The sequence below is a fragment of the Lagenorhynchus albirostris genome, chromosome 6 (assembly GCF_949774975.1).
Source record: "Lagenorhynchus albirostris chromosome 6, mLagAlb1.1, whole genome shotgun sequence".
Lineage (NCBI taxonomy): Eukaryota > Metazoa > Chordata > Mammalia > Artiodactyla > Delphinidae > Lagenorhynchus > Lagenorhynchus albirostris.
In genome coordinates this window covers 50,726,020-50,798,108 of record NC_083100.1, presented here as the reverse complement: position 1 = coordinate 50,798,108, position 72,089 = coordinate 50,726,020, and the positions used below count along the sequence as shown (strand labels likewise).

The window sequence follows — 72,089 nt, the reverse complement described above, 5'->3', positions numbered from 1 at the left end:
CATCTGAAAATCAATGTAATTCACCATATTAATTGATTAAAGGAAGAAACCATATAATTATTTCAGTAGATGCAGTGAAAGCATTCGACAAAATTGACCGCCATTTCATGATTAAAAATTCTCAGAAAACTAGAATTAAAAAAGAATGTCCTTAACCCAATTAAGAGCTCCTATGAAAAAACTCCAGCTAATATCAAACTCAGTGATATAAGGCTCAGTGCTTTCCAGCTAAGATCATGAACAAGGGAACTATGCTCTCTCCATTTTAATGTTGTACCTTAAATCCAAGACAGTGCAACAAGATATAAAAAAGAGATAAAAGTCATGCAGAATAGACACGAAGTAAAAAATGTTTTTATTGCAGACAACATGGTAGCATATGTAGAAAACCCTAAGGAATCCACAAGAAAGCTATGAAAACTAATAAGTGAATTCAACAGGGTTGCGATACCCAAGGTCATTATTATAAAAATCAAGTGCATTTCTATTTCTTAAGAATAAAAAATATGAAATGAAATTTAGAAAATACCTGCATTCACAAAAACATAAAAAAATACAGAAAAATTTAAAGAAAGAGTTACAAGATTACATTGCTGAAAACAAATGAAACTAGACCTAAACAAATGGAGCAATACACCATGCTCATAGATGGAAGACCCAATATTGTTAAGATGTTAATCCTCTCAAAACTGATCCCTAGATTCAATGCATTCTTAATCATAATCCTAACTGGGACTTTTAAAGCAAATTGACAATATAAATTTAACATATCAAAAGTCAAAAGACCTAGAATAACCAAAGCAATATTGTTGAAGAGAATAAAATTGTAGTACTTAGACTACCTCATTTCAAAATTTAATATAAAGCTACAATAATCAAGACAGTGAGGTACTGGCCTAAGGACAGACATACAGATCAATGGAACAGAATAGAGACTATACAGACTCATACTTATATGGTCAACTGACTTTTGGCAAAGTTTCCAAGGTAATTTAATTGGGAAATGATAGTCTTTTCAACAAAGGGGAATGGAAAAAATGACTAACTATATAGGGGGAAAATGAATATCAACCATTATCTTACATCATACATAAGAAAAATCAGCTCAGAATGGTGGTTCCTAAATAAAGGAACTAAAACTGTTAAACTCCTATTTGAAAAACAGAAGAAAATTTTTGTGGCATTGGGTGAGCCCCAAAGCACAAACTGTAAAAGAAAATCATAGATAAAATAGATTTCATCAAGATTAAAAACATTTCCTCTTCAAAGTCATAGTTAATAAAACAAAAGGTTAGTCACAGACTGGGAAAAATTTTGTTTTGCAATCTATATATTCAACTAAGGGCTTGTGTCCAGACTATATGTTTTTCAAACTCAATAAGATCAATCATCAAAAATATGATAAAATATTTAAACAGACACTTCATAAAAGAAGACATTCGAATGGCTCATAAGCACATGAAAAGATTCTCAATGATCACCAGTCATTAGGGAAATGCAAGTTAAAACCACAATGTGATACTACTACACATCCATCAGAAGGATTAAAATTTAAAAGATTGAGGGACTTCCCTGGCGGTCCCGTAGTTAAGACTTCACCTTCCAATGCATGGGGTGCGGCTTTGATCTCTGGTCGGGGAGCTAACCTTGCAGCCAAGAAACCAAAACATAAAAGAGAAGCAATATTGTAACAAATTCAATAAAGCCTTTAAAAATGGTCCAAATCAAAAAAAACTTTTAAAAAATAAATAAATAAAACTAAAATATTGAAAATAACAAGTGTGGCAAGGATATGGAACATGTGGAACTCTATATTGCTGCTGGAAATGGAAATAATACAGCCACTTTGGAAAGTTATATGTATTTCATAAAGTTAAACAAATATTAACCATGTGGCTGAGTAACTTCACTCTTAGGTATTTACAAAAGAAAAATGGAGACATGTGTCCACACAAAACCTATCTGTAAGTGTCATAGAAGCATTATTCATAACAGCTAAAAAGTACAAGCAATCCAAATGTCCATCAACTTATGAGTGGATAAGGAAATGTTATTATATCACACCATGATATACTACAGGCCAATAAAAAAAGAATCAACTATGAATACACACAATAACATGGATGAATCTCAAAAACATTATGCTAAGTAAAAAAGTCAAAGCAGGAGACTATGTTCTGTATAATTCCATTTATAGAAAATTTTAGAAAATGCAAAACTATAAGGACAGAAAGCAGATCTGATATTACTTGTGGTCAGGGGCAGGGAGAGAACAGGTCTGTTGGCCCTGTTCAAGGGCAACAGGGCACAAGGAGATTATTTAAGGTGAGGGAACTATTGTACATCTTGATGTTGTGATGATTTCATGATTGAAGACAATTACCAAGCTTCAACAAACTATGGCTTAAAATTGGTAAATTTTATTATAGGTAAATCGTATCTTACAAACAAAAAGAAGAGAGGAAAAAAATCTATACTAAGTTTAACATCACAGTATTGTGTCATAGGTCCTGTTCATGGCCTCCCCTCTCTCTCCACGAAGAAGAGCCATTTATACATATCAGGAATAAAAATGCAGTTACCCCCTCCATTCTCAACACACTTCAAATGGGTCTTGCAAGACCCTTCCCTGACCTTGCCCACACATACCTTTTTTTTTTTCCCAAACGTTCTGAATCTGTAGTTGACACCATGATACCAATCAGACCTAAATTCACAGCTCTCAGGACATTTGCTAGCCCTTACTCCCCAAGTCCCCCAAAATCATAATTAGACAACTGAAAAAATAGTGAAAATTTTAGGTTCTGCCTAAATTGCAAAAACTTTATCTCTCAGAGTCTGTGGATTTTACCTGACAGCCAATAATTCTCTTCAAGAATCTTGGCTAGTGAGACCAGTGTCTCATTTACCTTCATACCTAATACAATGTTTAGCTCAGTTCCTCACAAGGAGTAGGTTCCCAGGAAATGTTTTGTTCAAGTTTTCCTTAACATGATAGTTTTAGAGCCTGAGCTTCAATAGGAAAAAAAAGTACTGCATATTTATTATTTCTAAATCTCAGAAAAAGCAGAAATACAAGTTACTTGTTTTCAAATGTTGGTGTGCATTTAGAAAGATGTTTGACAACCAGAGAGATGTTGGTCTACACAGCCTAGGTGAAACAGGATGATGCTTAGAAAACTTTCAGTGGACTGGGGTAATCTTATTTACGTATAAATTACAGGTGGTAGCACTGTAATCAATCTAGCGATGCATAATTAGGCACATAGGTATTTTTATGCTATTGCTTGTAATTCCCATCATAAACTGTGTCAGGATAATAAATTTCTCAATATCAAATTTTAAATGTTCAGTTAAATTCAACTCTCTCTGTTCAATATTAATTGAGCAGTTACTGTCTGTTAGCAATTATTATAGGAATAGCTATTTAACAATTAATGAGAAGATAGTCCCTCTCTCTGAGAACTTAAGAGTTTAGTGAAAGGGGAAAAGAAAAAATTTCAATAAAAGCATGATAAACATTGTTATGTTGCTAAATATAGGATGCTGTAAAGTCACAGTGGAGGTGCTCCTAACCCAGTCTTGCAGCCCAGGAAGCCTTCAGAAAGAGGGTTGATGTCAAGTTAGACACTAAGGATGAGGAGTTGGCCTGCAGGAGTGAGTGTAGCTTCAAGAGAGAATATGCACTATTCATGGAACTGCAAGTAGGAAATATAAATGGATATATTCAGAGTGAAGAGAGCTTCTATTGTATTAGAGAACACTTAGAATAAAAGGTTTTGCACATGGCACATTAGGCTCAATCCAGTGGGAGATGACATTTGACTTCACATTTTTACAGTGATACTACGACTATTTTGATAAAGTGATTTGTTTTTCATGAATTACCTTGTCTGTGTTCTAAATGACTTTTGTACTTGAGTGCTGCATGTAGGTAGAATAACATTTCAAACAGTTAAAATTATGTACACTTATCTAAAACACAGAGGGTAGGCAAATGACAATCTTCACAATTTAGTGAACTAAATTTTCTAAGTAGTTTCATGGAAATCATGAAATCTCTGTACAGATCAATACATTTAGATCTAGAAGAAAAACATTCTCTAAAACCACCAGCATAATCCTTAGTCATGTGGCTTTAAAACACTTATAAAAATTATATTGAAGAGATATATTTCAATAATTATTCATTGAATGAAAGGGATGACATATCACAAAGGTAATAATTATCAGGCAGATGAAATAATATAAAGAAGCTTTCCCTATGCCCACCAAAGAATTGAATATCTAGTCCCACAACCACTAGAAATACCCAGGACTCTTCTATAAACAGTACAATTTTTGGCTGCTATCACAAGAAGCCCAATTGAGATAAAACAAAACAAAGAGATCCCTTCAATCTGAATTTTGACTTCTGAAATCTGGGCCAATGTGAGAATCGCCTTTGAGTACAGGATGGAAAGTAAGGTAAAAGTCTCCTAAGTGTCTCTTCTCCAGGATATGTCAACCCAATTCTTTATACACATTCAGATGCTATGCACTGCTCACTACTAGATTACGTTGAACTCTGAGAAGAAAAGTTTTTAAGGTGGCATTTGCTTCTTTTTTAAGAACATTTTTTTGCTGAAATTTTTTTCAACAGGAAAGAAATTATCACACTGTTTAGTATGATAATTGAATATCAATAAGAAAGTCAATGGCTCAGCAACATGATTGCAAAAAGTTTCATGAGATACTCTTCTTCTCAAACTTTCTAATCTTAAAATCCATTTAAGACCTCAGAAGTACTTCTTTAATATTAAAGACCTACCTTTAGTATCCAGATTCATAAGCTTCCCTCAATATAAGCAATTAATTAATGCATATATATTGTATACCTATTTTGTATAAAATGATAAACATAAAGATATGTATTTACTTGGATCTAGGATTTTACTATCATGAAAATTTTACTCTTTCACTTAAGACAGGGTCTTTTCTGAGTGGGGAAATATGTCTTTGTAAACATTTTTATCAGAGGAAAGGAACAATAGGAATGTTCCACATAATGTATGGCAACAAGGCAACCTATTCAATTCTCTAAAGGTCTGAGGAGTAAATTTGCTGGAGATCACATGCTGCCCTAGATGTGGTCAGAGCACAGACATTGATTCCATTCATAATTAGTCATGTGATCTTGAGTGTGCTACTTAACTCTGAATCTTGTTTTCTTTACCCATAAAGTGTACATTCCTATTGTCATGAATCTTGTGAAAATTCAATGAGATTACTGTGAAGCACGTACTAGTTGCTTAATTGGGTTATTTCTTCTGGTGACATAGAAGGGTCCTATAAAGTTGCTGCTTTTCCTCAATAAGATGGAAAAAGGAAACTACAGAATATGAAAACAATTATATATACATATACTTTGATGGGACTCCTTAGTTTACTCTTTAAAAAAAAAATGGGGGCTTCCCTGGTGGCGCAGTGGTTGAGAGTCCGCCTGCTGATGCAGGGTACGCGGGTTCGTACCCCGGTTCGGGAGGATCCCGCATGCCGCAGAGCGGCTGGGCCTGTGAGCCATGGTCGCTGGGCCTGCGCGTCCGGAGCCTGTGCTCCGTGGTGGGAGAGGCCACAACAGTGAGAGGCCCGCGTATCGCAAAAAAAATAATAATAATAAAAATTTTTTTTAAAATGGGAGAGGAGGACTGAAACTCTCAATTGCCTGAGCTGACACTAAAAAGTCCTACTTATAGAAGACAATAAAGAATTCCAAGAGAAGAATATAATGATATGGACAACTGAGTTCAGATGTACAGAAATTAAGACTCCCTCACAAAAGTGAAGACACATACCTCTGCAATTGCTCCCATGTCCAATGGGAAATGGACAGTCTCTGAAAGAGAAAAGTCAGTGTGGCTGAACTCTGGGTATCATTCTAGGTACCTCTTGGAACAGCACTTTTAGATGTAGTTCTTTGTGACTGCCCTTGGATGACTTCTTCTAGAGAGCTTTAAGGACTTGACTGTAGCTTCTTTAAAAAAAAAAAAAAGAAAGAAAGAAAGCTTAAACCCTTTGAGGAGCCAAAGGAAAAGACAGAACCTTCTCCTATTTCAAGGTGTGTAACAACAATGGGATGACTTCCACATCAAAAATGTCAAGGTGAGACCCCAGATAAAAACCAAGATCAGTGCTGTTTACGGCAGCAGCAAAAGATGCAGATGGAGGCCATCAGGTGATAGAGTATTGATTAGTTGATTAGCACCACTGATGGAGGCAAGACAGGGAAAGAGACATGAACTAACACTAAATGAGCCTGCTGCTTCCTCTGCCTCTACCCCAACCCCAAACAGGCTGGATGTTTTACTAAGTGTAGCTCACTAAGGAGAAAAAATGTGCAAACTGAGAAGGGATTTGCAACCCAAGCAACTCCAAGGGAAAGGAATTTGGGGTCAGACTGAATTTTTTACCATCTCCATTATTACTTTCATATATTACTAATTCATTCTGGAAAAGCTAGGGTTACATTTTTTGTGATTGAAATTATCTTATAACCTTTAGGAAAAAATAGTGACTAATCACTCTTTCTTCCATCATTAAACAAGTACCACAAAATACTTCTCAAATACATCTATTTTTCAGCTCTCTTGCCTTTAATGAAAATAATGAACAACTCAATTTTATGTCACTTATCCAAAGTGTTTTATTGTTTCCTCAGACTATATACTTAACAAAAAGTACTATGAATGGAAGTAGAGTTTTTTTAATCCTTAAATGTTTACTTCCTTAGATGTTATATAATAATATTTCAGTTAATTCAGTTTTGTCCTTAAAATAACATAGTAAAAGTAATGAGAAGGTAAGATGCTAATAAAGAACTTGGTACATTTAAGGTACAGGAGGAAAAAATAAATTTTCTTATTTTGTCACCAAAAGACCACTAAAAGTTAAATTTCATCCATGTGCTCACAAAAATCATGTTAATATGAAAGGGCTTCTCTAATATTGTGACCCATTTTCTTTTAAAGGAAATATTGGGACAATAAAAATGCATTTTTTACATCTACAGATTAACTGTTAATTAGCATAAATTATATTTATTATAATTAGTGTTACCTATTTTAAGGCTGAATTCATAATGCACACATTTTGTCAATAATATACAGCACATTGCTTTGCTGACTGGGACATTTTATTTAATTAAGTCTCAAAATTAACCCTGATTTAATAAAATTAATTCAGAATGTTGCAAGATAGCAAAGGTGGAATCAAAGTTTATCAGAATTTAGTGTGTATATATATATATATATATATATATATTTATTTATTTATTTTTTTTTTTTATTTTTTTTTTTGGCCGTGCCCTGCGGCATGTGGGATCTTAGTTCCCTGACCAGGGATCAAACCCATGCCCCCTGCATTCAAAGCACAGAGTCTTAACCAGTGGACAGCCTGGGAAGTCCCGGTAGCTTATGTTTTTCTAATTTTCAATGATCCATCTACTTAAAAAGAGACTTGGACCAGTTTACAAAAAATAATGAAGTTATAGAACTGGAATATTTTAACATAAAAATGAAAAGATCAATAATATAAGTGATCAGGGAGCAAAAACTATATAAGGAAGTTTCAATTCTTAATATGATTAAGGCTTTTGTGAACAAAACATAGCTCTAAGTTTCCTTGCAGCCAAGGTAAAAAGGGATATGTTACGCATTATATACAACTTATTTCACCTCATAAAAGGAAATATACCAGTAAATCAGAAGAAACTTTTTTAGTATTTAAATTCTGTTAGGAGTTTGTTACATGGGTCATTATATAAGGACACCAAAGAACAAAATAAACAGCATAATAATTCAAAGGCATTCATGTATTTTCATCACTTTAAAAGAACATCAATACAAAGCCAGTTACAGAATGTTGATGTGTGTTTCTTTTGAGAAGTGTTTCTCTTGACTAGAAGTTTGAAAATAAATAACTCCAAAGAGAAATTTCTTTGTTGGTCTGTATTTGCCACAATTCACAAAACACTAAAAGAATTTTATAAATTCTGGACAATCTTGTTCAGTTCATTATGAAACAAATATCCATTAGATACTACAGTGATTACTCCTGTGTACACATATACACACAAGTTCTTTCTAACTCTAACAGATTAGGAGTGGATTCCCGGAGCACTGTGTTGAGGTTCATGTCCAGCCTCAATGGGAAGGGGTGCTATGATAAATGAACAATGTCTGACGTTGGCAGAGAAGGGGAAAGTACATGTGCATGCCACATGTATACAACTCTCATTTCAGGAGCATTCCTATGTGTCTTGATTTTCCCCCATGTCATTTATCTCTGCAAATACCTTCAAACCAGGTTAGGATTGGAAAATCACAACACAGGTGCCAAATATTGTACCTGAACTCAGCATGTCTGGATACCATTGCCAATGCATTTGTCCCACTGCCTGGGAAAAATGGTGTAACTCCTTGTCCAAGACAAACTCTTTTCTTAGTTTAGAAAAGCTGAACTTTTTCTGTATAACTTCTCATGCCTCAGTTCCCATTTGGAGGCTAATACAGTGAACACCTCACATCTCTCATCATGTAAGAAAAAAATGATCATGAATTTAGTGTACCACTTTTTGTTACTGACCCTTGGTCTTGCCTTTGATGGCTTGACTACCAAAACATTCTCTTGTCCAAACTAAAAGTATAATGTCACAATGTCTGATAAATGACTTCTTTCCTGCTGTATTATTTTATAACAGAAAATATACAACATCTTACACCAGAACACATTGGATTTGATTGATGACGCTTCCTTTAACTTGAAGTTACTGAAATTGCACATACATATTACTTCCTACTGATCCCATTTAGTTAGAAATGGTAAAGGATGAAAGTCTTAAGTATTTCAAATGCAAAAAGATGTCAATATTAATTCTAGCAAGGGATAATCCTTTCAGAACATGTTTTTAGGACAGTCTACATAGGAAGTGTTAAAATTTTCTTAGACAAACCCAAAGCATGAAAAGCAAACTTCGTTTCTATAAAAATCAGCAATCGTAGGCAATCTTAAGAATACATGAAAGCAATATTCCTGTCTTTACATTTACTCCCACTTCAATGTTCATCCAAAAGATAATTATGGTGACAGCTTACCATGCTGGCACTCATAACAATTCTTAGATAAATTTGGGGTTTACAACTTATAATGAAAATGTGAAAGCTCTAATTCAACCTCTAATTAACAAAGTCATTAGTGTCAAGTTTGCAGATATAATTTCACCCTTTTCTTCATAAAAAAAAAAACACAGGAGAAGAAGGAAAGAAGGGAGAAAGACTGACAAGCTTAGGACATATGGCTGATTTAGATCTAGTCTCAAAAGATGAAAATGCCTTAAAATGCAGATTGGCACAACACTAAAGACTATCAAAAGGGTTTAAAGAAAAGATAAATACACACTGCATTTCAGTTTTTATTATACTCTGCATTTATTTAATAAATATTTATTGAACACATAATAAAGTATAAATCATTCTTAGAAATATTATTTAATATATATATCTTGCATCACAGTTTCTTATTTGTACTTATTACATAATCAGATGTCCTTGTAAAAGGCTTTCATTGCAGAAATCATTTGATTCCTTTATGTACATAGGGAAGAAAGGCAATGTAACCTTCTACAGGAAATTAAGAGAGTTGACTAAATATGAATTCTGTCCTATTGTCATTGGTAAACTGGTGAAAATGATTCTACCACACCTGTTTCACATGAAGAATAGAACTTCTTAAAAATCATACTGTAAATTATTTTCCCCCTTCAATTACAAGGAACTTTTGCAATTAAACATTCAGCACCATTATGCTGAAGAATAACTCCAAAAAAATAAATAAATAAAAGACTTTCACTAGTTAGACCATCAGTAATATTTATATGTATGACAGCTAAGGCAAAGAAAAATTTGTTTATAAAAAAATTAGTAATTTTCCACCAAAGAGAATCCAATATATTCTCTCCCAATGGCAAAAATCTACTACTAACACGTGTATGGTTAAGTAACACTAATTTTATTTAACACCTAAGAACAGAGTGGTGCTAGGTGCTGGAAGCTGCACATGATGATTAAAGCCCATTGTTGTGAGCAAAAGCACCAATTATAAGGAGCATATTCAGAGGTCGGAGAGCTTCCTCTGTTAGAGATAACCACCTGCCCAAAGGGTTTTCTGAAAAAGGTCCAGTTAGCAGAATCAGAAGTACTTACATACACACATGCGCGCGCACACACACACACACACACACACACACACACACACACACCTCCTACTGTAAAAGAATGGTTGTTGGGAAGGAGGTCACCTTTTAGGAAAGGCTGCTGCATTTGTGGAAAGGATATTGCCTCCCCCCGTTCTCTGCTAGAGCCATCATCTGTACTTTGTAGTAACTTGGGGACGCTTTGCCTGTCCTGCCCTATCCCCAGGTTCAACATCAGAGCGTCCAGTGCTGGGAGGGAAGATGGGGCAAGCAGTTGCCTAAATAGCGAAAGCTATTCCTTCCACTCTTGCACTTAGGGTTAAGGGAGGGATACGGAGAGTTTTAAGTTGGATATAAGACTGATAATTTAAAATAAACAGGACCAAGTCTTACAGTATGGTACTGGCACAAAAACAGAAATATAGATCAATGGAACAGGATAGAAAGCCCAGAGATAAATCCACGCACATATGGTCACCTTACCTTTGATTAAGGAGTCAAGAATATACAGTGGAGAAAAGACAGCCTCTTCAATAAGTGGTGCTGGGAAAACTGGACAGCTACATGTAAAAGACTGAAATTAGAACACTCCCTAACACCATACACAAAAATAAACTCAAAATGGATTAAAGACCTAAATGTAAGACCAGAAACTATAAAACTCCTAGAAGAAAGCATAGGTGGAACACTCTGTGACATAAATCATAGCAATATTTTTTGGATCTATCTCCTAAAACAAAGGAAATAAAAGCAAAAATAAACAAATGGGACCTAATTAAACTTAAAAGCTTTTGCACAGCAAAGGGAAACATCAACAAAATGAAAAGACAACCTACTGAATGGGAGAAAATATTTGCAAATGATATGACCTCTAAGGGCTTAATATCCAAAACACATAAACAGCTCATACAACTCAACATCAAAAAAAAAACCCAAAAAAACACCTGATTTAAAAATGGGCAGAAAATCTGAAAAAACATTTTTCCCAAGAAGACATATGGATGGCCAAAAAGCACATGAAAAGATACGGAACACCACTAATCATCAGAGCAACGCACATTAAGCCACAATGAGATGTCACCTCACACCTGTCAGAATGGCTATCATCAAAACGATCTCAAATAACAAATGTTGGCAAGGATGTGGAGAAAAGGAACCCTTGTGCACTCTTGTTGGGAATGTAAATAGGTGCAACCACTATGGAAAACAGTATGGAAGTTTCTCAAAAAACTAAAAATAGGACTACAATATGACCCAGCACTTCCATTCCTAGGTATTTGTCTGAAAAAAAAGAAAGCATTAATTAAATAAAAATACATGCCCCCAATGTTCACGGAACTAATATTTATAATTGCCAAGACATGGAAGCAACCTAAGTGTCCATCAACAGATGAATGGATCAAGAAGATGTGGCATATGTGTGTGTGTGTGTGTGTGTATATATATATGTATATATATATATATATACATACATATATACACACACACACACACAATGGAGTACTAGTCAGCCACAAAAAAGAATGGAATTTTGCCATTTGCAACAACATGGATGGACTTGGAGGGTATTACGCTAAGTGAAATAAGTCAGATGGAGAAAGACAAATACCATATAATATCACTTATATAAGGAATCTAAAAAATATAACAAACCAATGAATATAACAAAAAAGAAACAGACTCACAGCTATAGAGGACAAACTAGTGGTTATCAGTGGGGAGGGGGGAAGGGAAAGATAAAAGTAGGGGATTAAGAGGTACAAACTGCTATATATAAAATAAATAAGCTACAAGGGTATATATTACAACACAGGGAATATAACCAATATTTCACAGTAACGGAATATAACATTTAAAAACTATAAATCACTGTGTTGTACACCTCAAACTTATATAATATTGTATATCAACTATACTTCAATTTTAAAAATGCAATTAAAACAAAAAAATAAAATAAATTATTATTGTTTTTAAAAAGAGATTATTCTGGGAACAGTAAAGAAAGTGTTTCAGAAAGGAACATTAAGCCAAATGGAAATGTATGCTAATGAATCAAGAGAGATAAAGACTGAGACGTGAACAGTAGATTTGGTGATATGAAAGCCTTTGATGATTTTTAACAAAAGTGGTTGCATTGGAAAAGGGAAATATAAAAAATTATTAGGGTGGATTCAAGAACAAATAGAAGAAGAACAGGTAGAAACAGTACAAGCAGACTACTCTTTTGAAAAGTTTTACTGTAAAGGGGAAATTTGACTTAGATGGAAGGTGACATAGTTAAAAGTGTTTTTATTTTTTTGACTTGGAATTACTACAATATACTTTTATGCTGATATAATTATACAGTAGAAAGGGGGGAAATGCAATCTAAAGCAGGTGTAATTATAGGAATGTTGTCCTTGAGTGACAATTACACTTTAGAACACAAGCAGGGGGGTGGCCTTGAACAGGAGCACTGACAGTTCATTCATTGTAACAGAAGGGCAGGCAAAGTATGGGTGAGGAGAGACACATGGGGTTGTTGACATGATCAGGGAGGGCTCTTGGTAGTAATACATTTGCTCAGTGAAGTAGGAAACAATGAGTAAGGAAGCATCTGAGGTTCGAGGAGACAGGAGAAGGCCTAGGACAGTCATTCATGGTTACAGGGAACACAGTGTATTAGCAGACAATTAAGGTACACTTGAGGTTCCTAGCCATGCATTTAAAGTAAAAGCAGTTAGCACAGTGGTGTGTCTTTCTCCAGCCAGACTCACCTACGTGAATGCAGGCATGAATGATCAGAAAGTGTAATTAACAAGAAGTAGGATTTTTCTGGAAGTGTATCCCAAGGGGAACAGAGGACTTAATGAGCACACAAGCAAGGGATATGAGAATGGACTCATTCATCTAAAGCTTGTTGGGGAAACATGAGCACATGAGGGGAGCAAAGGGAAGACAGTGTAAAGGGATAATGAATTGGAGGTCCCAGTAGGGTGAAAAAACTCCTGGATTTGAGGTGCTGGGAGGAGTGGGCTTAAAATAAGAGGAGATGATTGAAAGTTGGTCACTTGAAATTTAGATTTCACCCAGCATACCTACTTCTGGAAATGTGTCCTAAAAAATATATAAACTATAGGAAAGGTATTTCCTACTGTTATCTATACAACAGCGCTAAATTAGAAACAACACAGTTGTCTAGCAACAGAGAAACAGTAAGGTAAACACCACGTTACCAATTAAAACATACAAAGAAAATGAAGCAGCAATGAATAAAATGTAACAAAAACAAATAAGTCAGACACCAAGTTGTATGCACACCACATTGTGTGTGTATATATACATATATATTTATGTGCTTACATACATTAATATGTAATATACATTACAAATATATAAATATATCTACATCTGATTATTTTTGTCAATGTCAAATGCTTTTATTAGCTTTTAAGTGTCCCGCTTCCTAAGGTTTACAATTATTCTTTTTATTCATCTAAAAAGCAGGCTTTCCACCTGGCAGAAGATCAGTACATTTTACTGAATGAGTGGATGAGTGAGCTAGTGACTTAGTAAGTAAATGGATGGATGATGAATGGATTAATGAAGATCTGTGTATATTTTTTGTATTTCAATTCTAAACCTCGCATAAAGTTTCTAATAGCAAGATTCTATCAAACTTCCGGGAACTGAGTTTAACTGTCTGACCTATTGATTTAAATGTTTTAGGGTTATAAAATCATCACCTACATTAGAACCTTTGCCTATATAATCTTAAAATGGACCATGGATCAAAAGAAAAACATTCATCTTGTGAATTAGTTTCACTTAGGAGAGAAGCAATTTTCCTATCATGTGCTTTTGTGAACCACGAACTGTTGTTTATTGTTACACTTTAAAACAATGCTAAAAGAATTTTATTTTTGATCCAGTGAAACATGTTTTTAAATAAAGCCTGATTCTCAAAGAGATTCTGTGACAAGAGATATCCACATGCCAAAAAGTCATTAGTGCTGCCTTTGTTACTCACATACTTAATTGTGTGGGGAAACACAATCTCCAGGCTCAGAATGAGTGTGAGACAGTGCAATGCCCACATGTTCTATTGTGTGACAGCAAATGGGCAAGGGACCAGCAGGTTTTTCAACCATACTTTCTTTATTGGGTAAAACATCTACTCTGTGCTAACCTCATCCTAATCATTGCAGAAGCTACACAGCCCAAAACAACAAAACACTAACAGGAACTCAAAGAGAACAAAAACATTAACCATTAGCCAAAGCATTCCTTGCTCTACATAGCACAAATTCCCCCTTAACAATTTGCAATCAGCAAGAGGTCTTTCCAGACTATCTTTTGCAATGCATTTTATACTAGTATTTGAACAAATTCCAGATGATGGCACTTCAGGAGTTATGTGATCAGACAATGCTCTGATTTGGTGATTTTGTTAAAACTTTGAGAAATGTACATCTTAAAAAATCAATTGCAGTGGGCTCCAGAGGAGCACATGAAATCATTTACTGAGTCTTCAGTGAGTAATGTATTATCATTTGAAGAAAGCTGAATGATCTTTATTAGGCTATCTCCTAAGCTAAGGTAAACATTTACCATCAATATGTCTAAAAGCAGTAGCACTGTCATTTCTGTTCATTCATCTAAATGTGAAGTAAGGACCTTACAAGGTCAAGTGGAGTCTACAACGAAAGAAAAAAGACAAAACAGAATGCTGACTATTTATACAGAAAGCTTTACAGTCTTTTATTACTTAATGTTATTGATTATACATTTTCCACCCCGTGCTTGCTCCCCATCACCAACCCAACTGTCTTTCTCTATCTCAGAGATTGCAAATGGAGACACACAGTTTTGACTTGCAGACACGTGTCTTGCAGCCATATGTTGAAGAAACATGCTAGAGTCAGTAAGGAAGCTTTTATTCTTTTCTCCCATTGTCCCTTCACACCCACCCTCTGAATTTCTTTGTTTCCACTACCAGATGAAGTCCAGTTCCCACAGATTTTCTGTTCCCTTTCAGTTACAAGATGAGTTTCACTTCAGAAGTCAAAATGTCCAACATACAGCGTAATAATCAGAACTACATGGTTTTTTTTCCAAGTGAAGCATTTTCCAGCCTCACCTTCCCACCCTCAAGCTCAGACCTGCTTCAGGTTAGAGTTTCCTTCCTCCGCAGCTCTTTAAGTTACTAGGTCAGAGGAGAAAGGGAATTAGGAGGAATGACACAGTTTTATACAGCAGGTACAACTGCTCTCCTATGTTGGTTCCTTCCAGATGCTGACTTTTTCTCTGGTGGGATCCCCCCACACACAGGATTTTTGGAAATTTTCCCTCTGTGATCCTCTGACTGCAGTTCCTAGGGCAAGTGATGCTTTGCCCTCTATCTGACCGCTAAGGACTCCCTCCTTCATCCCTAACTCCACTGGTTCACTCTGCAGAGGCTTTCCCTCTTAGGATTGATTCCGTGCAATCACCTTCAGTAGGATCCCCTTTGAACTGACCGAGATGGGCTTCCTTCTAAGAGTCCACTTGGCATATAGGAAGATGCATGCCTCCTTGCCCTGATGTTGATGGCAAGCCCAGTGGACCCTCTTTCTCCTTGCTGACAAAGGTAGCCCCATCCACAGTCTCTCACTCTTGGACTTTTTCTTGGAGGTGATGAGGATATCAGCACACGGACAGCTCTCCTTCCAAATAAGTCCTAAAATCCTCTCTTTCAATATCCCATCAATATAGACTGGAGGAGGGCTGTCTCTAATGCCAAAGATTCTATTTTTCACTTACTTAGTTTTCCTGTATGGGTGGTCCAGCATGTAGTACATGAATTTGGTTGCACTGTCCTTGGCCTTCAGTGCCTCAGCCAAAGCTAAATGGAAAGATTCCATTTTAACCTTCTGTTATCTACCCTGGGTGTTACCTGGTCTTGACAGTATTGACCCAATCAGTTATTCTCAAAGCTTTGATTTATTTCCTAGCATTTAAAAATAATAAGACTATACATTAAAAATATGGATTTTGACATTTCTCTGAAAATCAGAACTGACCACTGTGTGGTGATACAACAAATAAAAAGAAGCTGAGCTAAGAGGCTGCTGACTCAAGACGCAACAAGTATCCTCTGAGTTGCCACAGTCACCATGCAACCCACCTTCCTCAATTATGGCCTCTTATGGGATTTGACTCAATTATGACCTACCCCTCTCTCCATCCATATCCAATTATTTCATCCAGGTTCATCTCAAATCTCCTCAAGAGGGAGCCTGACATTAAAAAAAGAGTATAATATTTAAATCTTTCTCCACAGTCCAATGTCAGCATAATTTGGTGAGTTCTCTAACCTTCTTGAGTGGCAATTTAGTGCTCTCTAAAATGAATGGCAATTTTAACTTACACGGTTTGTATGAAGATTTAATGATATTAAAAAATATAGTTCCCGACATACAACAGATACAAGTCTTTTTCTCACCCACAAAGAAAGTATTTATCTTCCATATTTTACCATGTACTACCAACTGATACAAGTTAGTTTTATCTACCTAGTTAGAGGAAAGACTAAGCCTTTTATTTCTATATCCCTCAAGTGGCCTAGTATAATGTTCAGCATGTAATACAGGTCCATGTGTTCTATGCAATGAAAATCAAAATATTATCTTGCATTTCAATATTACCAAATGCTGCTGGGTTCAAAAGCCTGAAAATAAAAACATGCCAATTACACTTATTGTATTTTTACTCATTTCATTTGGGCAACAAATTTAATGTGATTTTTATTCTTTTATAATTAAATATTTATATTTTATTATATTCTTTTCTATTGTGTTTTTTCAATGGAAAGAAGCAATATAAAGAAAAATGCTAGAAGTCACAAAAACTGGGACCCAGTTGTAGCTCTTTAGCAAACCAGCTGTATTACTGTAGTAGATACATTACATTGACTCATTTTATTTGGAGAGATTTTAAAGCTAAAATTTACATTCCCAGGCCATTTTACCTAAGGTTCTAGACATGCATTAGCTAGTACCAATTAAAAGTGATCTCAAAGCATTTGGAAGGCAAGGTTAGGAGAAGCCACCTTTCTCCTACTGTTTTTGGCTAAAAAACAAGACCATGAGGCAGTTCTATTGGCTGGATTCCATCTTCCATAACCAGCCACTGAATCCAAAGGTGTCTAGAAGCAGTGGGGTGGTAGCGCTAGTTACCGCAGCCCAGCTGTAGTATCTTCCTTCCTGTCAATCACAGTTAAGGTGATAAGCTTTCAATTTGCCAGTCCCGTGGTGGCCCCTGACTTCCAGCTCCTGCAAACGTTCCTATGATTTTGTAAACATCTAATTCCTGTATTGGATCCCCTTCTGTTTCAAATACCAGCATGGTTTCTGTTTCCTACACTGAACCCTTTGTAATATAATTACTACTTTAAGAAGAGCACCTCTTTTTGTTTCCTTATTATGATAAAAGGAGTTAGTACATGGTCTTACCTCACAGGTTTTCAAGAGAATTAAAGTGAAAAAGAAAATCTGAATGAATTTTCAAAGTATTGAGAAACTTGAGTACATCTCTTTTTAAAATGCTAACTGAACATGCATTTATCATTGCTAACTCTTAAAACTCCACTAACATGACAGAAAGACATAAAAATGTTGTAAATCTCCCAGAATGACAAAGTAAATGGGAAAAAAATGAACAAGACACAAGAGAATCAACTCTTTTTTTTTTTTTTTTTTAGAAATTTGGAAAGTAGATGGAGGAGCAGAAATCTTAGCAAAGAACAGCAGTTAGAAACAAATGTTTCACCCTAACAACCCTGAAAAGATGCAGGAATTGAAGGCACCAACTTGCAGAAGTCAGAGAATTAGGGTTTTGTTTGAAAGCCTATATATAGAAAAGATAGACTTTCATTTTCCTCCTCATTATGTGGCAACTACTGCTCCCACATCACTATGGAAGATTAGATGCTTATCTAATCTGATGTTTATCTAGTTAGATGTTTATCTAGTTAGATGTTTATCTTCTGGTGAAATTAAGTCACAGAGATGAGAGAGGTGAACTGCTATACTGCAAAAAAGGAAACTAAGTAAAAACTACATAATGAATTGTATGATCCCAACTCTTTTCCTCATTCAGTTCTAGAATGGGGACAACAAGGTTTCAACATCCTAGACTGGTGGTTAGATTATCTTCCAGTATAGAAAATAAGTAGATCCAAAGAAAAGACCTGTGGATAATGGCATTTTGTAATCACCTAACTAAGTAGCTGAGTACTTCCCACCCCATTATGAAGCCCACACATCAACAAACCCTATCCATTCACACTAAGCATCAATCAGCTTTTCAGTGTCTCTCTTTTACAAGTGAGCAGACAGCCAAGAATCACCATACCTTTAAGGAGAGTCTAACATGAAAGACAAACTGAAAAAAACACACAGAAAACAGCAACTCAGTAGTATCTATTCAAGTAGAGGAAGGAAAATGTTAATCAACAAAAATGAATTTCAGAGCCATAAAAATTGTTATTAAATGTGTAAAAAAAAGACTGGAATGCTACAAATAGAAATCAATCAAAATAAGAATGAGATCAGGTCTTGGAAAGTGCTGGAGGTGTTGAAAGATAAGCATCAAATTTTTTAGTTTTTTAAAAAGGGTAAAAATAACCATATAGTCAAAATAACTATATGGTGGTGAGCACGCTGTAATGTAAACAGAAGTTGAAATACAATGTCATGTGAAACTTGTTATAAGTCAGTTACCTCAATAAACAAAAAATAAATAAAAATAAAAGGGCAAAAATGGACAAGAGGAGAGAAAATAGAAAATTTGAGGCTTAATAGAGGAGAAACATATGAATGAAGGAAATGGAAAGAAGAAAATTATCAAATCAAAAAATGGAGAAATTTTCCCCAAACTGAAGGGCATGCATTTCTAGATTGAAAGGACCAACTAATTTCCCATTATAAAAATCTCGCATGTTATTATCATGAAATTTCTGAAGAAAAAGGAATATGGAGAAATTCCTGGCTCATGGGGGTTGGGGAGAATATCACATAAAAAGATCAGGGCTAAATGACATCAAACTTCTTGTTAGCAGCAATAAAAGTTAAGATACAATGAAGCCATACTTTCAAAATTCTGAGAAAAAAATTATTTTAACGTATTATTTCAGAGCCAATCAAGCTGTATCAAAATAGAAAAATATATTTTCATATATGAATGTACATTAAAAGCATGTATATCTCAAGTGTCTTATTGCAGGAAGCTATTAGAGAAGCTCATCCCCTAAAGGAGAGTAAACCAAGAAAGAATGGGACCCAGGAAAAAAAGACACAACTCATGAGGGTGTTGAAGGGATTTCCCAGAATGAAGGCAAGGAGAAGTCCCAGGGGATAACTGTGCTTTGGGCATGGAAAGCCTCAGAAGGAGCTGGGGACAAAGGCTCAAAGAACAATGTCTTCAAGAAAAAGAGTGGGACAGAAAAAGCACATGATGTGCTTGGAAATGTAGGAAATATATTGAAGAGTGTCTTATAACCTCTCTTTATGAATTGGAAAGAATTAGTGATAGTTATGCAGTAATCGAGGCCAACAAACTAACAACTAAGATGAAATAATTATTAATTCCAAGAAAAAACAAAGGGTTGTAGTCTACAGGAAATATATTCACATCTCATTTCTTGGCTCAGAAGTAAAGACAATTCAATCATAAACTATGAACACCAAATATTGATTCACTGGAATGGTAATAGAACCACAGTAGGAGAATGATGGGAGAATAAGTCAAGTGGGGAGTGGTTAGAACTTGGTCTAAGAGTGCTAAATTTTCATCCACTGCTATATTAAGTCGGCAGATAATGCTCAAAATAGATAAATCCAGAAACAACTACATAAAATTATTATTTTAAAACATGGATGATTTATAGGAAGAAAGAATTAAAAGATGAAAGTCGACGTCTCAGGAAGCAGACCTGAGTAGTATCAAGGGGTAGGGAAGAAAACGTCTGTTTTCACTGTCTTATGGTATTACTTTATTACTTTAATAAAAATGAGAATTAATGTTTGAAAGTAGAAGTGTTATACAACGTACAGGATAAGTACCAAGGAAGCCAAATTTATATTTCTCTGAAGACCCAGTCAAAGCATATGACTGGCATTTTTAGACATTCAAGTACAGCTTTGATGGCAGAATAACCAGGAGTTATGTAGTCTCAGATCATGTTCAGGCCAGTCCGCAAAAGGAGGAAAATCAGGAGGGAAGATCTCTGTGAGCTGAGAAGGAAAGTCAATTTTCCAACCATAAAATGCACAGCATTACCTATGGGGACATCCCACCAGGGATCCAAGAATTTTAAGAATTACTTTAGGGTAAGCAACATGGTACCAAACTTCAAATAAGATCAACCCTGAAATGCCAAATAGAAAATACAGCAACCACTTCAGAAGAATAATTTTCAAATACTCACATATGAGTATCCCCAAATTAGTTTATTTCACAAAACCAGAAGATTCAATTTCCTGGGAAAAGTGAACATAAAATCTATCCACAAGTGACCTTTATATTGAAGTCTTATAAATCTTTAATACCATGACCCACCAAATTCTATATATAATGACATCGTAATAAAAATCAAAAGGGAATTCCCCGGCAGTCCAGTGGTTAGGACTCGGCGCTTTCAATGCTGGGGCCAGGTTCGATCCCTGATTGGGGAACTAAGATCCCACAAGCCATGCGGCACGGCCATAAATAAATAAACAAATAAATAAATAAATAAAAATCAAAAGAAACAATGACTTTTAATTCACTTTACACCTGGTCAGCACAATATTATGTATAGTTACTGAATGGAAGTTGCATTTTTACCAAAGTACATAATTAAATATCATTATTTTGTGTGAATATGTGTGTATGTGTGTGTGATGGCTTTATTATAAAATTTAAACCAAGCAAGCTTCACTCTTGGTAATAAAATCATCAAAGGAAAAGACAAGTAGTTGCTCACTCAGCATATACAGACTCACAACATGATTTGGCTCTCAAGGGGGAACTTAAAGTCTGAATTATTTAGGCCACCTAAGCTACCATTAATGTAAAGAGGAACAACAACACTTATGTAGTGAAACAATCTCCATATCCTTGTGGTTAAAACCATATTTCACAGCAGTCCTTCACTGCATGCTTGGCCTGTTTTACTGACACATATATTGAAATTTGTCATCCACCACCAAGAACACCATAAACAGTAAAACTTCAGTCACTGAAGCAAGCTGAAGAGAAAGCCCTATTATGTGTTCTCATGACACCGTGAAAAGTTCAAGTGTAAAAGGGAATTGAACTTCCTTGACCAAATGCAGTCTCATTAATTTGTGGAGCCAATTTTTATTGTTGTATAAGCAATATTTAAAAGGCTGTTGTCAAGGAAAAGCAACCTAAAATTAGATCTGCCAGCTTTGTTTTCTTTGCAGGAATGGCCACTCTCCTAACAGCCTCTTCTGTTTTGAAGAGAAAGCCTAGTAACAAAATGTAAAGGAACTCACAGCAGACTTCTGTAAAAAGGGGGAAAATAAAATTACCTACCATAGATTCATTTCATAAATTGTATTTCTTGTATAGGCTTGTCTACACATAATATGTGTTTATTCTATCATTTTGTGTCTTTGAGAAGAGAAAAAGTTCACTGATCCTAGCATCTCATTCCAGAAAATTCATTATCCCTTTCTCTACATTCAATCTGCTGATCATATCCACTTTTTCACTGGCCAGCATTCTCCCCATGCCCTTATCTCTCCCCTTACCTTTAACCTTGAAGAGGCCCTCAACACCAGCTCCCCCTTCTTCATCTATTGCATTTACATTTTCTGACAAAATAAGAACTCTGTAAACCCAGTTCTGCATCTGCACTGACCCTGCATGGAAGCAGCTAAACTGAATGTAGCAGGGAAAAAAAGGACACAGGGATGCAGACTGATCCCACTTTAAATATACCATTGAAGTGGATGCTCAGCACTGCCTGTCAATTCCACCTTAGTCACGCTGCTTTCTGAGGTGATTGTTTCATATGTTCTCCTCGGATCTCCACTCCCTCTCTCCCCTTCTCAGTCTCTGCAAATAGCCTCTTATTTCATTTCACTGAGGAAATAAAGTAAGCAGAGAGGACCATCACCATGTTTATACCTACCTACTTGCAAATGTTCCCAAACATGGCCTTCCCTTCTGTTGCCATGGATAAGCCATGCTTGCTCCTAGATCCAATCTCTGCACTTAAGAAATCCTTACCTCTCACCTACTCAAGGGGCTGGAGATCTCTCTCTCCATTGATTTCTCACTCTCTACAAAATCATTTCTATCATCATTCCCATCATAATCCTCTAAGAATATCTTCTACATTTCATAAACTCCTTTACCCTTAACCCCCCCCCCCCAGCTATCACCCTACCTCTATGATCGCCTGTATAGAAAATTTTTTAAAGAGTTAACTGTGCATGCTGCCCCCACTTCGCCACCTCGTCTTCTCTTCTACCCAGTCCTGTTAGGATTTTGTCCCACCACTTCACTGAGAGTGTTTTGCCAAGATTGCCAAAGACCTTTACAATGCAAAAACCAGTAGTCAAGGCACAGTTCATGTTACATGACCTCTCAGCAACATTTGACATTTGACACTGACTTTCTTAAAAAATAGTCTTCCCTTGACTTCCAAGATGCCATGGCATAATGGCTACTCCTCAGTCTCCTTCACTGTCTTCTCTCCCAACCTTTAAATATTGGGGTGGCTGAGGGCTCAACCTTTGATTCTCTTCTCATTTATACCAATTTTAACTCCCTAGATGATCTCATTTAGCACCTTTAAATATATCCATATATTGATGACTCCCAAATTTATATTTTCAGCCTTGACTTCTCATTTGTCCAGCTGTTTATTTATTTGTAAGACCACTTGAGTGCCTAATAGGCATCTCAAAATTCATGGATCCAAAAGAGCTTTTTGTTTTCACCACCAACTTCCCCATTTCAGGAAATGGAACAGGTTAATAATCCCTTATCCACAGCTATGAGAATCCTAAGGCTCTAAAAACCAGACATTTTCATTTGGCAGTAAAATCTGATCTGACCTGAACTCATTTGGCACCAAAACCTGAACTGAATACAGACCATTTTTGTCTTTATTAAGTGAATATTTACATGTTTTGTTGCAGAAATATTCATTGGGAGGTACCCTACATCCCACTGGGAATATTTAGTAATTTTTGGAATAGGCACCTTACTACATTTTTAAAATCTGAAAAGTTATGAATTCAGGTCACATTTGGGCCCAAGGATTTCAGACAAGGGACCATAGACCCAGTTGTTCAGGATCACACATACACACACGCACAAAATAAGGCGTTATATCTCATTCTTTTCAAACCTTACACTCCCACATCCAATTCATCATGAGTCCTACCAGTTTGAATTTTAAATATGTCCTAAATCTGAATACTTCTTACCAATTCCGTAAGTACCAGTGTCACCAAAGCTACCAATTCTCCAACTGGACAACTGCCATAACCTCTTAACATATCCTCCTATTTCCAATCTTGTTCTTCCCTGCCTTCCCCCTCCTCAGTGTTAGTTTCCACAAAATGACCAGAGAATTCCTCTTAAAACCTAAGTCTTAACACTCCACTTCACTTCTTCAAAGCTCCAAGAGCTCTCTACCAGGCTCAGAATAAAATCCTACTTTCTTATCATGACCTGTTGGGTCTTAGATGATCTGGCTTCTGCCTTTCTCTCCACACACAATTCTTTCACTCTTTCCCTCACCCGCTGTGATCCAGGCCTCCTGGTCTTGTTGTTTTTCCTCAAACACTCCACATGCATCCTGCCTTGGGGGCTGTGCCCTTGGTTCCCTCTGTCTGGGATGCCATTATTTCAGGTCTTGGCATAGTTAACTCCTCACTTCATTAAGGTCCCTCTTCATGAGTTGCTGTCATGGAAGCCCTTCCCTGACCGCTCTTCTAAGTAGCCATATCTGAACCTCCCAGACACATTGCCATCTTATTCTATTTGCTTTTATTCAAATTACATTGCATAGTTTTTGTTTGCTTGTCTATCATCCATCCTCACTATCAAAATGTAATTCCATGAAGATAGAGGTCATGACTGTATTGTTTATCATTGTATCCCTGGTGCCTAGAATGATGCTGGAACTCTCTGTGTGCCCCATGATGAATAGTCATTGAATGAATAAATAAATTAAATTGTATTAACAAGTCAGCTGAATTGGGTTAATGAAACAATGCTAGTCCTACTTTCCAAAGCACCTCAATATTTTTACAAGTGTCAGTACAGTCCTGACGAATTTAAGCTACAACTTTATTTCTTAATGACTCCCATTCTTAATATAGTTCTAATCAATGACTAAGTAAGATTACCGTAGTTTGACTCACACTGTGTAAATCAGTGTTTACTTTTATACCCGTAAGACATACACTAACAAAACAATTTAAGTTTATCAGGGAGAGCATTTTCTTAATTCCTTATTTCTGAACTTAAACATTTCCTCTTTCTAGGGAACTAAGATTACTTGGCAACGTGTTTCTAATTCCAAAATGCTCTAAAGTGATTCCATGTTATTTCTTATTCTCCACGTGCTATAGCTATCAGTGGATCAACCAACTTGTCTAACAACAGAACATGGACGTTATGCTAATTTATTATAGACATAAATCAAAGAAATATCAGAATAATGGTAAACAAAATAATTTTTAGCATTCTATTTGATCATTTTTTATTTAGAAAACTAAAACAATTTTGGTAATGAATCAAAAAATTTGTTATAATGCCTTACGTAAAACAGAGGGAAAGTATATATAATAAAGTCATTTGGGGACTAATGCCAGGTATAGTTTAATCCTTTAAACTGTATATTAATACTTTGGTTGTGAATTCCATTTTGGAATATTCTCAGTCATGAAGTATACTGATCTCTCCTTAATTCATGACTCCATTAATGGTAGACAGGTTTGCTCTTAGAGGCATTTTTTGATACACATTTTTATACAATTTTTGCAAATATTTATCCTGAATTGAAATATGATTCACATGAAGGATGAAGTCAGAGAACACAAATATTAAATGACAGCTTGAAAATTATGACTTTACTTCAAGCCTTGTCACACACCTTGGACTTGAATGTCTGGTAAAAATAAACCTCAAAAACTGTTAAAATAAAAAAAAAATTTTTTAAAAAACTGTTAAAATTGCTCAATCACATTGTGACATTTCAAGACTACCTTGCAAAGTTTCTCTTCGAGGAACCGTACAAAGAAAGGATTAGTTAGTCTTCTTCAACTCAGTAGCAGACAAGTACCTGCAGCCCAGAAGCTAATATAAAGTATTTAACCTGATCTCCTACAAGTTTGGTCAGCTTATCTCCATTTGTCTGATTCATTACAGTTTGGAAGCTTCAGCAGGCAACTAACTCTCACAGGATACACAGCGATCTGCACTCACCAAGAGTTCTGGGCCACAAGGCCATGTGAACACAGAATACTTGCTAATCACTGAAAGATGTTCTCAATATAATCCCAACTATTCAACTACATAACAAAACAGAAATTTGAGTTTTCCTAGGATACGACTGGTATAGAACTTAAGAAATTAGAATTTTGGAGTAGGAAGCTCACTCAGTGTTGAATCTCCTCTGCCTCTACCCATCAGACAGTTATTAGGGTCAACTTTTATCTCAGTCTATATTTGGCAGAGGAATGGGCAAAAACAAACACACTGTCTTACACATAGTTGTGCCACAAAACTAATTTACAATTGCAGATACTTATTTTGTGCCAGGCACAGGGTTTGGGCACTTTGACTTCATTATTTTATCCCTCACAACCATCCTCTGAGATTCTAAGTTCCATATTATAAGGCTTATCTTTTATTTTTTGTTTTGTCTGTCATATAGTCACATCCCCAATAATCTCTACTGGCCCATAAAACCTTCTTGACCTTCCAACCTGAATTAATGTTGCTGCTGAATTATATAGCTTTACTAGCTGTACCACTCAAATGTAAAGTTGTTACACATTGCCTAGTCACTAGTTTTATAGTGAGACAGTTTTAAGTTCTTACTTTATGCAGTGTACTATTCTAGGTACTGAGGATACGATACTAAACAAATGGCAAATGGATGCTACCTGTCCCCTCTTGTTACCTCTAGGGAAGTAAGAAGGTAACCTAGAAGGCAGAAAATTCAATGGACAATAATAATAATAATAATAATACATGAAGTGCAATTAGAGTACCTAGAAGAGTCACCTTATCTAGTCTCATACAGTCTTGAGTGTTTTTTCATGGATTCTAGTGATATTCTGATTAGGCTCCAACTTTCCCACCTGGTCTTCTAGAAATTCAATTTTAACTTGGTTATAGTCTCCTAAAGATACTTCCTCTTCACCAGCCTACAGTTCCTTTTTCGCTCAATTTAAATTCAAAATCTTTTCTCCACAAATCCCTTTTCCTGTTTTCTGAGAGAAGATTTTTGCCACTTTTCTCTTCACCAATAAGAATCTGGTTTACAAAAAAATTTTTTTTAATAGAATCTGGTTTACAGAAGTTGAAGACTTCTGTTTTATAGAATTTAAAGCCTTTACTGCTACATTATTTGTATACTACTGATCTGGTTTCCACAATATATTCAATTTATTCTCTACTACTTTGATTCCCTCCCTCTTCTTTTTTTCCTATCATTTACTCCTTTGACCCAATCAAAAATTAGCAAATGTTTCAGAGCTTATGAATGTAAAAATTGAGGTCACTATTTTCTTACCCTCTCCTACATCTGGAAAGATAATCTTATACTGGAGTGATTCAGATAATAGAAGAAATATGTAGGTGGGGAGGAACAAGATGCAAAATCCCTTTCTCCTTTTTCTTTGTGTTTGAAAAGAAAAGGCCTAGAAGAGTGGAAACTGGGCCTTCCCATGCCCTGCCTGACCTGTTGTCAGGGCAACAGGATGTGTGGGAAGCCGTGGCCTTCCCAGTGCCTGTTGCCAGGGTAACAGGATATGAACCATCTTCTCTTATGAAACTATGCAGTTTCCCTGCCTTATTCTATGTTTCTCTTCTATTTGGTGGAAAATTATATATGTTTAAAGAAACCTAAGAGCAACACAACTTCAATATACAAGCTACTGAGTGATCATGTTTTGCAAGAAATACTGTAAGTGGGTATGTACCACTGATATTGTTACTTGCGGAAATAATGTGGAAGAGAATTTTATTGGACTGACTTTCTGAAAATAGGGATCTCGGTTTTCATTTTTATAATCTTTGAAATATTTCCTAATTTTTGATTGGGTAAAAGAAATAAATGATAGGAGATGATGAGGGAGAGAAGAAGAGTGTTAATGGCAAAAAACTGTGGAAGCCAGAGAAGAACTATATGAAAAATTTAGAGGCTAAGAGCTTATATCAGTTGGCATTATTTTGTGTGTAACAAACCATCTTGCAACTCAGTAGCCGAAAACAATAAACATTTACTATTTTGTCATGATTTTGAGGAAGCTGGATAATCCAGGACGACTTCACTCACATGTCTGGTGGCTGATGGTCTGGTTGGTCTATAGGGGTCTCAGCTGGAATGGTTTATATCTGCTCCACATTCTCATCCTCCAGTAGGCTTAACCAGGCTTCTTTCAGTATTGGTATGGGGGTTCCAGAGAGCAGCAGGAGAGAGTAAACCCCAATACATAAGCCCTTCCCAAGCCTTTGCTTGTGTCACATTTGCTAACATCCCATTGGCCAAAGCAAGTTAGCCAACATTCTGGCCAAGCTCAGAGTCAGTATGGGAGGGATTATCCAAGAGTGGATGCAGGAAGTCATGAACAAATTGGGACGTATTGCAACAGTAAATAACAGCATAAAAGAATTTTTGGAAAATAGAGGGCTCCTTGGAAAACTTGATCTATTAAAGCAGAGATTTGCTAGGGGATGAAATATCAAGAGGGTCACACATATAAAGACACTTTTTCATACTGGGACCAGTAGGAGGTACTGAAGATTTTGAGAGTTCTTAGAGTTCATAAGAGCTCCTTAACCCATCTAGTAACCATTTCCAAATACAGACTAAGAAATGATGAGGAAAATACTGCACGCCTTTAAGGAATTTATATTCTCTGCTGGCAATAAAGTAGAATAAACTCCATTTAGATGATTTTTCTAAAATAAACAAAAGGAGAAATGCTCACTTTACTTTAAAAAAGACCCTTATCATATGCTTAAAATCTGTTATAACATGAAAAGAAGAGAAAGCACAGCAAGAATAAAACACCTTGTTTTAATCATTAAAACTCCTGTCTTTATTCTCATTGGTAAATAAAAATCTTCAGGGACAGACATCCAGACATTTCTACTGTGCAGCGTTATTTTTCTCTGTTGTTTGGCATACTAAAGGCCAAATAAATTAGAATAATTTTGTAAGTGTCCAAACTCCAAAGGGGCAAGAGAGTTTAGGAAAAGTCAACTTCCTTTGCAAATTCTAGCTAGGATCATTGTTTAAATAAATTAATTAAAGGGGTAATGGTAGTGCATGTCCTAGAAAAGGAAAGAAATAAAACTAGGGAGTTTCTGACACCTAAAGCATATGCCAAGAGATAACTCCCCTTAGTATTCATCTTTGAGTATGCAGAATTAGGCAAACAGATGGCAGGATTGTGGAAAAATCAAAATAAGAGAGCAGTTTTTAACTCCTGAAATGTCAGGTTTTATAGTGAGTCTCGAGTGTTAAATAGAATTATCTAAGTCAGTGTTCAAGGGAATAGGTATGGGCCTAGGAATCTGGTTCTCCCCCTACTAATAGGGGAACATTAGTCAAGTTATTTAATGTCTTTGGGGCTCAGTTTTCTCATCAGAAAAACAGGATAATTATGCTGAACCATACACATCAAAAGAAAAATATTTTAGAAAGAATAAGGCATAAAAGAATTAAAAAGTGTGATTACTACTATGCAATTATAAGGTGATTTTAAATAGCTTAAGCTAATCAAAAACATGATTGATGCCCAAGTCATTCAGTTTTTTCTTAGCTTGCTCCAAATGCTGTTTATTTTCAACCAAGTCTTAGAAAGTCCAGTTTTAAGTGGACCAGAGTCATCATACTGTTGCTTTGCTGATAAGAAGTCCATTGTGATTTTCTTCTAAGTTATCAAGGACCTGATTCATGTACAAAATTCCAAGAATCCTTTGATTCTCCATGATTATGCAGAGTTGAATTCAGGTTGACCTCTGTTTTGCCGCCCTGTAGACAGTGGTGCTTTTTCATGACTCTTTATAAACTTACTTGAACAGCTACAAATATCAAAATTTTTACCTACCAGAAATTATTTGCTTTGAGCATTTTCTGGGCCTATTTAATAAAATTTGTTTTTAAATATTTTATAAGATATTAAGTAGAATATAATCTCTTTAAACAACCTCAAGAAATTGTAGCCTAAAGGAGGAATCAAAAGAGTCAAAATGTTTCATTTATATGCCTCTAATAACCTGTTATAATTTTTATGTCCTTTCCTAACAATAAATAGTTATTCGTGCCCAGTACTTGTTCAGATCAGGTATGTGAAATACTAGGATTCTCATAAGCCCTTAACACTATCATTTGTTTAATGATGCTAATGAACAGTTCCTTTCATATCCAAATGGCTTACAGTACAGTCCTTTCGAAGGGAATCAGACTTGCCCAAATATTTACATTTGATTAACTGACTGAAATATGTTAGAATAAAGGACAAAATCTAATAACATAATGGCGATTTGGTATTTTCTATAATGAATTGACAAAAGGAATGACCATGGCACATGACAACAATTACTTGGAAATCAACTCTCTTATGAACCCGACCTAGACAGGGATAAGAAAAAACCTAACAAATGATTTTCAAGCCGGAGTGACTCAGGAAATTAGATTAACCCTAGGTCATACACGATTACAGAGACATAAAATCCATTCTAAGACCACTACAAGACGCTGAACAAAAGACACTGAATCCATCAAGGCAATTCTTCTATCAGTGAAACTCTCAAGGCCAGCCCACTTCTCTTCCTCAGCTCTCTCTTCCCACATAACACACTCTTGCCTCAGGGAAAGGTAAATCCTTGAGTATAACTGTTCTGGTAAAGAGAAACCTGGGGATTTTGGTGAGACCACTTCCACTGAGCTAAAAGAAAGCCTTCTTTTCTCATGTTGACAATCCTGCTCTGTCTACTGATTCTAAGAAAATTACCTGGAAAAAAAATAGAATTCTGCTTCTGCATGTATTATCAGTAATAATAATGATATTGCTAGTATTACTTGAATTCTAGACACTGTTCTTAGCAGTTTATAAGCATTAATTCATTTAATATTCCCAACACCTATGAGATTGGTAAGGATATTATTCCCATTTTCAGTTAAGAAACCAAGACATTGAAAAATGAATCAACTTACCATATAGCTGTTAAACAGCAGAGTTGGAATACACATAAGAATGGACAAGATTATGGGAATATTAATAATTACAATGTTTTAAGAGCTTACTATGCGCCAGGTACTGAGTTATATTTCTTAAATACATTATTTTATTTAATTTTCACTATCTTGACTCTGGCAACATCCAGATTCCCAGATCCTAATGCTTCCTTCTAAGTGGACGGACCTTCCATTGGAAAAGCCTTCCTGGCCTCTCTTTGCCACTTCTCATATTCTTTCACAGAGGAGGAGAAGCAACATTTGGTTGGTGAATTGTGGAGAAGGAATTAGACTTTGGGATGTAAGCTATCCTCTTCAAGGGGCGTGGAAGGGATATTCTACTTGTAGAAAGCATATCTCATCTACCAGAGGTTATGAGGTAAATTTAGGAGAAGAGACTTTGTCCCTGTTTGGGGAAGTCTACAGTTTGGGGGAGTAAGTTGAATTCAGAGATGTTTTGGCTTATTTAGCTGCAAACCAAAAACCTTACTCTCCATTATAAATTTAGTCTTTCAATAAAGCTGACATTTTATCTCCATCTACTGGACTCCTATATCTGTCCTTCACTTAATTCTGAACTTGGGCAAAGATTATGTGACATTCCTTAGCCTCTCTCTCATCCCAAGATCTAATGAAGGACAGGAGTCTGTCTCAACTCCTCCTGAGAGAAGTCATCCCTGACTAGCCAAAATACCTTCTCCAAGTGACTCTTGATCACATGACCTAGCACATTTTTTCAGGTCACTTCTTACTCCATTTTAACTTATTTTTTTGTCATTTACTTTTTGGTCATTTGTTTCCTCTAGAATGTAAGTTCCTGTGCCTACAATAGTACCTGACATACTACACAATCAGTAAGTATGACTGAATGAATAACGAATGAAATAATTGGATTTCACAGAAAATCTAATAACTTTTCCACAGTCACTCATTAAATGATAGATGGTATTAGAAAATATCTGACTGTTTCCAAGTTCAATTTCTTCATCTCTAAGGTATTTCATCTCAACAATGTCCATTCTAGAAAGCATAACATAATGTTATGCAAGAACTGAGATTCATATTAATATTATATCTGTATACCAATATAGGTTTTGTGAGATGCTTTTCTTCAAATCAGTTTTATGACTAAAAAACTGATTTTTTTAAACTGATTTGCCTTATTAATCCATCAGAAGAGTCACATACACATCCATATGAGAACAGAGACTGAGATTTATCAGCAATTTCCAAGAAAGATAGCATAAACATTCTTTGACATTTGAAATGAATCCACTATATATTTTCAATATCAGAGCTTGGTAAAAAAAACTGGGGTTCTGGGCATGTAATCCAGGGTTAGATGGAGGACAGTGAGTTATTTAATGGCTAAGGATAATGAGTATCTAACTCCAGTGTGCCATAGAGTGACCTAGGCTGGGCCCCACCTCTAGGCATCATGTCTGTGTCTGTGTGTGTGTATGTGGGTGTGAGTGAGAGTGTATGTGTGTGTTGGGAGAGGATAGGAGTGGCCATGTTGGTTAAATACTCTTACTATTCTGTTACAGGAGAAATGTATTAGTTTCTTATTGCTACTGCAACAAATGTACCACAAACTGAGTAGCTTGAAACAACACAAATGTATTATCTTCAGTTCCATGGGTCAGAAATTTGATGCAAGTTTCACTGAGCTAAAATCAAGGTGTTGGTAGGGATACATTCTTTTTAGAGGCTCTAGAGAGATTCTGTTTTCTTTCCTTTTCAAGCTTCTAGAGGTTCCCACATTCCTTGGCTTATAGCCTGTTTCCTCCACCTTTGATGTTGGCAAAGACAAGTTGAGTCCTTCTCACATCATGGCACTGTGACCTCCTTCTGCCTCCTTCTTCCATTTTTAAGAATACCTGTGATTACATGGGCTCATTTGGATAATCTAGACAAATCTCCATATTTTAAGGTCAGCTGATTAGCAACCTTAACTCCATCTGCCTCCTTAATTCCCCTTTGGCATATAAAGTAACATTTTCACAGGTTCTGGGGATTAGGACATGGACATCTCTTGGGGTCAATTAGTCTGCCTACCATAAGGCTCATGGACTAAGTTTTAAGAAGCACCACTCTAGATCCTTTTCTGGTGATCTTTCTAGGTAACCATTGTGAGAATGTCCTCTTTTGTGTTTTTTTTATTTGGGGAGCAAGATGAATAAGAGGTTTAGAACTAGGTTGATCTGTATTTAAATCCAAGTTCCATCAGACACTGGATGTTTAACCAACTTAGGATACTCACCTCTTGAAATCATTGAAAAGAGTAAATGAGAATACAGATATGTTATATCTGGAAAGTTCTGACAACAAGTAGACGATAAGCAAACATTATTTCCTTCCATCTTCTTTATCCCTATTCCAGCTATGAATCTATTGCCACTCCTCCAACCTGGCTTTAGGCCCTATATTGACAGCCTGACTGACCTTCTAATTTTGTAGTTAGACCCACTATAAGATTCAGAATTTTATTCATTGATGGATTGATTTAACAGTATTTATTGCATTATGTCCAATATGCCAGTTATTATGCTACGGGCTGGAGACCCACAAGCAAACACAGCTAACATAGCTCTTTTTCTCAGTAGCTTGTGGGGAAGGTAGATTTTGTTATGAAAAGGGAAGCCCAGGTTACTTAATGAGCCAAATATAGGAAACTAATCTAGTATGGAAGGTCAGGAAGGATTTCTTTTGCAAGTGAAATTTAAGAAGAGATCTTTGAGCATTTCTTAATAGGCTCTCAATTAGAATTTTTAGTAGGACAATTCTTCCTGATAAGAGAATGTCCTAAGCTCTGGAGTACAGTTATCATGCCTGGACCTTGCTGTCCACTGAATACAGAAACACTCTCAGGCACTGAAACAACCAGAAACATCCCCACACATCTCTAAAAGCCTCATGAGAAGCAAGAGCAACTCTGACTGAGAGAGGAGAAAGGAATGGTTCCCTCTGGAAGAGAGAAAAAAATGAGCAAAGGCAGATGGGAAGTAAGTAGCATTTCTTCTGTGCAACCCTGGGTTTGGGTGGGAGGGGGCCACAGAGGAAGAGGCATGAGAGCAGGCTCCAAAAGTTGAACAGGTATGGTGAGACCTGGGAAGGATGCTGAACTTTGTTTTTTTGTTTGTCTGGCTTTTGTTAATTTTTTTTTAATTTTATTTTTTTATACAGCAGTTTCTTATTAGTTATCTATTTTATACATATGGATGCTGAACTTTGAAGGGAGGGCACTAGAAACCTTTAAAGGTTTGAAGCAGGAGAGTAAAAGGATCAGATTTATTTGCTTCTAATCTATAATGTTGCTCCATCCTAAAGTATAATTCTAGTTTGGTAATATGGTGCTAATAACGCCTGTCATTTTACCTTTTGCCAATTTTTGTTCTAAATATGTATTTCTGCTACATCTTCCTGGTGATAAAGTTTTGGGCTACTTCATCAGAAGAGAACCGTATAACACATTGCCCTCTAAAATAACAGCTAATTGAAATTAGTTATAGGGTTTCTGCTTTCTCCTTCACCTTTTACTCCTCTACATTTTATTCTTCTACTACTGAAGATCATGTATACCAACAATCAAAGAGAAAAAAATGAGAAAAGAAGTTTAAGTCTTTCCACTGTTGTATTCACAATTCCAGATTTTAAAATCTGTATATTTGTATGGATTAGGAGAGATAAAGAGGTATGTGTCTCTACATATAAAATCAGTTATCATATATTACATTAGGTTCTAACAGCGAAATTCTCATAGCCTTACATCTATAAAAACTGAAGTATTGGCAGTAAGTACTATGGAGTGGTGAGTCTCACTTTTTTGTCAATAGTTTATGGTTTTGAGCAGTTCAAACTCTCCTCTTTTTTGTTAAAAAACTGAGTAGGATAACACTCTGATTTAGTTTTACTCTAACACCTTGTGGTTTTCACTGGAATTTTAACTTCATCACAGTTTTCTGGAAATGCTATAACCTCTTAGATCAAATTCTTAGAACAGTAGCACTGACGGGAAAGAGCAGTACCAATGTTTTAAAACATATTTGATTTTTTAAAAACTCCACAGTGGAAGAGCCCTTTTTACACTTAAAGACCAAAAACCAGTATCATGACATGAAAAAAGATTCTTTTTAAATTGAAAAAAACTACTATGTATAAATGAAAACAAATATAAAATCTTCAAATCAACTTTCTTCATGGAAATCAATAAACTTAACAATCTTTGCAAAGACTAGTGTTAGACAAATGTTCTCAGGATGTAGGAAGTAGTATAGGTCCCAGAGTCACAGGAAACTTCTGAACCAGAAATTTCATCAGGTTTCAAGATGGCAAAAGAAATCGGAAGTGTTTTCCAAATCCTAAATGGTTGGTAACTTATGGACAAGTATATGATTCTTTTAAAATATAGTTTATGAAGGACATGATGCCATAGTCATTTGCTAACATTTCTACCATCAGACATGGTGAGTCATTGTGTAGAATCTAAATTGTCATACTGAGTGACAAATTAGTGGTAGAAGATGGACTGAAGAAAGCTAAAGAAAAGAGCCGTAACTATAAAAAGAAAATTAATAGAACAAAGCATATAAGTCTACATCAGAAATGGGAAGAGAAAACTGTTTTACCTTTGTTCCCACAAATGAATAAGAGATTTCTTAGCACATTACTGAATATGCTGTCTTGATTAAATATTATATGAAGGAGATTTAAAAGTTCAATGAAAGAAATCAACAAAATGATAGAGAAGAACTGATATTTTAATTAGTTTATCAACATTTTCACATGTGCTACAAAATATAAAAATTACTTCTATGTACTGAAAAAAAGTGTTCTAAAATATAATGTTATATGAAAATGCCTATAAAATATTTTCTGTAAATATCTACCTGTAGTGGTTCATGTTTTCCATTTTTAAGGTATACTGGAATAAATCTTATTTTACTTTAACCTTTGTCTCTATTTTTATTTAACCTCAAAAATGTACTTATTTCAATATCCTGTTGAAATAAATAAATGCATTTGTAAAGTTTGCAGTTAAAGATGAAAAAATCACTTTCCAAACAAGTATTTAAAGGCCTTCATTGAGTCTTTTTTGCCAAACTAAGAAAATTATTTAATAGCTTTCATGAGTAACATGATTTTAATTGCCATTACTTAAAAGTGGAATTCTAGCACTAGACATTTTGATAAGCTAAAATTCTGTTTGAATCTATATAAGATTTTAAATAGGCAAGACAATCTCAGCAATGGAATAGGGAGTCCCTCATATCATTTCTTTGAATTTAGACTACACAAAAGACCATAATTAAACAATTTGGGTGTCATTAGTCATGCAGATTTTAGATTTAGAGCTTCTTGTTTTGACAATTCTGAACCTAGAATACTGGAAATGTCTTCAAGTACAAGTTAAAATAGTAGTACCAAAATGAAAATTCTTTCTTGCTTTAATGCAAAAGCAATCAGTCATTTCCATCAGTTTAGCAATAATTATTTTAAAAAACCTAGTTATCAGTAATTTGTTCATTCAGTGTCTCTATGTGGTCATTCAGTGGTGCTATATAGACACAATTCAAAATTTATATAGGTACATATATAATTATATCCTACATCCATGTTGAATATTGTCATGAAGCTCTACTGCTAAATGACTCTATCACCCTCTCCTGAAAAAATATGACAGTTGATCTTTGAGATCAACTGATTGTGTGAAAGTTGGATAACTTTGCTGTAAAATGTTAGGTAAACACAAATTCACTTTTCAAATTTTTTAAAGACATATGCATACACTCACTACCATACATCTTCATACATTCAAATAACTGCAGAAAAAGAGAACAAAGACAAACTGAACAAAACAAACAAACCAGAACCATCCTGTCCTGCTAAAGGGAAAAAATCTAAAATAGGTTGTAATATGAAATATAATTTTTCCGGTACAGATGTTCATCCACTCATTAGGTTAGGATACAAATCAGCTGATGACTGCCAATGTTTAATTTTCATCTATGCTGATGAATTTTGTAAGTTGTTATTTGCTTTTATAGGATTATTTGTTTCCCTAGAGAACCACCTTTACAAAAAACTGTGATTTCTAAATCTTCAATGAATCTTGTAAACATATTTCTCTAATTCATTCAAATGATGTAAAGATGGCTTCCTTTTTAAAAGTTATTCTCTGGTAAACGTTGTTTGCATTATCAGTGTGCTCTTAAACCAGTGCACTGTAATGCCATGTATTACTTCAAGTATAAGAAAATATACAGAGAACACTAATTATATAAACATCATTGAATATATTCAAATGGAAGAAAGTAGAAGGAATTTTTACCTAACGAAGTTTGATATCATTTTTCTTTTAAAAAAAATCATAGATTTTGATAAACAGCAACACTAAATTTACTCAAATGTTGCATTTTATACAATAATATGTGTATACAACATTAGAAATACAAATCCTAGAAAACCTGTGTTTCTCATGGTATAGGATTCCTTTAGCTATTATTATAGAAAAGCAAACATATTTTCATTTGAAGTCTGCAAACATACTAAGCAATTGCAATGGCCTGTAAATATTCATATTTCATATTTTAAAAAATTAAATCTGATTTTAAAATTATGACATAATTAAAATAAAGCATGTAAACATAGTGTGCTGGAACACTAAACAGGAATTAGTTACATACACAGAAATAAACCTAGATGCTGTTTAAACAGCAAGGTAAACAGTACTGCAATTAAAGTTTGACTCAGGTACTTAACATTTCATGCTTGACATAAGCACACTTCTTGACCCATCTTACTAAAGTCTAGTTTACACCATGAGCTATTCTGTACTCTTAGAAGTGAATTGGTTAATTTAAGCCAAAATTCTCAAGCAAGTTTGGTATGCTGCTAGTAATTTTACCACATAAACATTTTTTTCTTAAAAAAATATTATTAAGACATAAGGAATAAGCACAATGGAGTATAGTTATTTATTATCATATTAATCCTGTCCTTTTTATTCAAAATCTAATCACAAATAAATATTAGTAGTAATCTGTCTTTTTACCTGAGACAAATTTTATTTCTGCAAGTACCCAGACAAGCAGCTTTTATAATTACTTTTCTGCGTATCTAAGCCACATATCTAAGTAACACATACAGAATGTCTAAAAGAAGCCATGTAGTCTAATAGTGAAGTGAATTCTCAGGGAGTTACCTTACTTTACATAAAACATACCTGTGCAAAAGAACTATACATCCTTCAAGCAAGTTGTTAGCTAAGACTGACACGTTTTATTTTTTTTTTTAAAGAAAATCTTTCTAAAGGAAACACTAATCCACAAAGTCAGAAAGTACCAACAATTCATCATGTTAATAGTCAAAATTTTTTTGGTCAGAGAGGTGGATAAAAACACAGACCAAGCAAAGAGCTTACTCACATTCCTTTCAGGCGTTGCCACATTTTTTCAGTCTGTTCTCCTATGAGATACTTAAAAGTGGTGTTTTCCAATTCTTCAGTTTCTGTAGCAGTAGACCCCATGATGATACTCCTAGGGCAATACAGTTAGTCAGTTTCAGCAGCTAGAACAAGCATTTCTCAGTCCACTACAAATCTTAAAACAGTTATACAGTAGCATCTCTTATCTATCAAAACATTGCAGATTTACAAAGCTGACGGCAGCTTCTGCCAGAATTGCTATTGACTTTGACAGGCATATCCACTGCTCACCGCATCACCTCCCTTCAAGCAGACAGCAGTATAAACACATCCTCTGACCTCACAGAAACAATCGACACATGTGAGCCTGCTACTGTACTACTGACCGACTGAGCGCTCCAGCTCTCCCCCAAAGCAGCTCATTTGTTACTGTTCTGTGCACTGAAGTACATCAGAATTCCTACAGTTTCTGAGATCTATTATGCACAAGAGAAACGTGAATGACTTTAGCACACCAGAAGAAGCTGAATTCCTCTCTACCAATGGAAGGAGGGCAGGATGTAATAAGAAAACAGATGGTAGGAAACAGTATCAGCAGCACCGCCCTGAGAAAAAAGTGGCTGTTTTAAATGCCAAGGTTTTTGTCTCCTAATTGATCTGGAACCAAGAGTTAAAAATATACCAGGCTCTAACAATAAATTCAACAAATACTAATGACAACAATGAGAAAATAACATAAGAGCCGTACAGAAGACAGACCACCGAGCTCCACAGGTTGTTATTGAAAAATATGTACAACGATGATGCTGTAATCATGCTTATTCACCTTCTCCTAGCAACTCCACACAGTAGGTAACTGCCAATTTAACCAGTGGAAAACACGGCAGCTGCAAACAGACTGCTCTGTGAATCCTTTGGGGATTAAAAAAATAAATAAAACGAAACTGGTGTGTATCCTTGTGTGCGTGTGTTGAAGGAAAAGGAGTGTGGGGGAGGAGAAGGGGAAGAGAGGGAGATGGAGGAGAAGAGAGAAATTGATGCTGTGCTGCTTGTGCATTTTAGAAGAAAAATGAGAGAAAGTGGACATAAAAGGAATCAGAACTGAGTCATCTGCCAAGCCCCCAACACATGGTGAGCTTTCTTTGAAACAAGCACAGACCTTGAGTATGAGCTTCATAACAGCTATTGCTATCTGCAAGCTGCTAAGAAAAATATACTTAAAAGCAATATCTCTTGTTGTTTGTTTGGAGACACAAATGTAGTTTTATTCCTCCCTGCAAGAAGCTTGCCTGTTACCTGGAGGTTTAAGGTAGAGATATTCATAGACAGTAGATAGGTAACAATATCTAACATTTATTGAGTGCTCACTATGTGTCAGACACTGTTCCCAGTACCTAACAGTATTACTTTTTTAAATTCTTACAAAAAGCCCATGAGGTAGGTAATATTCCCGATTAACAGTTGAGACAATTGAGAAATAAAGACAGTCCTCAGATTTAAATCCAGTCCTTCAAAATAAACACTATGATTTTACTGACAAGAAATCTTCCAGGGGCTTCCCTGGTGGCACAGTAGTTAAGAATCTGCCTGCCAATGCAGGGTACACAGGTTTGAGCCCTGGTCCGGGAAGATCCCACATGCCGTGGAGCAACTAAGCCCGTGCGCCACAACTACTGAGCCTGCGCTCTAGAGCTCGCGTGCCACAACTACTGAGCCCATGTGCCACAACTACTGAAGCCCACACGCCTAGAGCCCATGCTCCACAACAAGAGAAGCCACTATAACGAGAAGCCTGCGCACCTCAACGAAGAGTAACCCCTGCTCGCAGCAACCAGAGAGTAAGCCCGCGCGCAGTGACAAAGACCCAACGCACCCCAAAAAAAATTTTAAATAATTTAAAATAAATAAGTAAACTTTAAAAAACAGAAATCTTCCACTATAAAGTTACTGTGTCTATCGAAACAACACTGACTGCATCTAGTCAAAGTTGTAATATGTACAGTTGACTCTTTTTAACAACCCGGGAGCTAGAGGTGCCCAGCCAGCCCTCAGTGGAAAATCTGCATATAAATTATAGTCAGCCCTCCATATACATTGTTCCCCAGTATCTGCTATTCTTCAGTATCCACATTTCCCTGTCAGCATATTCAACCAACCACAGATCAGGTAACACTACAGTATTTACTATTGAAAAAAATCCATGTATAAGCAGATCCACACAGGTTCAAACCTGTGTTGTTCAAGGGTCAAATGTAGAAAAAAATCTTCGCAAAATTTTCTAGAAAGTGCCTTCTGATTTACAAGTTAGAAGGGGTTTCTATGCTACCCAGAAAGGGATCCATATATCTCCTCTGGGTTTCTGTGGCAACTTAAAGGGAAATTTTCACAATGCCCTGAGTCTCTGACGTCCTGTAAACGAAGGAGGAGGCTGTCCTCAAATTTCTTGAGGCAGGAACCCACTTAGTTGGCAACAACCTTGATTTCCAAATGGAACAATCATCTACAAAAGCAAAACTGATGGCATCTACCTCATAAATCTGAGAACAGGGGAGACGCTTCTTCCAGCAGCTTTTGCCATTGTTGCCGTTGTACACCGGCTGATTCCAGCATCGTACCCTCCAGGAACACTGGCCAGCAAGCTGGGCTGAAGTTTGCTGCTGCCACCAGGGCCATTCCTATTACTGACCACCTCACTGCTGGAACCTTCACTAACCGGATCCGGGCAGCCTTTCACGAGCCACGGCTTCTGGCGGCTACCGTTCCCAGGGCTCACCACCGGCCTCTCACAGAGGCTTTTATGTGAACCCGCCCACCATCGCCCCGTGCGACACAGACTCTCCTCTGCGCCCTGTGGACACTGCTACCATCCCGGAACAACAACAGGGGAGCCCACTCGGGGGTCTGACGTGGTGGACGTTGGCCCGGAATGGTCTGCACATGCGCGGCACCATCTCCCGCAATCATCCCTGGGAGATCAGCCCCACCTCCACTTCCGGAAGAGACGGAAAGGGAGCGCAGGCGGCTGCTGGGAAGGCTGTGACCGAGGGGGACTTTCAGGGTGAATGGCCTGCTCCAGCTCCCAAACTCAATGCTACTGCACCCAAGGTCACAGACGGGTCTGAAGGCGCAGGTGCCCTCTGTGCCCACCCGGCAGTTCCCCACTGGAGACCGAGCCTCATCCGCCAGCGAGGACTGTCTGCGGCCCCCAGTGCTCTGGCCACTGGACGGGTAGGAACAACTTCTGAGTGGGCTTAAACTATTCTTCCACAGACTCAAACACAAAACGGAAATAACGTTGACAGAAAATAAACCGTTTCTAGAAAAAAAAAAAAAAGAGGTTAAATCAAGTGAAGCCTCAGTTTTCCTCTCTCCAACAAGCTATTTCCTGAACTCGATCTGAATTTAATGTCTTTAGCTAGCAGACAGCTTTACACAATCACAGCCTCACTTTTTTGAGCAGTTACCAGAGTTGTCAGAAATAAGTTAGTCTTTGCTCTGAAAGTACTGATTTTACCTTCACTGTGCCTTCATTGATAATCCTAGCTACATTCACTTAATAATCTCTTACCTGACTTTGTTGTTACGAGATAGTCAACGAACATCTGAATTCTGTTCTCAAAGATAAACCACAGGGAAAAAATCTCCGTAAAAAGCAAGTACTCCACCACTACTGTTTTATGACCCAAGATACCAAAGTCTTTGAGGCCACAATGATTTTCTAATTATGCCATGAAATTTCAAGCCCTCACACTGGCCAGCTTACAAATAATATTGCAATGTAAAGAATGAGGTCTATTCTACTTAAGTGTGTGTTGGTGAATGTTATCTCCTCATTAAAACTCATTTGCCCTTTGCTTCCAGTATGTCCCTTCTATCATATATTGAACTGATATTTAAGAACTCACAGTATACTGATTATACACTTAATACACAAAAATGCTTAATTATTGGATTATATGTTTCATAAAATAAAATAAAAATTTGAACAAGCTACATAAAACAGTTTATTATTAAAATCCTTGACCAAGACAATCTTCAGCCTTAAGCAGTATCAAAAAGTTATTTCTGTCAATGTAGAGAATTTAAAGCAGTTTTCTTTTCTAATTTATAACTAATGTCTGCAAGATACTTAATAAAATAAAAAATAAAATAAATCACATTAAAGAGAACAGAGTAGAACTTTGGGAATAGCATACAACTTTTTTTTCTAATTAATATGTTGAGAAAATTTTGAAATGTTGCACTCATAAAATTAAACTAAACCAAAAAATTTTGACATGAGAAAGAGAAATAAGACAACAAGAATGGATTCTAAGAAATTAAAATACACTTCCTAAAACAAAACATTCAATGTTAGTTCTGAGGGGAATTGAGAAAATATAGGGCAAAAATTGATCCAATATGTCTCTTCTCTCAGATGTTCAATCTCTTTTGCTTTAACTCTATATACAGGTAAATTATCTCTATTATAATAAGTAGTTCCTTTATTCTTATTAATTGGAATGTTAACAAAAATTTATAGAATGATTTTTCAGTATCTATTAATGACACAATATAATACAGCATAAACTCTGGATCCAGACTACCTGAGTTTGAATCCCTGTTCTTTGACTTAGAGAACAATATGATCTTTTTGAGTTACTATTATGTGTCTGTCTTCTCACGTGTAGAGGAGCATAATATATATCACCTTCCTCATAAGGTTGATATAAGGATTAAATGAGTTACTATACATAAAGAATTTAGAACAGCATCTGGCACATGGTAACCGCCTTATTAAATTGTTAGCATTTATTGTTATTGATACAGTTGCATGACTTTTCTCCTTTAGATTGTAATATATTGATAATTATTTATTTCAGTTGGTTCACTGATCATGAACTAGTATTTCCCAAATAATTTGTCATAATGTGTTATTGTTTTTAATGCATTGCTGATGTTCATTTTGTTTAGAAAGTTTATATCCTTATCCATAAGTGAAATTGTTCTAAATATTTGTGGCACTAACTTTATTGGTTTTTATATTAAGATTATACTGGCACCATGTAATGAATTAAAGGGCAAATAGTTTTAAACTCAGAATTCCACACCCAGCAAACTATAACAAAATGACAAAGGTAAATGACATATTCAGAAGCACCAAATTCAAAGAACATATCACTCAAATACTCTTCTAAAATAATTACATGAGTCAGTACACCTCAAAATCAAAAAAGTAATTAGTGACTAAAATCAGAGGCATGTACCTAACCTAGCCATGGAGATTAAAAACAAAATCCGAGTTTTACATCTGTGAAGAAGGGTTAAGAAGAAATTAGTTCAAATTAAAACAAGAAACCAAAGGGATCCAAAAGGATGACTTCAAGAAAAAAATTGGATTAAATTTATCAAGAATCTCAAAAAACTAAAAACATTAATTATTTTATTGATTAAATAAGAGCACATTATATTTTTATTTTTTTAACATCTTTATTGGGGTATAATTGCTTTACAATGGTGTGTTAGTTTCTGCTTTATAACAAAGTGAATCAGTTATACATATACATATACATATGTTCCCATATCTCTTCCCTCTTGCATCTCCCTCCCTCCCACCCTCCCTATCCCATCCCTCCAGGCGGTCACAAAGCACCGAGCAGATCTCCCTGTGCTATGTGGCTGCTTCCCAATAGCTATCTACCTTATGTTTGGTAGTGTATATATGTCCATGCCTCTCTCTTGCTTTGTCACAGCTCACCCTTCCCCCTCCCCATATCCTCAACTCTGTTCTCTAGTAGGTCTGTGTCTTTATTCCTGTCTTACCCCTAGGTTCTTCATGACATTTTTTTTTCTTGAATTCCATATATATGTGTTAGCATACGGTATTTGTCTTTCTCTTTCTGACTTACTTCACTCTGTATGACAGACTCTAGGTCTATCCACCTCATTACAAATAGCTCAATTTCGTTTCTTTTTATGGCTGAGTAATATTCCATTGTATATATGTGCCATATCTTCTTTATCCATTCATCCGATGATGGACACTTAGGTTGTTTCCATCTCTGGGCTATTGTAAATAGAGCTGCAATGAACATTTTGGTACATGACTCTTTTTGAATTATGGTTTTCTCAGGGTATATGCCCAGTAGTGGGATTGCTGGGTCATATGGTAGTTCTTTTTTTAGTTTTTTAAGGAAACTCCATACTGTTCTCCATAGTGGCTGTACCAATTCACATTCCCACCAGCAGTGCAAGAGTGTTCCCTTTTCTCCACACCCTCTCCAGCATTTATTGTTTCTAGATTTTTTGATGATGGCCATTCTGACTGGTGAGAGCACATTATATTTTAATTGACAAGAAAAAAAATCCAGAAAAGATGTAAATTTTTAATAATATGGAAGATTAGATATTCTGAAATTTTCCAGGCTAAAAAACATTTTCAAATATTGGGAAAATAATAATAAATACCCTTTTGAATGCACAGGAATGCCTATATAAAATGAAGGTGTCAAAATGAAGATGCACATAATAACAAAGCTTCAAATACATGAAGCAAAAATAATGCAACTCTAAGGAGAAGTACACAAATTCACAATTACATTCAAATGGTCAGATATTTGATACTTCTCACTTTAAAAAACTGATAAAACAGGTAGAGAGAAACCCATTAAGGATATAAAAGATCTGAACAACACTATCAATAGACTTGAATAATAGACATTTATAGTACACTCCACACAGCAAATACACATTATTTTAAAGTGCACACATTGAATATTTACCAAGGGAAACCCCATTCTGGGCCATAAAACAAGTCTCAATAATATTAAAAGGATTCAAATCATACCAAGTATGTTCTCTGACCCCAGTGGAATTAAATTAGAGATCACTAACAGAGATCTCTGGAAAATTCCCAAATACTTGGAAACTAAATAATACACTTTTAAATAATCCACAGGTCAAAGAAGAAAATAAAAGGGACATAAGAAAGTATTCTGAACTGAATGAAGATGAAAACACAACATATTAAAATCTGTGAGATGAGCCAAAGCAGTACCTCTGGGGAAATTTATAGCACTATATTACTGTTTTAAAAATAAACAAAGCTCTCCTATTAATGACCTCAGGATCCACATTAAAAAACTTGAAGAGGATGAGCAAATTAAACACAAAATAAGTTAAAAATAAGAAAATAAATATCAGTGCAGAAATCAATGAAATAGAAAACAGAAAAACAATAGAGACAACCAATGGAATAGAAGGTTGGCTCTTTGAAAAGGTCAATAAAATTGATATATATTATTAATGAATAAAATAAAATGTTAAGAACTGGTTGTTCTGAGATTTCACCTTTTATACAAGCTATCAGGTCAGCCTACTACAGTTTCCTGGATGCTGATAGAAAACATTCTTGGGTCAGTGACAAAGAATGATTATAGTGCCCCCACCCAAAAAAAAAAAATTTAACCAGTTAACTTCCAGTTAACAAAAATGAGTAAATGTTGGCATATTCACAAAATGGAATATAACATGGCAATGAAAATGTATGACTTTCAGTAAAAAAACAAAACAAAACTATACATATAGGTAAATCTCACAAAAATAAATTTTGAGAAAAAATCAAGTCCAGTAGGAATTTAAACAGCATAAATATTTGGTTTTTTTTTAACTAATTGAGAAATACATTTATAGTTAGTAAAAGTTTTTATTTAAATGTATAAAGATGATAAACTCTGGATAGTGGTAATCTCTGGAAAGAAGATTGGGAGATGCTACTGAGGTGAAATCCATAAGGTTCCTCAAGTGTTCTGGAAGTATTTTATTAAGCAGGGTGTAAATATGCAGGTTTGTGGGTAATATCTTTATACCCTTTGGTATTTATGACATATTAATTTAAAAATTGTTTTAAATCTCTAGAGGAAAAAAAATCTGAACAAAAAAGCCAAGGTTAGACTGTAAAATATGGAATGATTCAAAGTAATTAATGACATATAGGGAAAAAAAACTCCAGATGCTCTTGATAATTGGGACATTTTCCTTTGCGCAGACTGGTGCAGAAAAATACAAAATTAGATTTCCTAGGTATCAGCGTAAGAGAAATAAAAAATATAAGTTCACACAAATACCTGCACACAAATGTTCATAGCAGAGTTATTCATAATATCCAAAAAATGGAAACACCTCAAATGTCCATCAACTGATGAATGACTAACAAAATACGGTAAATCAAAACAAAGGAATACTATCTAACAATAAAAAGGAATGAAATAGTGGCACATGCTACTGCATGTATACATCTTTTTATTTATTTGTTTGTTTGTTTGTTTATTTATTTATGGTTCATTGGGTCTTCATTGCTGTGCGCAGGCTTTCTTTAGTTGCGGCCTGCAGGCGCTACTCTTCGTTGCGGTGCGTGGGCTTCTCTTGTTGCGGAGCATGGGCACTAGGCACGCAGGCTTCAGTAGTTGTGGCTCACGGGCTCTAGAGCACAGGCTCAGTAGTTGTAGCACATGGACTTAGCTGCTCTGCGGCATGTGGGATCTTCCCAGACCAGGGCTTGAACCTGTGTGCCCTGCATTGGCAGGTGGATTCTTAACCACTGCACCAGCAGGGAAGTCCCAACAACATGTATAAATCTTAAAACATTTTTCTAAGAGAAAAAAACCAGACAAGGCAAATCTATAGAGTCAGAAAGTAGATTAATGTTTACCTGAGGCTGGCAGGTAGGAAAGGGGATTAATTGTAAATGGACATGAGGGACCTTACTGGGGTGATGAAAATATTGGTGGATTATGATGAAGATTTGCATCACTTGGTAAGTTTACTAAATATCTTGAAATGGTATAGTGAAAAGGGATGAATTTTATGGTGTGCAAGTTATACCTCAATAAAGTTGTTTAAAAAGCAAAGAAAAAGGAATTCTATTTCTTTCTCAATGGGTCCTAAATATGTAGTATATTCTATATCAATAATAGTTACATAATTATAAAATTATCAAATGCTACTTATCAGTTTAAGTTTTCAGAATTCAACCTCTAGGCAAAATATGAATTATTTTATTATATTTACAGAATAAAATATAAATGTTCTAAACCTTAATAAAAGTGATAGTACAGCCTCCAGATATTGGGAGAAAAACAGGGGGATGAGAGGTGGAAGAAAGTTTATAATCACTGATACACTCAGTTTATATTGAGGAATTTCAACAATACTGTCTGAAGCTGATCAGTCAAGACATAGTTTAAGTGTAAACTTCTTACAGAAGTGTACATATAATACGTTACAATTATTACCAATAGGATCCAAAAGTAATAATTCAACTTAAGAAAATTAGGAAGAGAGGACAAGTTCCTGGTCTCTCATAGTATGAAGACATCAAGTAATATTTGATGTTGATAGATCAAAATATTGAGGTTTGAGTTCCACGAATATGGAACTGATCACCAGAGGAAGTAAATGAGAATTCAAGGTGGCTACTAATGAAGAGTAGGACTTGTAGTAGTTATAGGAAAGTCAGTAGGAAATTTGATATTGTGTAACTTTCTCTCCTATTCGATCTTTGTTGGGTTTTTTTTACTGTGCTCATATATTACATAATAAAAACTAAGGGAGATATTTGAATGTATCTTTAATACCCTGTTGGCACACATTCAACTCAAGTTTAAAAATTAACTTATCTATTTCAAACCAGCTTTTCCTCCAAATTTCCATGTAAACTGGCACTTTCATTTTTAAAAATAACTTTTTTATTTTGCTTTTTTGGATTTTTTTGTATTATTTTATACAATAGTTGTATGTATTTTTTAATATTCAGGAAATTTTGTTCTTGGCTCCTACTTGTCCTTCATGTCCCACTCCCACACTCCAAGTACGTTCAGTTCTATCCCTGGTAATAACTCAATATTAACCCCTTCTTGCCATTCTCTCTACCACAATCTTTCCCCAACAGCTGTTAGAACCCTCTCTATTTCTTAAGATAAATTTTTATAGAAAGCATATTGTGTCAAGGATTATACATCTAGTATTAGTTCCTTAACATTTACTCAAATTTATTCCCTCATCTGCAATCTGTGAATGCTCCAATCTCAGGGTACACTAACTAATAATATTACCTATTTTTCTTTCAAATTATTTACCAGTATGATAAGCAAAAATGTGTTTTTAAATTGGTTATTGAGATTTTTTCGTATTAACTTATTTTTTGACTCTTTGTACCACTTTGACAAAATACTTGCTCCACTTTTTGTTCATTTTTCTCTTACAGAGTTTACAATTTTTATTACTGATTTGTAAATGTTCTTTAGGTATTTATATTAACCTTTGGCTTACCACGAATGATGAAAGTATTTTTCTTGTTTACCATTTGTAATTTACTTTTCATAATTTTTTTTGGTGTCATTTAGACCTAATTTTTATGTAGTCGAATCTGTTTATTTATTCTGTTATTCTGCTATTGTTCTTTTGCCTTGGAGGCTTTTCCCCATGTTGATATCCAATACTTAATGACTTCAATTTTATTCTAATTGATTAACAGTTTTATTTTATTTATTTAATGATCTAATTTATATGGAATTTATGTGAAAAGTACACATCTAGCTAATTTTTCCCAGAGATTTCACCCAAAGTCTGGAACCATTTGTTGAAATTTTTCTTCTGCCCTCACTGATTTGTATTGCAGCCTTTATCAAACAATGTATTTTTATATATACTGGTATTTTGTCCCTGAAGCATCTGTGCTGTTTTATTGCTCCATCTGTCTGTTATGTAAGTCCCACAGTTTTACTAATAAGATTTTGATGCATTTTAAACTATATTTAATGGACATTATTTTCAAGTGCTTTTTCCATACATACATTGTCTGTCAATCTTGCATCAGTATTTCAATGATTGTACACATTTTATCAGTAAGGAAACTGACGTAGGAGAGATTGAGCTCTACAGCTAGTACATGACAGAGTTAGGATTTAAACCTAGTGTGTAATTCCAAAGCTAGTACACTTAAATTCTTTTTCTGTTTTAACTAAGGGAAACTTTCTTTAGTTTTTTTTTTTAATTGATATATAGTCGATCTACAATGTTGTGTTAGTTTCAGGTGTACAGCAAGGTGAGTTAGTTATACATATATATTCTTTTTTTACATTCCATTATAGGTTATTACAAGATATTGAGCATAGTTTCCTGTATTATACAGTAGGTTCTTGTTGGTTATCTGTTTTATACATAGTATGTGTATATTTTAATCCCAAACCCTAATTTATCCCTCCCCTACCCCTTTCCCCTTTGGTAACCATAAGTTTGTTTTCTATGTCTGTGAGTCTATTTCTGTTTTGTAAATCAGTTCCTCCCTTGAAGCTGGGCAAACCTTTGTAACTGCCCCAACCAATAGAATGCCCCAGAAGTGATATTGCCTGATTTCCAAAGGCTATGCCATAAATGGTGATATGGCTTATGCCTCAGTCTCTCTCAGGACATTTGCCTTTGGAGCCTTGAGCCATTATGTAAGAATTCTGACTACCCTGAAGCCACTATGCTGGAGAGACCTTATAGAGAAAGAGAAAGGTCACATAGGAACCCCAGTTCCAGTCCCCAGCCTTTTGAGTCTTCCCAGACCAGGTACCAGTCATGTGAATGAAGGCTGACAGGTGACCCCAGACACAGCTGTCTGACTGCAACTTCATAAAAGACCCCAAGCCAGAATTGCCCAGCTAAACTACTCTTAAATTCCTGACCTACAGACACTGTGAAAGATAACAAATGATTATTGTTATTTTAAACAATTAACTTTTGATGTAATTTCTTATGCAGCCATAGCAACTGGAAAAAGCAGCGTAAAGGAAAAGACAGGGATAGGAGGGGATTAGATTTTACTGATAATCATGGAAGGCTTCCCCAAGGTTGTAACATTTGAGCAGAGAATGAAAATGAAATGAATGAAAACATGAAGCCATGTACATATCCATAGAAAGAAAATTCCAAGCAGAGGGAAGAGCAATAAAAGCATCCTGAGGCTAGGGATACTTGGCACATGGGACGGCCAGCAAGGTGGGGTGTTGCTGGTGGGACGTAAACTAGAGGATGAGTGGTTGAATTGATGGCAAGAGTTATATCTGTGTGGAACCTTGGAGGCCTTTGAAAATTTGGAGGATTTTGTTCTATGTGTAATGGGACACTTTTGAAGGATTGTCAGCAAGAGAGTGATGGGCTCTGATTTATGTATTGAAAGCACCCTTCTGGATGACTTACCCTGATGTTGTCTCTCTCACTGACTTTGCTCCAGTCACACTGGTCTTTTTTCTATTGAATAAACATGCAAAGCTCTTTCCTCACTTAGGGCTTTTGAGGTTCCTCTCGCCTTCACCAGCACCTGTCTCCTCATGTCTTCAAATGTGTGCTGCTGTCAGGATTCTTGGTCTCTCCATCCAACCAAAAATACCAGTCCACTTCTGGTGACACTGTAAATCACATCATCCTGTATTTACTTGTTTGTGTTGTGTTGCTCTTTCTCACATGTAAGCTCCATGAAAACAGGGACCATGTCTCTCTTGCTTGCTGATATACCTACAGCACTTAGAACAGTGCTTGGAATAAAGTAGGTGCTCCACCAATATTAGTTAAATAAATGCATGAACAACCATATCTTCCATAGGTATTGTGAAGAGTAAGAGATATAATGTATGAAAAGATACTGACCTATAGTTGGTTCTTCATGAGTTGTTAATTCAGAGAATTTAGGGGGTTTTTCCCCCCAGTTTTTTAAACTTTTTTTTTAACTGAACTTCATCTCTATTGTTATTTGCTTTGTGCAATATAAGCAAAATAGCTTAAATTATTTGGCTCCTTCCAAATGTTCTGCTTTTAATTCCAAAATTAATCTAGCAGTTATCTTACAAGTAGACTACACAAGAGAAAATCTTCACTACATGTGAATAGAGGTTTTTAAATCTAAATATTTGTTGGAAGTACTTTAGGACTAGTACTGGGTTCAGCTTCTGACCCTGCCCTTTCCTAGTAATCTAAACTTGCTAGTCATCTTAAGCTTTTTTATATTTCAATTTCTTCTTCTATGATAAGAAGCCAAAAGTGGTAAAGATAAGCCTGTATCTATTTCCAGGCTCACCGTTTACCAATTCAGTAATCTTCAGGGAAACTACTTGATATTTGCAGTTTCCTCAGCTATAAAGTATCACTAATCATAGAACTTGCTTCATTAGGTTGTCATGAAGTCACAGGGAGATAATGCATGTAACATAGTCACCATGGTCCTTCGTTGAAGGAAAGAGTCAATAAATCAGAGCTATCATTACAAAATAAAGAGATGTAAGAAAAGCCGCCCTGCCAACCTTGGACTGTTCTTGTGAGGCTTAACCTCTAATATTTATGAAAAACGATTACACATCTAAATTACTTTTAAAACCATTCTAGACTGACCATTAGGCCTGTATTTGTTCATATTTAATTAATTTGACTGATAATGGAGTATTAATGCAGAGAACATAGAAGAAAATCTGGAAGTATTTTGTTACTTAGTCATGAATATTTATAGGCAGATCTGCTCTGACTTAATTACCTTCACATGTTAGAAAAGGAAATATTAATTAAGTTTTAAAATCCCAAACTAACTATTGTAAATGAAGTTTTATGTGACTAGAGCAGGAAATGACTGGCTTAAGGCTGTGCCTGGATATTAAAATTCCTTTTCCAGCTAATAAACCTATCAATTCTTAGTCCAAAGCATCAAAATTAAAATCAATTTGAGAATTTTATATTGGGCATTTAGAAACATTTACTGAAAATATGTTAAAACCTAGTTTAATTTATGTAATTATAAAATAAATTGCTTTTATTAGATAATTTTTAAATTAGGTGTTGCCTTTTCAAATTAGTTTATCATTTTATAATATCTAAACCTATATAATTTCACGAAAATGTATAAAGTTAAAAACTCAACCTTAAATATTTCAAAATATGTTAACATATATTCCGTGATTATTTTTAACTATGCTCAATTTAACAAAAAATAGATGTATTTTTATCCTTTATTTAACAGATGTATCTATGTATGTGCTTTAAGACCAAATTACTTTTTAACACTAGAGAAAATGCCAAATTTTTTGAACGGCTACCAAGTAGTTTTATCAAGTAAATTTGGGATAAAAAAATCACTGGAAATGTATGAAAATATCTAATATTCTGTATGAATTAAACTTTTTTGTAAAGTCAATGTAAATGCCACATATAGTATGTAATGTTACCCATTCATTCCCTCAACTAGAACCATGTTAGCATCTGCTTCCACATATTTATTCTTCAATAAATGTTTACTGAGTACCATGCTAGTTGGTTGCTATATGGGACTAATTTATAGTCCAAATAATAAGGCTGACATAACTTTGGAATCAGGAAAGAAAAACTAAATATAGTTTATGTATTTATTGTATGCCATTTTTTTCAAATTTTATAACTTGTTTGCTTATAATAATGACCTCATTAAGAGACTGTTAATGTTCACATTGTTACTGTTTATTAACTAGAATATTTGATTTGCCAGTCTCATTCTATCATTTTGCTCAAACCATATGAATTAAATTATATAATACCTCATATATTCTAAGTGTAAAACTTGTTTAAATTCTTTGTATTTTTTAGTATTTATGATTATTATGAATCTCATTTTTATTCTTTAAGCATATTCTATTATTCTATTAAGAATAAAATAACAATACCTATTTTGGTAATGGAAATCTCTTGATTCCATGGTATGTCTTTAGAATTTCTACACCATGGATTTATGTCAATGGATGATAAATCTTTGGTTCTTAAAGATGTCCAAGTAGTGCATAAAAGCCAATTGTCAAGATAATAATCCATTTCTCAATTTTCATTGAATTTTCTGACAAAGCCCCATATTTGTCTTTTAGGGGGAAATCATGCTAATGAAAATAAGCATATGTCTCCAGATTCAAAAGCCAGAACTTACAGCACAATGATAAAGGAGATCAGAGGGTGAGTACCTTTGTAAAAATTATCATTGATGTGCATTGCTTCCATATATCCTTTTCCCTTTGGCTTTTGTAGGAGCCTGTGTTTTTGTGAGTGTGCTCTGAGTGAGCCTATTCAAGGAAGCTGCTCTGTTTTGTTAAGTTACAAATCCAGGAAGCAGTGGAAAGTAGAAGTATAGCTGTCAGAGGACAGGGTGGACCTCTTACACTGATACAGTCAATGCGAATATTGAAGACTACCAAATGTTTTGTAACTGAATATATATGAAAGTGTTGATAGTGTAAATAGCTCAGATATAAAAATATCAATGAGGTTATAGAAAATAAAGTCATTACCTTTAATTATATTTATTTATGTTTTCCAAAATTTGTCCTGAAAAATTAAATAGAACTTACAGGTTGGTATGGCTAATTCCAAGCAGCACACTACTGACTGTAAGATTAGTCCCTAATAGGTCACTGACTATTGAGGTGAGCCACTACAAGTTGCTCTTGTAGCTATATCTCATCAGATAATCTAAATTACAAGATTCTAAAGGTCAGGGACTGTGATTTCTTTTGAGTAGTTCATCTCCAGGGTTTAAAATTAGGACTTACACCTTCATACAACAAGCCACAGGAGGAACAGGCCATACCTCCATGATGAACAATAAAGTGGGGGAGGGGGTATTTTGGGGCTGGGGGTTATTTGTTATATTTTGTTTTGTATTATTTTGTTCATGACAATAAAATTGCACTTAACCTTATTTTAATCAAAGACATGTAATTTGTAATTTTTAAATAGTGGAAACACCTTTCAGAAATAAGTATGTTTTTTCATTAAAAAAATAGATGTCTCAATTTATCTTTCAAGGTCAGTCTATATTAAACTCAAAACACTCCTCCTGAAAACTTCTTGTAAATTATAATATGAGATTTATAATTTATCTGAAATACCTTCTTAATAGAGTTTATTTTTAATAGGATGTAGACTAAAACTATATGGCAATTGAGCAGAGCATTATGAAGCACCATATGGGCTTCTAAACTAAGAAGATGATACACACAGGTCCTGCCAACTACTTTTCTCTGCCTCCTTCCCCACCTGCCAGTCTCCCACCACATCCTGAATTCTGTCATGATATTGGGTGCCTTTGGTATAAATTACTTAACAGTGGTCTGTATGTTCTTCAGTATCTCTTAGTCATGAAAGGAAGAAAATAAAAAGAACCCTAACCTTATTAAAAATTGGTGACCTGTTTAAAGTTACAGGACTATCAACATATAAACATTTTCAAGTGGAGATAAGAGGTGACAAACAATTACCTGACCATAATTGGAGACAAGAGCTAGGTGATGAATAGAAACTGACAAAGTTAAAGCAGAGCAAATTGCTCAGAGGGGCAGCTAGACTAGCCCTGACAGTAATGAGTAAACAAAAAGAACTGAACCACAATACGGTTGTCTGGTTTCTCTCCCCTGTTTATGGTCAACTTTTAAGCATTTTCTCTTCTATAGGAAGATAGATACTTCCTTTTACTGTTTATGCTTCTTTCTGCTGTCCAAACTTAGACTCTTGAGTCTAGATGAGTTTAAGTCATAAGAAAAAACGTTGTGTACAATATTCATTAAAACATACTACTAGCTCAGAAAATTAAACATCTGTGGAACCTACTCTGGTGGGAAGAAATCAAGGTCAGCCGAAAATAATGCAGTAGGAGGTGGGTTTGTTTGATATCTATTCTTTCCCATTCCCAATCCCTTCTCCTTCTTCTCATTCAAGTGGGGAGAATGTCTATTAAAATGCTGTACATGTAGTATTGTTTCAATATTTTAATCTATAACTGCAGTTACTAGCCTTGCTTTTCTGCCTGTATTGTCTGTGCCTTCTTGATTCTCTCACATTTGTCTCTCTGATGATTCCCATCCCCTCTTCTCTTTCTGGTTCTTCTTCCTCTTTATTTTTCTCCCTTTCCTGTAATAGGAAAAAACAAAGAGGTGTAATTACAGTAAAAGGTGAGATGAGGATAAAACAATAAATGGCACAATGACCATGTCTAATTTTAGCATTTACTATTTGTGTAATATTTATTTTTCCTCAGAACTTATTTATCTTACAGCTGGAACTTTGTACCCTTTGACCAATATCTCCCCATTTCCCCACCCTCCAGCGCCTGACAGTCACTGCTCTACTCTCTGTTTCTAGGAGTCCAGCATTTTTAGATTCTACATATAAGTGATATCATATCATATTTGTCTTTCTCTGCCTGACTTATTTCACTTAGCATGGTGCCCTGAAGGTTCATTCATGTTGTTGCAAATGGCAAGATTTCCTTCTTTTTATAGCTGAATAATATTCCATTGTGTGTGTGTGTGTGTGTGTGTGTGTGTATATTTATATATATATGTATGTATGCACACCACATTATCTTTATCCATTCATCCACCCATCAATGGACACTTAGGTTGTTTCCGTGTTTTGGCTATTGTGAATAATATAATATTTATTGTTTATATAATAATTAAGTATTACTAATTATCTTACTGGGAGTTTGCTTCTTTTTAACCCTTTAATTATGCCCCTTTAGAGCTATGTTATTAGACATGCCATGTTTTTTCTTAGTTCATAGCTACATATTTCCCTAAGTAATACTATCAGGATTACCACATACCTATTTCCAAAAAAGCAAATATCAGAAAAGGGAGGAGAGATACAAATAGAAGAATGAAGGATAGGATGAAGGAAGGAGCCAGATATGTCTCTCTCTTTCTTGGTTGGCTTCTCTGATAAATGGCTGCACCTTTTCCAAGACTCCAGCACCCATGTCCGTGATCCCTGCTTCTGCTGAGCAGCCCCTGCCCTAGTCATAGCCCTCACCACGTGGGCTCTGGTAACAGATCTAGCTCTAGAAATGGTAGCACCTCCCTGCGATTGCTATCCTCTCAGTTGTTTCACTCTTCCCTGTTCACTGTCTTGTCTCTTTCATGGCTAATGTAAACAGGTTTCCTCTAATAAATCATTCTGTTCGAAAGATCTAGAATGATTTCTATTTTCCTGACTGAGCCCTAATGGATGCAAGTATTATAGTAGAAAGAGCCCTACAAAAAGAGTCAGAAGATCTGATTTCATGTCCTAATGATGACTAATTAGCTGGAAAGTTTGGATCAGGCCATTCAACCTCAGGTTCATAAAGTTGCTTTACGATGCAAATAGCATACTTTACAGTGAAAGCTCCCTAACTCACCTCCGTTAACAGACTTGTCAGATTCATAAAAGCTTTGCATTCCTCCATAAAACATACTGACACCTATGGCACCGTGAAAGGTCAGAGCTGGTAGTCCTTTTTCCAGGAATCAATGCTTCTGTCCCTACACTCCAATTTATGTTCTTACCAAGAGTTGATTGGGGCTTCCCTGGTGACGCGGTGGTTGAGAGTCCGCCTGCCGATGCAGGGGACACGGGTTCGTGCCCCGGTCCGGGAAGATCCCACATGCCGCGGAGCGGCTGGGCCCGTGAGCCATGGCTGCTGAGCCTGCGCGTCCGGAGCCTGTGCTCTGCAACGGCAGAGGCCCGCGTACCGCACAAAAAAAAAAAGAGTTGATTGTATTTATTGTAAGACCAGTTTATGCCAGTTATTAGTGTAATTACATAATGTAGTTAGTGAGTGGCAGAGACCATACTAGTTTGGTGACTTTTACCACGTAGAGATATAAAGGAAGGACTGGAAGCAAGTAAGAATTGACCTTTTGGAGCGCTATAGAGTTGGTGGAAAACAACCATTCCTCCCCACATCCTTCCTGTGGCTGAGGAAAGTCATTAGAATTGGTCCTCTGGCTCTATCTTTCCAATAAGAAAGGAGTATTCAAACTGTCTCCTGTTGCTACTAAAGCAAGAACTGGTAATCATCTCTTATCTGGCAGTGGCTGAGCTCCTGAGAAGCAAAGCACCTGGGGTATAGAGAAGGGGCAGGAGAGAAGTGGAAGATCAGTGGCTGGAAGTGCCAGGAGGACAGCTTGCATTCCCATCAAGTCTGTTGCAAGAATGCCCAAGGATCTCTGCAGTGTAGCAAGACAAGGGAGAAGGTGACACAGCAAAACCATTTTGCTGATCCCCCCTCCAACAGGTACACCTATCCACAGAGTGTGCCAGAAGCAAGGCATTATAGGTCGTCCACCTGCTGTGAGAGGTAAGAAGAGGTTGTGCCTATGAGAGTTATTCCATATTAGTGGGCAGCACATCAGGAGGCCATTATCAGGCCCTGTGGAGAACCAACAACTGGACATCCCACAAGAGTGCCAGCACTCAAAAGCCAACCATACAGGTGGAAGTCACAGCCAGCAATAGACAAATGAGTAATTTCACCACCATACATAAGGGGTGGTTCTCATCTAGAAGCAAAAGTTACAATCAACCAAGGAGCATATAGCCAACTTGCTGTGCACGGTTGCTATAAGGACAAATCTCTTCCCTTTCCCTCCTCACCAAACCAATACCAGAGGAACAAGTGTGGAGAAGAAAAATGTGTTAATAACCAAAATGAAATGTTTTATTAACTGTAAATGATAAAATGTTATGTAATTTAACTGAAATGTTATCAAGGAAGCCCACTAACCAGCAAGAAAAATGGGTAACTTGAAAGAACTGCTATTGAAAGAGTAGTAGAAGTTATTGAAAAATGTATCCATTTCATGTTTTTACCCCCAGATTGAGATTCCACCAATATGGTTACTTGCACATCACTTTTATGATCACATCTTTAACAGATACTTTCAACTAACTATAGTTGGGACTTCTTCTTCACATTGTAAAATTAAGGGGAAAAAAGCAAGTTGAAAGTACATTATGAGAGATTATTGGGAGTAAATAGATGTGAAAATAGGATTCAACAAAAAAGGCCTCATACAGAGCCCTGGTCAATAATTGCATTTGCAAAATATAAAGGCATTTGTACATCAAGTGCTAGGGTTTCCATCCCATTGTAAATCTTTTCTAAATGTCCAGCCTACCCTTTCTAATCTAGCACCTCTTGTTGTCCATATCTGCCTAGTAGGACTGTCATCTCCTGAAATGGATCTCTTCTCCAAAAAAGAAGAGAAAAGCAAAGTCACAGGAAACCAACTGAGGTTGATATGATTTAACCCTCCATCTTATGTCTTCCTGACTTTGACGATGAGCATAGGATATTTGCTTAATGAGAGGACTCTAGGCAAGAACTAATTAATCAAGAACTTAGAATTTATTTCATGTAAGATGTTTTTATCAACCAGGCGTGCTCTACCTACACACCCAGGAAGGGCTAACTAAAATACATAATCCATACAGACACTTGTCAGACTCTTTAGATTGCACAGGAAGTGTGCCTAGACAAACATCCTGAAAAAAACAAATAGGTCTACTTTCATTTGCATGTAAGCAGATTAAGGCTGTTGCCTATGCAATGTGATTTGACAGCTACGGGAAGACCCACTCTGACCAAAAAGACCCTCAGAAATGACCTGTCACACATCCCAAAATTTCTATGATTAGGATAAAGGGCATCAGTGTTGCTTATCTAAAATTAAAAGCTAATGCATTTATCAGTTACTCTTCAGTACTTTGCATGAATTAGTTGATCAACTAATGAGTTCCAGCTCTCTTAGAGGTTAGTACATAGGTTAAGTAAGTTTTGAAGAAGAGGGACCTTCAAGAAAGTTAAATAACAATGCTTATCGCAGCAGTATTTGAGGATCAGGGAAGTGGGGACTGAGAGAGGGATGTAGAAATGGGACTGGCTTGCCCTAAAACAAATATCACAATTTCTCCTAGGATCAGGCTTCTGTACCATTTAATTCTCATCTCAAATTTAAAATAAAGTTATCGCCTTTCCTAATCTTATGTTTTTCCCAAAGAACTTCCCTGAAATTTGGAAAGGGAATTTGCCTTTATTCTCATCTTAAGTCAATTGATATATTTGCTCAGACATCAGAGGAGAAATAATGGACAGAAGATGAGACCAGAGCCTGAAGAAACCTATGTTCCACATTCAACTCATTAACAGGAAATAGCTGGCTTTGCCTTCTTTCCCAAGACCTCCTATATAGTTCGTTGCTTTTCAGTTTTTGTTTTTAAAGTACCTGAGCCAAAACAACAGCAAGCTTGATTTTTAAAATAGGATCAGTGACAAATGCTGAAATGCCAAGTTGAAGTGCACAGGATACGACCAAGCAAAATGCAAGAAGGAATTTGGAAGGCAGATTAGGAAAATGTGGGCCCAAATCTGTGCCTGCCAACTGCTCTCAGTAAACTGTGCTGAGGTCAAAGTTACACTAGGGAGCTTATTCAAAAGCACACACAGACCAAGGAGGCAGATGCTGCTTCTCTTTGAATTTTTAGGGATTTTTAAAAATAAGGGTGCTAGAGCATTTACCCAAAATTAAGGATTTCCACCTTTGTGGATGAAATTCTTTTTCCCAGTGACTAAATTTCCATCTGGGATAGCTTAGGACTCTTTGGTAATTTTCATAGTTCATGCACACTATTATAAGATATTTTTCCCACTTGGAACCAGATTCCACTTGTGGTTCCCTCAGATAGGTCATGCCAAGGTCAAATAGCAACTCCACAATGGAAAAACTGACCAGTACATGTTCTCTAAATGTTTGCAGACCACTCCTGCAATGGAGGGATGTTCCATGGGGATAACCAACTAAACATTTCCTAAAATCACAATTTACAAGACTAACAAGAGATGTGTTAAAGATCTTAAACCCAGCTTATACAGCTTATAATATACAGTGAAGATAATTGTATACTTGTATACATTATAAAAGAAATTAATATTTATAAGCTACTTTGAAGTTCTCAAATATAATACACTTTGGATTATAGAAGTTTTGAATCCTTAAATAATCAGTGTTTCATAATACCTTGAGAAACGTATTCTTTGGGGGGAAAAGTGTTTCAAAAAGCATTAGAAATATATTTGAATAGCCTTTTCAAGAAAAATCTTGAAAAAAATATAACACCAAACACAATCAATTTTTATTGATTTCCAAAGATTTTCTAAAATTGATTTTCTAAAATTGAATCTAAATCAATTCTTATGGATTTCTAAAGATTTTTTTAAAATATAAATATCTTCTAATCCTGAAAAAATTATAACACCAAACCCAAGATAGTCTTCTACTTTAATTTGTAAACCAGAGCTATGTTTCTATTAATTCAGATTTTGCTTCTTTAAAATCATAAATATTACTAATAATCTAAAAAGACACAAAACAAATAGTTCTGAAAGAACACAGTCTATTTAAAAGTCATCTGTTAAACATAAGTCAGGAATTAATGGTAAGATAATCAGCAACATGTATTGTATTATACATAGAATGTATAGCATATGGCAGAAGAAAAGAGTGAATTAGGAAATCAAAATATGATTTGCAGATCTCTGGCAAATGTCTCTAAATATCATCAAATTGTGTACTTAAATAGAAAAACATGCCTTTTTCAGTCTAGATTTATATTATTGCTACAAAACATTCAGTATAGTCAAGGGCAAAACTGAGGAACTCTGTTTCAATTTAAATAGACATATAATACAGAAAAGAGAAGCAACAATAGTATTTCCAGGATATATTATTTTTCTTTATTCCCCAAGTTATTAGGGTTCTTTCAATGAGATGTTTCTTGAAGTATTTGTGTGTGTGGGTTCATGCTATTTATGGGCAGGGTTATTAAACAGTTTGTGCTGTCTGTGTTATATAATTTCATTAGGGCAAATAACATTTGGTTAAGGTAAGCAAGTTGCTGTACACATGAAATCAGACAGAAAGCCTTATATTATGAATTTATGTGTTATCTTTATATCTGGGTTGCTTTTTCCTGGCAACTTTTTATTTATACATTCAAAGTCATCAGATTTTTCATCCATTTGTGAATAAAAAGAGAAACATTTTTGGTAAATGTTTGGTAAATCTTGGAGATTCCTAGAAAAGAAGCAGTATATTTCTGACCTCAATTATCTAAGAGAATCATAAGATGGCATTAAAATAGGGCTTCAGCTCTGTTCGGCATATAGAGAACTTGTACTATAAATAAAGAAAGTAAATGTGAGAATGATGAATAACCAGTTGAATTGGTCTTCCCCAGTACATCAGAAATGTCTTGAGCACTAAACAAAGGTTTTAAGCACCAATAAATAAATAAATAAATAACTTAGTCTGGAATAGATTAGTTCACTGAGTATTTCACTAGCATTTCTATTCTGTTGTTACAGCTAGAGTAAGACCTGGTTTTCCAGGGAAATAATATCCTGGGCAACTGCTTTCTTGGCATAGCTCATCAGAATTCAGGGCAGTTCTAGCCAAGCTATACTGTCTGTTAAGCTTAGTATATAACTAGTTTTGAAACACTAGCTAAGCAGGTACTAGTGATTTTGAGGTCTTTAATTCCATTATATTGAAGAATAAAGGAAAAATGCATCTGTTAATGAACTACCGTGCTTCAGTCACAATCCAGGTGCTTGAGATATATCATTGTATGATTCAGAATAGCTATTACTGCTACAACAACCCAACAGTTTTCAAGGCTTAACACAATAGAACCCTACCTCTGTGTCAGGTAAAAGATCAGGGAGTATGTTTGGTGAGCTGCCATCAGGAGGTGATTCAGGAACCCAGGTTATTACTGTCTTGTGGCTCCACTACCCTAGAGAGAGCATCAGTCATTGATTGGATTCTCTGTATCCACAGAGCAGATGGGGGAAGAAAGAGAACATGGAGGTTAGGACTTGAAATGGTGCATATCACTTCATTCATGTTTCATTAGCCAGAAACAAGTCATAAGGGTAGTTGGGAAATATAGTCTACCTGTATGCCCAGGGAAGAAGAAAGATTTGAAAAATAACTAGACAATATTTCCTGCAATCAGTTTTTTTTAAAATCTCTGGTCTTGAGGAATTTACATTCTACCTGGGCGAAAACAAAGAAAAGCATAATAAATTAAATTGCATAGTCTTTCATAAGGTGATGAATAACACAGTTGCAGCTGGGGATGGAGGGGAGAAGAGGAGAGAAAACGCAGAGCAGGATAAGAGGGAGAAGAGTCTTTAGACAATGACTGTAGGTGGCTGAAGCAGTGTGGAGGATAGATCATTGGAGAAGAGACGATCAAAGAAATGGGAGGCCAATTATTGTGGTCTTCATCTTTACCAATAATGTCACAATGTTAGGGAAAGTGATGGTGAGCCAGAAACTAAAATAATAGAGAATAGGGGGTTGGGGGTGTCCCGTGAATTAGTTAATAACAGCAATAAGGAGGAGCAGTGGGCAATTTGGTATGGAATTCAGAGTTTTAGAGAGGATAGAAAAAGAATGATCTGAAAACAGCAATGAGGGACAAAGAGGATGTCCATCCCCGTCTTCAAGTCCACCTGTATAAGAACTATAGAATAAAAAGCAACCATCACATGAGAAGGCTGCAGGGAAGCCCTGCAGGGAGGCCCTTTGGGGAGAGGCCAATTTCCACTAGAGCAAGAAGGTAAAGGGACCATTCAAGAGGTCAATAATATCAGGATTTTAGTGAAGATCGACTGGCCCAGAAATCCAGGGCTTTCTGTGGCGACTGACATGAACAGGGACGAGTGGCACACTGAGATTAGTCTCAGGCAGGGAGGCCAGTGGAGATGGAACTTCAACATTTAGATGAGATACAAAGTCCTGAAGAAAGGCATTGCACCATTTTTCTTTGACTAAATTTAACCCACAGTTTGAAGAGAACATTTGTTTTGGAACCAAGTTTTCTAAACTATTTCATATTCCTTTTTAGTGTTTTAAATTAAAACTGATTTTAAATCCATCTTTGATGAAACTCTAGTCACGATTCTTTTTCTGAAGTTTAAAGGTACATAAAAATACATTTGTTACTGATATAAACATAGAATCACAGATTCTCAGGGTTTGAAAGTTTTAATTCACTTGGTTCAACCATCCAGCTGATATTGGAAGCCTTTCTAGCATATTCTTGCCAAGCCATCTTCTGGACTAGGCTTGAACATCTCCAGGGATGATGTATCTAGCGAGGTGGTTAAGAGCGTGGGCTCTGGAATTAAGCAGACCTAGATTTAAATTCCTATTCCATCACTTCCGCTCATATGAACTTTGGCAAGTTATTTAGCTTTATTCTCAGAGTTTCAGAGTCTTAATCTATAAAATGGAAATAATATTACTGCTTAACTCATAGTGTTATACTAATGAAATAAGTCATGTGCAGCACTCGGCACAGTGCTCAACACATAGTAACTCCTCAATAAATGATTGATAGTATTATTATTTTTATTCACGCCGTTATTATTATTACCTTCCAAGGTATCATCTTTCAGTGTTGGATAGCTGCCTTAGAAGTCTTCTTTCTGCCATCTTATAGAAAAATCTGGTTTCAGGATGTAATTGGCAAAATAAATGTTCCATTAGCCATAATTCATCATAAAATTTGAAAGAAATTCCTTGCAAAGAATGTGCATAATCTCATAGATATCCTGTTAGGATTTCAAGATATCCTTTCAAAAGTATAAACAGAGAAACACTTGAAATATTAAATAATCTGTAAAGCCTTGTCAATGCTATCTGTTTTGTAACACTCATGTAAAGTAAAGAAATGTGAACAAATATCATCTGTTACCTGACATCACAACTGGGCAATGACTTGTATGGCAAATTTAATTTCAGTAATGCTCACAGTAATTGTTTCCCTGACTTCAGAGCTTTTAGTTGATACAAAGCCCTCTGGACAATAAACTGAGCCTTAACCAAAGGTATTTGTGAAGTTTCTTTCAAATCACAGGAAACAAATTTCCATGCTGAGTTCATTACATTATTCAAACACACTGCTGGTGAATGTTTTGTCAATGTGCTCAGAGCATTTGATAATAGAAGTAAGATAATAGAATCAAGATTTCAAGAACTACAATAAAATAAATTATTTCTAATCCATGTGGATGCCACTTACCATAACTAGTAAAGTCTTATATATGTAAATTAACTCTTTTTCATGCAAATTATCCAGTTCTTTTAAAAAATGTCTTCTATGTTATAGTGCAGTGGAAAAAAATGACTATCTTAAAAATCATATAACCCTTTCTTTACCATTTAAAAACATGCATGTATTGAGAATGAATATACTTTGCACTGAGAAAATATTTGCCAAAATATGTTCGAAACAAAGGAAGTGTTTGAAATGTCATTATTAATTACCAGGAATTTTTTAAAGGTAATATTCTTTGAGTGTAGCATTGTTTTGACTTAAAAATAAGGCAGTGTACTCTCAGCTAGATATTGAATAACTGAAAGACAGAAGCATTGGAAAATTAAAGAGGGAAAAAAAATTAAAACCAACTTATTGGAAGGAAATCAAATAGGGGGTTGACATACATTTGATCTAAAAATCCTTTCCAACTACAAAATTGTTATTCCTTTAAATAAAAGAAATCAGAACTGACTACATTAAAATTATTTGAAATAGTAGCTACAAACATAGAGTAAGGGAAACCTTGGGAAATAAGTATCTTTTTAAATCATCTTAAAGGTTCCCACCAAAGACCATAACCAAAAGAAAGCATGGTAATGAGGTTGAGCTCTAAAGATGATTTGGCTTTGGGTAGTGAGAGAGGAACAGAATCTCAAGCCACCAGAATATTTTAACCCTTCATAGTTTACTTGTAAACAGTTAAATTGATTTGCAGATTATTTTATAGTGTTAATTGTATCATTCTCGGAAAATGTAGAAATGGCTTAAAAATATTCCTGTAAATAAATTAAAGATTAATAATATAATAATAATGCAAACAAGAGCAAACAGTAAGAAATGGAGGAAGTTGACCCTTCTCCTATTAGGAAGTGCTCTTCAATAGCCACAGTAGGAATTTTAAATGATGACAGTCTAATCAGCCCTTTGAAAATTTGAAATTATGAAGACTATTTTTTTTTTTTTTTTTTTTTGTGGTACGCGGGCCTCTCACTGCTGTGGCCTCTCCCGTTGCGGAGCACAGCCTACGGACGCGCAGACCCAGCGGACACGGCCCACGGGCCCAGCCGCTCCGCGGTATGTGGGATCTTCCCGGACCGGGGCACGAACCCGTGTCCCCTGCATCGGCAGGCGGACTCCCAACCACTGCGTCACCAGGGAAGCCCTATGAAGACTATTTATAAGATGGATTTACATTAACTTTTATTTATGATGAATGTATTGCCCTAATTTTATTTCTTAAAATATTACCTAATGATATTAAGAAACCATGATAATTTAGCTGACATTTAAAAATATTTTTATATCATCTTTAACTCAGCCTTTTTAAATTTCCAATTTTCTGTTCATTTTGTAATACACTTAATTTACTATGCACTTAATATTGTAGGCCTAGTACTTAAAATCCTCAGACTATTAGTACATGCATATCATTAATGAATATATAAATACTGGTGGTACAGTAAATATATGTTTTCTCAAAGCTGAGTGTTAGAATTAATATTCACTCAAAGCCAAATATCATCATCATAAAAAAAGCATCTGTATATATGAATAAATAAAATTTTATCAAAAATATTTACTACTTCAGGTTATTGAAAAATCTAGTCATCAGTTTCCTAAATTTTTATATTATTGTCTGAGAATAATTTCTCAGCACTGTCATCTCTAGATTGTTCCTGCAGTCAGTATACATAGAGTCTTACTTCAACGTGTCCACTTAATAATGTATCTAAACTTTTCTATGCACTGAAGAATAATTCAGGAAACAGTTTTTCAGTAGCATATTTCCTAGAGAGAATTTTATGCTAACGTTTCATAGCTTAAGCAAATCTTTAAAAGCCTTCATTATCAACTACTGAAAATGGCTGGCAGTTTGTAGCAATCATTTCAACACAATTTCTATTGAAATTCTTAACTGCCATAGCCACAAAACTTTGAGCTTTTCTTTTTAAATTGTTGTTTTCAAATCTGTTGTTTTGAAGTTTCATTAGTAAGTACAAAATGTGTTTTGGATGTCCCATTTTTCTCTAACACTCTTCTTCATATTTTTATTCTTTTTTATGTTCGAGTTGAAGATAATTTATCATTGATGTTTTATATAATTTTGTAGGATTTTTCTTCCTTGTAAATTTTGAAGAGACAAGGTCAGCATCCTTCTGTTAATTCATTCTCACTAGATGCGAAGAGTTTTCAAAGAAACATGAAACAGACAACTATTTTTTATGAGGCAAGCACACCAAATGAGTCTACAAAGGTTAGAATTATAATATAATCTAATATCTATTATTGTTTTATAATTTACATTTTATTAATATTTGTTGACTCAAAAAGAATATATTGGTCTTCCCAAACTTACATACCTAATGTGCTTATTTAATATTTGTATTACTTGCCACTCTCTTTCCCTATTTAACTCTTTACTAGTTCTTAGTAATACAAAAAACACAAAAAGTTAAGCTTTTATAATCATTAATTATTATACTTCTAGCATAATAAATAATACTATAGTCATAATTGCCTTAAATCCCTATAAAACCAGTACTATTATAAGAATTGAAAGGTACAAGATCTTGTCAGTCTTTTCTTTTCAACAAATATGTAATCAATTAAAATTTCAGAATGCTGACAAAGAAAATAGTACAAGTGAAATGGCCAACGGTTCTTTCATAGTGCATGACAAGATATAAGAGCCATGCTGAAGAGAAAGGATTTCCAAAAATGATAGATGTGCTTTCCATTTCTTAGTAAATCACAGTGTACAGTATTTAAACTGTCAATGCTCATACCATGTAGTCTTCCACAGAGGAAAATGCACTCTTCCTCCTATCTCTGTTTCGAAAAGGAATTTATGCAGATCAGAAAGTAGGCTTGAGTCAATATCAGCACTTCTACTCCAGTGATTCCAAAAGCCTGTTGAAGAGAGTTTTCTCTTCTCCTTGCTTGGGAAACACTTTCTGATTGATTCTCACTGACAACAAAGCCTAAGCCTAAATCCAGAGGGAAAACAAAATTGTGATTTTAAATCTCACTGTTCCCAAACTTTGATACTATACCCCAATCAAAGTGAGATTTCAAATCATGTTTGGTCTCCTTATTTCTGCCTAAATAATCAGCTTTTTAAAAATTATAACATTAGAATTAAAATGTCAATAAACTGGATAAGTAAAAATCTGGGATTAAAACCTGGTGTAAAATTCTAAAGTGAGACATAGTTTGTAATTTTCAAAAGACAGAATAAAGTCTATGAGTCTAGAATCTTGAGAAAAAGGGAGATTGTGATATAAAATGAAATAAGAGATGGGCAGGGATTAGATCATTCAGAGGTCTATAAGCCACAACAAGGTTGGATTTTATTCTAGGTGAAATTAGAAGGCACTGCAGGGCTGTTCAAGAAGGGAAGAGATGTCATCTTATTTATGGTTTTAAAAAGATCACTCTAGTCAGAAAGAGAAAAACAAATACCATATGTTAACACATATATATGGAATCTAAAAAAAAAAAATGGTTCTGAAGAACCTAGGGGCAGGACAGGAATAAAGACGCAGACGTAGAGAATGGACTTGAGGACATGGGGAGGGGGAAGGGTAAACTGGGACGAAGTGAGAGAGTGGCATGGACTTATATATACTACCAAATGTAAAATAGATAGCTAGTGGGAAGCAGCCGCATAAAACAGGGAGATCAGCTCCGTGCTTTGTGACCACCTAGAGGGGTGGGATAGGGAGGGTGGGAGGGAGACCCAAGAGGGAGGAGATATGGGGATATATGTATATGTATAGCTGATTCACTTTGTTATAAAACAGAAACTAACACAGCATTGTAAAGCAATTATACTCCAATAAAGATGTTTAAAAAAATGAAAATTTTTAATAGTGTTAGCTTTATGATAAAAAAATAAAAATATCACTCTGACTACAAAACATCCATTAGCACAGCTAAAATTACAAATACTGACAATAGTAAATGTTTGCAAAGATACAGAGCAACCAGAATTCTCAGACATTGCTGGTGAGAGTGTAAACTGATACAATCACTTTGGCAAACTATGTGGCAGTGTCTGCTTCAGCTGAACATACTTACACTCCTTGACTCAGCAAGCCCCTCCTAGGTATATTCTCAATAGAAATGCATGCATATGTTCAACAACAACAAAAGCTTTAATGGAATGATCATTAAAGCATTATTCAAACAGCCCAAAACTGGAAACTACACAAATTCCTGTCAACAGTACAATAGATAAAGTATAGACTATTCACACAGTGAAACCCTGTACAGGAATAGAATGAATAATCTACAACATGAATGAATCTCACAAATATCATTGGGCAAAAGCCAAACACAAAAGAGTTCATATTGAATTATTCCATTTAGATGTTTTTTAAACAGGCAAATCTAATCTATATTTTTAAGAAACAAAATAGTGGTTACCCTTTGTGCAGGTAGGGGGTGGCCAGTGACTGGAAGGTAGCCTATAGGTGGAGAGAAGTAGTAACACATTAGCATTGAGACCATAGCTTGGTGGCAAAGAGGGGTGATGAGGAAATGATAGGGATTCTTATACTGACTGATGACATACAGTATACATAAAAAACACAGCATCAAAGACTCATACTCAACAGCCATCTGTTACAATCTACCTTCTATATGCCTGGTTTAACCACTCTTGGTGATGAGAAACTCACTATTTATAAGGGAGACTGTTCTTCTTTTGAAAAAAAAATCTGATGGTTCAAATGTTATTTATAATAGTCAAAATCTCATTTATTATTCTAGTTATTTTTCTCTCTGAAACAACATGGAACAATCCATTTGAATATTAGTAAAAGCTCTTCAACGAGTTGAAGACAGCTGACATATTTTCACCTTAGTCTTCCTTTCTTCCAGTGAAACAAGTCAGCAACATGATCCACTCTTTGTAGAAAGTGGGTTCCAGGTACCACTTCACCCCAGTAACCACCCTCTGAGAAGCCCTCGTTTGCAAATGTCACTAATGAAAAGAAGAGAGAGGGAGGAAGTTGGGTCAGCCCTGCAGATGTAGGATACACAAATGTAGAATTGTGAATACAGGGTGCTTCAGAGCTCAGTGATTTGAGTGAGCTGTAAGAGCATTATAAGGATGGTTCAAGGTAGCTTCCAGATCTTCTACTTGACATTCTTACTTTAATTTAAACTTAAAGTTTAAAAACACTGACTTGTTTTTACACAGGCCATTAATTCCATCCACAAATTTTCCTTTATATCCCACTTCTACATTCTCCCTTCTTTGAATAATAACCAATCTTGGTCAGAACCTTTTGTTAAATTTCTCCTGTTTTAAATCAATTCATTTCCAATAGCTATTTATCTGCTACAGTTTTGTCCTAACACTTTCTAATAATGTAATTTTTGAAGTTATATTTCATGTAAATCTGGGAAACTTCCTAGTTGTCAATATTTCTATACACAAAGATTAAAAGGAAAAGAAAGAAGCAAGATAGGAAATAATAGGAGAGAGGACAAAAATTTCTGTTTATTTTACATTCCAAATATATATTATTTTGTACAATAACATATGCCATGTATAAATGCTATGATACAAGGAATAAGAGGTGAATTATGGGTACTTCATTTTAAATATTTCTTTCCAGTTACTCAAGGTATGATTTCTAGCATGAAACTGGATAAAGCTCACTTTTAGGTATTTATCTTGATAATATGTCTTTAAATTTTGAAGTTTATATTTGAGCAAAAACTTCTATAAATATGGAAAGCTGATTTATAGTGATTTTGCCAAGTCTTTTCTTCCTTTCTTAAGTCTAAGACCATCTACAAGTTATGAGTTTGTTTTACATCTTCCCTAAATAGCAGCTCAGCTATGCAAATAGTTTTTATAAACGTGACCTTTGCATAACAAGTTCAAGCAATCAAATTTTAAATTTGTTTTTGTGAACACCTAGATTTGGCTTAGCATTTATCCTTGCTTTGCAACATAGAAAAATCCATAATAACCTTTTACATTTTGTTCCTTATATGATCATGATTTAGAGTGAATAATTTAAATTGTTAAAAGCCCTTGAAGAGTCTAGCTTGGTAATTAATTAAGTAATTAGGAATTAGTTATAACACTCTTTTAAATGAAGAAACATTCTTTTCTCCTGTAGCCAATTTTAGTTGTATGATATTCTTAATCACTCCCACTGATGCCATTTCACAACAGTTTGCTGCAATATTATCATGAGAAGTCAAGAATTAGGAAATTAGTAAGAAAATTATCTGATCACCACAAAAGTCTTGGTTCCAATTGTAATCATCGAGTTGGATGACTAAGAAACTTTATTTTCTTGTTAGCTGATATGTAACTGTTCTTGGTATCTCTGCCAGCTGGTGATCTGATGCTCTAAGGTAATTTTCCAGCAAGTGGAAGGGAATTTTACAGGAGTACTATTAATTTACTTTCGTGGTACCTGCATAAGAAACCTGGAATGTGTTACACCCGGCTTCCAAACTAAGGGTCAAACAGTTGTGAAAAATAAAAGTTTTACTCATTTAGACATGAAATACTACCAAATTGGGAGATTTCAGAAGTATATATTTTCTCATCTTCCTTGCATTTCTTTAATAGGGTTTCAAAGCAAGTACAGTGATTCCTTAATTTACACAGGTTTGAAGATGCAAAGACCAAGAAAAATGTTTTAAGGGACTAGTTGTAAATCTCAGCTTGCAAAATTGGATAATGAAAAAATAATATTCATCTTGATATTGATTACATTCTTAGTTAAAAAAATCCAAGTCCTCATAACGAGTTTTCAATGTCTTTTACATAATACATTATTGTAATTCTTAAGTTTTATAAACAATTTTTTGTACAGCAGTTTTATGTAGTTACTTTTAGTTAGATTTTCAATTTCAGTTAATACTGTTGTTCTATTTTTATTGTCATTAAAAATGAGTTATAAAAAAATGAGTTATTAAACTGAAGTTAGTATTTATAAACTTAAAAAATATTTTTTATTGAACTCATATTCCTGATTTCCTTAGCTGCTATTAAAACTTTAAGCACATTTAAAAATTATTCTAAATGTGTCTTCTGTCCTTTTATAAAATATTTTTATAGTAACAGTAGATACAAACTAGGTATATATTTCTATATTTCTCACTGGTATAAAACATGTAATTTCACTCAGAAAATTAGTTCATACAAGTTTAATTAACTGAATAAAGCAGCTTAGAAATGTTTCCTTGAAAGTTCACATACAATCAATTTTTTTTTCAGTAATAAAGCCCATATTTGTTTGCTGGATATTAGCTCTGACACAATTTTTGATTATGCTTAATACAAATTCTCTACTCTAGCCAAATGGTTTTATCAGGGAGGAATTGCATTTAGCATGAGTCAGAGCAACTTGGAAAAGATCCCCTTCAAATTTACCAGGCTTTAGTCTCTCACATAAAAGAATCTGGAGGTGGTTAGGCCGGGACTATGGCAGCTGCTAGAAGGCATCAGGAGCCCAAGCTGCTTTCAGCTCTCTTCTCCTGCATGCTTGTGTGGCCCTTATCCACAGGATCTAAGATGCCACTTGAGCTCCAACTGTTCTTTGGCCTTCCGGGCAGTAGGGTGGTAGATGGAGAAAAGAAGGACATGCTCCTTCTCTTTAAGGAGATCTTCCAAAAGTCCCACTCAGTGACATAACACTTGTGCTTACATTTCACTACCAAAAACTTAATACTTAGCTGATCTTGGTTTCAAAGTGGAGATGGAAAACATAGTTTTTTGTTTTGTTCTTCTTTTAATAGTAATACAGTTTATTTTTTAACATCTTTATTAGAGTATAATTGCTTTACAATGGTGTCAGTTTCTGTTTTATAACAAAGTGAATCATTTATACATATACACATGTCCCCATATCTCTTCCCTCTTGCATCTCCCTCCCTCCCACCCTCCCTATCCCACCCATCTAGGTGGTCACAAAGCACTGAGCTGATCTCCCTGTGCTATGCGGCTGCTTCCCGCTAGCTATCTATTTTACGTCTGGTAG

At 35.3% G+C, this 72,089-nt stretch overlaps 1 pseudogene; it reads left to right on the top strand.

The window, feature by feature from the left end:
- The first annotated feature begins 40,598 nt into the window (after nt 1-40,598).
- Nucleotides 40,599-41,373, top strand: LOC132521526 (small ribosomal subunit protein uS2-like; annotated as a pseudogene).
- Nucleotides 41,374-72,089: the final 30,716 nt, after the last annotated feature.